Source organism: Nerophis ophidion, linkage group LG08 (assembly GCF_033978795.1).
Source record: "Nerophis ophidion isolate RoL-2023_Sa linkage group LG08, RoL_Noph_v1.0, whole genome shotgun sequence".
In the NCBI taxonomy this organism is placed as follows: Eukaryota; Metazoa; Chordata; class Actinopteri; order Syngnathiformes; family Syngnathidae; genus Nerophis; species Nerophis ophidion.
In genome coordinates this window covers 43149225-43221313 of record NC_084618.1, presented here as the reverse complement: position 1 = coordinate 43221313, position 72089 = coordinate 43149225, and the positions used below count along the sequence as shown (strand labels likewise).

Below are 72089 nucleotides of genomic sequence, written 5' to 3'. Positions count from 1 at the left end.
CCTACAGTGAGGAATGCACGCGTACAATCCCGAACAGGCCGCAAGTGGCAAGCAGGGCCAGAGGGCTCCAAGGCCATCGGCAAGCTCCAACACCAGGAGATAGTTGGCAGGGTGCAAGTAGGGAGAGCGGGGATTGACTGGGGAGATTCTCCACCCCTCTGGTCCAAGGCCACAAAGGGGGAATGCAGAGACAAGGTTGTGGAAGAGGTATCAAGGGCGAACCAGGAGCAATATACCATCAAGGCCGTGTCTCAAGGTAGCCAAGGGAGATGGACCACTTGGGAAGGTACCATCAGCAGACCCATTAGCTGGGCCGACCTATGGAAGATGCCACAAGCCAGACTCAGCTTCCTACTCAGGGCCCTACTCAGGGCAACCTATGACACCTCGCCATGCCCTAGAAACCATCACCAGTGGTTCGGCCAGGAGGAGAGATGTCCCCTGTGCGGTGCTCCCAACGCCAGCCTGCAGCACTTGCTATCAGGCTGCAACATCGCGCTGACACAGGGTCGTTACAGATAGCGGCATGATCAAGTCCTGATGAAACTGGCCGAAGTCCTGGAGAGCAGGCGACAAGAGGCCAATAGCCAGCTCATAGCCAAGCAGTTTCCTGTCATGTTTGTGAGGCCAGGGAAGGCAAAGGAGACACCAGCCGACGAGGCCCCTGCAGTGTCCTCTCTGGCAAGGGACTGGAGTATGAGGGCTGACATCGGCAAAAAGCTCCAGTTCCCCCGTAAGATCACCACCACTTCATTGCGCCCAGACATCGTACTGTGGTCTGCTGCCATGCTCATAGAGCTCACCATCACCTGGGAGGAGGGAATCCAGGCAGCCAACAAGCGCAAAGCAACCAAGTATGCAGATCTGGCTGCTGAGTGTAGAGAGGCAGGCTGGTCCACTACCATCCACCCTGTGGAAGTAGGCTGTCAGGGCTTCGTCGATAAATCAACAACAAGGCTGCTCCGAAATGTGGGAATGACCGGGGCTAGGCTCCAAAGGGAAACCAAGGCCCTTGCTGAGGAAGCAGAAAAGGGAAGCTTCTGGTTGTGGCTGAGGAGGAGGGTTAAGAACTGGGGTTTGAGGCAATAAGATGGGTCGGCTGCAGGGGTGGTAGGGGGTGCAGGTATGTACGTTTAAAACAATTTATTTAACTACAAGCTAATCTATTACTAACTCTCATCCATGACAATTCATTATGCATTATCTCAATGCCGGTCCTAAATGAGCAATGGAGAGCTAGTTTGGCAGCTCTGTTTTGGGTAAGACGAGGATGTCGGAAGCGAGAATCAAACCTAGAACGCTGATGTTGCTGGCACGGTCACTCTCCCAACCGAGCCTCGCCGCCCCACATGTCCACACTGTAGGGCTCCATCAGGAAATGTCACTTCAGATTGTAAAAAAATAGCCTTACAATTCCATGTGTATGAACTTGTGTGGGGATAGAGATGGTATTTGATAATGCACACGAGTGGCTAGCGATGTTTTAAGACCTTAGTCGATGTCGTCTTGTGGACATAGCCTTAGTGAAAGGAAGAAAAGCTCTGACTACCTTGGGGAGATGTGGTTGATTGCAAAATCAGTCTAACATACACATCATGCTGCCACACCTGACATTGACATCCCTACAAAAGAAAGTCCTTTATCAAATCAACTCACGTGCAGAATGCTCCTTTTCCTAATAATTTGTCTCATCTTTCTCATTAATCTTAATTAGCAAAATGTGTTATGTTTCGCTCCACATAGACAGAAAGGTGTCAATAAGGTTTTTCACCTACAGACAGCACTGGAGAAGAATATTGCCATTTTTATAAAACAATGTAATAGTTATTTATTAGCCGTGGTGTAATGGTATAGGGTATGATCGTTGTGCATACCTCTGTTTTAAATAGGTTAGCCAACTTTGTCATAAGGCAGTGTTGTTCAAACACTAGAATGCCGTGAGGGAATATGTCATTTCACCTATTTGGTTTAAAAATATTTTTTGCAAACCAGTAGTAATAATCTGCAAATGTGCCGTTGTTCAGTGTCAGTGCTGTCTAGAGCTCGGCAGAGTAACCATGTAAAACGGTAATAGTTAGAGATACTACCTCAGTAGAAGCATTTAAGTCCCATCTTAAAACTCATTTGTATACTGTAGCTTTTAAATAGACCTCTCTTTTAGACCAGTTGATCTGCCGTCTCTTTTCTTTTCTGCTCTGCTCCCCCTCTCCCTCGTGGAGGGGGTGGCACAGGTTCGGTGGCCACGGATGAAGTGCTGGCTGTCCAGAGTCGGGATTTGGGGTGGACCGCTCTCCCGTGCATTAGTTGGGGACGTCTCAGCGCTCCTGACCTGTCTCTGCTCAGGATGGTCTCCTGCTGGCCCCACTATGGCCTGGACTTTCACTATTATGTTGGATCCACTATAGACTGGACTCTCAAAATATTATGCGAGATCCACTCAACATCCATTGCACCGGTCGCCCTAGAGGGGGGGTCCACATGTGCGGTCCAATCGAAGGTTTCTCATTTTCCAATTGGGTTGAGTTTTTCTTTGCCCTGATGTGGGAAAAGAACCGATGTCGTTGTGGCTTGTGCAGCCTTTTGAAACACTTGTGATTTAGGGCAGTATGAATTAACATTGATTAATGATTGATTGAATACTCTTCCACATCAGCAGGTGGCAGCAGGAAGCTAAATGCTTTGTAGATGTCGTGAACATGGTTTGTCGTGATCACAACATGCGGACGACAGTGTGCCAGTAAAAAGGTGTCTAATGCTTAAACCAAAAATTAACAAAGAGCGTGTGCCGCTAAGCAAAGGCATTAAAGCTTAGGTAAGGCTATGCAGAACGAAACTAAGAACTGAACTGGCTACAAAGTAAACAAAAACAGAATGCTGGATGACAGCAAAGACTTACTGTGAAGGAAAGATGGCGTCCACTATGTACATCCGAACATGACATGACAATCAATGTCCTCAAAAAGAAGGATAAAAACAACTGAAATTATTCTTGAATGCTAAAAAAAGTAGATACGGGAAATATGGCTCAAAGGAAGAAAAGAAACTGGTACAGGAAAATACCAAAAAAAGAGAAAAAAAAACACCAAAATAGGAGTGCAAGACAAGAACTGAAACACTACACAGGAAAACAGCGAGATGTGACAGGTCATGACTTTGAGAAAAGAGCTATAGTGATGCATGGTTGGTTATGGTTTAAAGTTGTATCCAACAATTGCGACAACAACTTTTTACTGTCAACTGTGTTTCGTTTTCTAATGATTTCTGCTGGTGGTGTGCCTCAGCATTTTTTCAACGCAAATAATCTGCCTTCGCTCAAAAAAGGTTGAAAAACACTGAATTAAGGGACAGGTTAATGGTGCCAAGGTGGTGTGAGCATGTCGAAATACAGTGTGTAAAAATATTCTGATTGCTGGAAAAACAGAACGTGTGTATGTTCCCGTTATTTCTTTATTGTATCATTGTGTAACCTCATGAAAAAAAACTAAAAAAAAAAACCACAATACACTCACCAAATGGTATGTTTTATATTAACACTACTTTTTTGCTCTTAAATGACTCAAACAGTCTTTTGTCCTTTAGTGCAACCAGAGAGAAGTGTCAATTCATAAAAGAAGGCATCATTAAACTTGAAATGACAGTTATTTCTGTTGTAGCGGAGTCCATGTATAATCAGACCCGTTTCGAGGTATTTGGGGGCCCTTGGCAAGGGGGGACCAGGGACCTTCTGGACGCAACAACAACAACACAAACACACATTCAGGAAATATTTTTAGAGGGCACAGAGATATTAAGTACACACTATCAGTTTTCATCCATCCATCCTTTCATCTTCTTCCACTTATCCGAGGTCGGGTCGCGGGGGCAGCAGCCTAAGCAGGAAAGCCCAGACTTCCCTCTCCGCAGCCACTTCGTCTAGCTCCTCCCGGGGATCCCGAGGCGTTCCCAGGCCAGCCGGGAAACATAGTCTTCCCAACGTGTCCAGGGTCTTCCCCGTGGCCTCCTACCGGTTGGACGTGCCCTAAACACCTCCCTCGGGAGGGGTTCTGGTGGCATCCTGACCAGATATCCGAGCCACCTCATCTGGCTCCTCTCGATGTGGAGGAGCAGCGGCTTTACTTTGAGCTCCTCTCGGATGGCAGAGCTTCTCACCCTATCTCTAAGGGAGAAGCCCGCCACCCGGCAGAGGAAACTCATTTCGGCCGCTTGTACCCGTGATCTTATCTTTTCGGTCATGACCTAAAGCTCATGACCATAGGTGAGGATGGGAACGCAGATCGACCGGTAAAATGAAAGCTTTGCGTTCCGGCTCAGCTCCTTCTTCACCACTTCTTCAGTTTTCATGCAACTGTTTAATCACTGTTGTTTTATTTCATGCAATAAATCATGCATTTTAAGCACAAACTCTGCTTGTCTGTGTTTAGGGACCCTCCTTGGCAAAAACTGTTAAACCTCGGCAGGATTGCCTCTGGTTGAGCTATCACTGTATATATTTATATGTTATTTATATATTTTAACTTGCTTTAAAAGGAATCCCAGCTTTTTATTACATTTTGTATAGTGACTATGGGGCTAACACAGCAAACTGAAAGCATGAAGCGCATCTCTAGGAGTGTGCATGATGGATGTTACATGAGCATAAAACTAGGTTGCTGTTCAGGCTGTAATTTCAGTGTCATAATGACAACAAAAAAGCAATGTCTTCTTTTATCTTGTCCTCCTCGTTTCTCTTCTACTTTTGCTTCTCGCTTCCTGGGGGTAACTTTGCTTCATATTTCCTATCCGACTGCGACGTGTCTGGTACAAATACTGTATAAGGCCACGGTGGTTACAAGATTATTTTCTGCACTGTACGTAACAAAGAATGCTCTGATATTGCTTGCAGCTTTGGCAAGTATGGCCTTCTTGTGCATTTCTTTTTTCTTTTGTTTTTTGCATTTTTTGATACACAGTTAACATGGATACAATGTAAGACAAAACAAATGTTTTTGTCTCCAGAAAAAAAAATCTGTCAAATAAGTAGAAATAATGATAGACAATTTCACTTCCGAATGGCCCAGACAGGGTGCAGCATTACACAAAAGCAAACAAAAGGCTCATCGTGTAGATTAACTATGATCAAAGTATTGGACAGGACGTCGAAATGTGTAAATAAAGTTGTACTTTATACAAGAAAAATGTGGGGATACAAACGGTACAAAACAATCCTTATATCTTGTTATCTGTCATTCATTCATCACCCGTAGGCTCGTAACGCGTCGTAACCTGCTCCCGCTCCTTTCTTTACATCCGGTTTGCCGCAATGCATTGTGGAACATGTAGTATTTTAGTTAACCCTTTGTTAGGCTATAAAATAGAAAACAAATCAATCCAGTGTCAGTGTTTCTCAAATAATCAATATCAAATACATGTATAAATCAAATCAATTCACTTTTAACTCTTTTTAGCTGTAAATAATAATAGATCAATTTATCAGCAATAAATCTAGCATGCAAATTAAGGAATGACCATCACACATGAACTATTAAACCCATAAATTACAACACATCGATCATCCACAATCCAACCACGTCTCAATCGGAGCGGAACTGGAAATCAGTCTCCTTTACATATTTTAATAAACACCCCGTACTTCTTGAAATGTTGCAAACAACCATTCAATGTCAGCCTTAGTTTCTCCAATTTAAAGAAATAAAGAGTTCCTCTGATCCAGCGGGTGTGCAAAGGAGGCACTGCAGCCTTCCAATTAAGTGCATTAAGTTTTCCAGCTAGCAAAGTAATAAATGCCACCAGGTTTTTCGGGGATTTGTTGAGAGAAGACGATTAAGGGGCTACCCCGAATAGTCCACTTAGAGATTTCGGTTTAATCTTTTCGGCAATTACCAAAGACAAAAATATTAAATATTCATGTCCAATAACTGCACATATATAGGCAGTTAGCTGGAGCCTGTTGGCACCGATCACATGATTCAGATATTCCATCATACATCATAGCTAGTCGAACCTTGGTATAATAAGTATGATGGATTAGCTTGCATTGGATGAGACTGTCTTGCACAAATAGAAGACTTATCAACACCGCTTAAAATCTCCGTCCAGCTATCCTCAAATAGTGTTCTTCTCAAATCTTCCTTCCAAAGTGACTTAACTGAATTTAGAGACCCAGGGGGCATAAAAGAACAATTTGCTTATAAATACGTGTGGGATGGGACACAAGTAGGGGATTTTATTTTGTTATGTTTCATTGCCATGCAAGTTTTATAGTGTTTTATTACTGCGGATTTTAAATTGCATGTTTTTACATTTTAGAATTTGATTGTCTTTTTAATTGGATGTTTTTACTCCATGTGAACTTTGCTGGCATTTGAAGACATTGCCCCTTTAAGCTGCCCCTTTAAGCTGGTTGACCCTAACAACCAAAGTGCCCAATCCAACGGCACGGGAAATTGGACGCACTTGTAGAGCATTAGGACTGCACATTTAAAAGGAGCGACAGGAGGAAGAAGAAGGGAGGAGGGTCGACAGAGGGAATCGACAGGCTTTGCCAGGAGTGGGGAAGAATCGACAGGCTTTGCCGAGAGTGACTGGGTGGACGCACGCAGGATGGGAAGGAACCCCTGGACCACACAGTAGACCCCGCAGGCTACCGGAACGAATCCCAAGACGTCCACAACAGGCAGGGGCAGAGGAGACTCTACCGCCCAAGTAAATGCCGTGAATTGTGGATCTGTGGGGACACCCAACTGCCTTGGGCTGTGGGCTTGCGGATTTTTGGGTCGTACGCTGGCTGTGTGGTTCTGTGGACAGGGGGCGATTTGGACCCATGGACCTGCGGCGACCCCCGGAAGCAACCAGGAGGCGGAGCGGGACGGGTATGGCCACGTAGCTCCCGCGAGTGACCGGACACTGGAGAGGAGAGTGGGCGTACCCAATACGTTGACGCGGAACTATACAGCAAAGGAAGGGGAAACCCTGCCTTGCGTGTAAGTGTTACGTCAGCCCGGATAACGTCTCCTTGGTTTTAGATAATATTACCCCCGTGGCCTGCCTCCATTTTAATTGTGTGTGCAGGAGGACACCATGGAAATGGGCGGGGCCAGGATACGGACCCACTATGTCTGTCGATCTGTACCCTCACCTTTAGTATTAGTATTTTTAGTGTTGACAACTTGACCGTTTTTAATTTACATTGTAATAAATTGTGAACAAGTATAATCACCTTTTCTTATTTTGAGACAGCTGCTCTCACTACATTGGGTTATTAATATTTATATTGGTTTTAAACAACATTTGTATTGGTTTTTAATATTTACCACTTGGGTCCATCACACATGTAATCGATCGAGTTGGAAGCGATGTGAACAAAGAATCAATCGGCAAATTTTGAAACCTAAGGAAAGAATACCGAACAAAACTGCAGATTTTTAGATGTATAAAACAAGTGTTGATTAGGGCGTAAAAATGTATCACAAAGTTCCTGGAAAGAGGAAAAATGTTGTCAATGTATAAATCTTTAATACTGTTGATCCCCAGACTTGACCATCTTAATAAGGCATTATCGACAAGAGAGAGGGAAAGCATGGTTAGCAGTGAGGGGTGCAAGACTTGAAATAATCTGCAAGCAAAAGTAGCGCATAAACTGAACCCAGATGCCAAATTAGGTTTTTAATGATTGGAGTTTTTATAAAAGCGAATGTTGATAAGTGAATTTGAGAGTAAACTAGAGCCTGAAACAAATACTGGTTTGGTTGAGTTTTCCTCCATAACCAGCCATATTGTAGAGTAGGATCAAATGCTTCATGTTGCAGCCAATTTTTAAGATTTCTAATCTCAGTGGCCGAGGAGTAAAACATAAAGTTTGGTAGTGCTAATCCTCGCAACGTTTTGGTTCTCTGTAAATATTGTTTAGATAACCTGTTAGTCTTTTTATTCCAAATGGAGCCTAAAATCTGATAATCTAATTTACGAAAGACGGACTAAGGGAGAAAAAGTGGTATACACTATAACAATAACGAATGAAATTCGCAGAAGTTCATTATTTTTAACAGAGTTGACATGTGCCACTGTAGATAAATAAAGTTAGGTAGGACCAGCAATCAAAATCTCCCTGAATTCTGGACAAAAGTGGAGCAAAATTAGCTTTCTAAATCCCTGCAAGCGTATGTGTGACCTGGACACCCGAGTTTGTGAAACCTTGAGAGGAAATTTTAAAAGGGAACATTTTTGCAGGGAATATTTCTTACCATCAGTGCCAGAACTTGGGTTGCATTTCCGACAGTAAGTCGAACACATTTCCAGTGAGGGTTGGACTCCGCCAAGGCTGTCCTTTGTCACCGATTCTGTTCATAACTTTTATGGACATAATTTCTAGGCGCAGTCAAGGTGTTGAGGGGTTCCGGTTTGGTGGCCTCGGGATTAGGTCTCTGCTTTTTGCAGATGATGTGGTCCTGATGGCTTCACCTGGCCCAAGTGGAGAATTTCAAGTACCTAGGAGTCTTGTTCACGAGTAAGGGAAGAGTGGATCGTGAGATCGACAGGCGAATTGGTGCGGCGTCTTTAGTAATGCGGACGTTGTACCAAGCCATTGTGGTGAAAAAGGAACTGAGCTGGAAGGCAAAGCCCTCAATTTACCGGTCGATCTACGTTCCCATCCTCACCTATGGTCATGAGTTTTGGGTCATGACCGAAAGGATAAGATCACGGGTACAAGTGGCCGAAATAAGTTTCCTCTGCCGGGTGGCGGGGCTCTCCCTTAGAGATAGGGTGAGAAGCTCTGCCATCCGGGAGGAACTCAAAGTAAAGCCGCTGCTCCTCCACATTGAGAGGAGCCAGATGAGGAGGTTCGGGCATCTGGGGCCACGGGGAAGACCCAGGACACGCTGGGAAGACTATGTCTCCCGGCTGGCCTGGGAACGCCTCAGGATCCCGCGGGAAGAGATGGACGAAGTGGCTGGGGAGAGGGAAGTCTGGGCTTCCCTGCTTACGCTACTGCCCCCGCAACCCGACCTTGGATAAGTGGAAGAAGATGGATGGATGGATGGATTTCTTACTGGCAGAATTTATGAATTCATTTGTTACCAGACACAAGTCCATAAGCCTGGAGAGTACTTAAGGCAGCCGGGACCGAGACGGAGATGTCCCAGTCATGTGGCAGGTCATCTGCGTGGAGAGAGACTTTCACCTATACATTGTGTCTCCATATGCCCGTAATAGGCAGGTTAGTAAGAAGCCCTAATGACAGAGGCTCAATGGCAACAGCAAAAAGCAATGGGCTCAGAGGGGAACATTGCCTCGTGAAATGGTAAAGGCAAAATATTTGGATTGAATATTATTTGTCCTGACTGAGGCCTCAGGAGAAGAATATAGGAGCTTTGTCCATGAAATAAAACTGTTACCAAAGCCGAGTGTCTCCAGGACATAAAATAGATAATTCCACTCCACTCGTCAAATGCCTTTTCGGCATCTATAAATATCACTGCTTCCTCACTGTTAAGAGCATCATACAATATATTGAAAGGACGTCCAACATTAGAAAAGGAGTGCCAATTCCCAATGAACCCGGATTTTATCCGTATTAAAAATAAAAGGGCGAACAGTATCCAGATGTAATGCCAGCAGTTTGGATAACAATTATTTTACACAGTACTTTTAGTGAATCAAGTGTGCGTTTATAATTACCTCACCTGTAACTCAAGTATGTTAATACTGATGAACTAGGGTTGCACGGTATACCGGTGTTCGTATATTACCGTGATACTAATGAATCATATTCGGTACCATACCGTCTCTAAAGCGTACCGGTACCAAAATATTGGTATCGGGACAACATTAGTATAGAATATGTAGTGACCTTTGATTCAGTAGTTCTTTAGCCTTTTTCAATTCTAAAATAGTTAGAATGTCCGTCCTGAGATTGGAAGGTCGTGAATTCAAAAACCCCGGCCGAGTCATACCAAAGACTATAAAAAAATAGGTTAGAATTGGGGGTTAAATCAGTACAATAATTCCCGAACGTGGCCACTGCTGCTGCTCAGTGCTCCTCTCACCTCCCAGGGGGCGAATATAGTGATGGTTTGAATGTAGAGGATAATTTCACCCCACCTAGTGTGGGTGTGACAATTGTTGGGACTTTAACTTTTCAGCTTTCAGCTTATTTTATTATATAGTATAATTCCTAAAGTGTGTTTTCTTGCACTCTTGTTTGACTATTTTCCTACTTTTTCCAAACAACATTATTTTAGTTTAACTTCAATTCAAAGGTAGTCGGTTTTTTGTCAATTTCTAATTGTGTCACGTCTATGGGATCATGTTTTGTTTTGGTCATGTTTGGTTTTGTTTTTTGGACATTCAGTTCTTGTTCCTGCTCTTCCTTGTTTGTCTTATTACCATAGCAACTCATTAGTTTTCCTCTTGTCCTTATGTCACGCCCCTGTCCTCATGTCTCACACCTGTTTGCACTCATCATAGCTATTATTTAAACCGGAAGTTGGCAGGAAGTAAGCCTGGCGACTTTATACCTCAACTGCCTTCATGCCAAGCCATGCTGCTTAATCATTCTGTCCATGCCATGGAAGCTTTTGGTTTGTTTAAATGCCACAGTTAGTGTCTTTTGTCCATAGTCATGCCTTTGTGCTAGTTTTTGTTTTCAGTAGTCAAGTTTGTTCTCCGCCACTGTGCGCGCCTTTTGTTAGCCTTTTGTTAGTTATAACGTTTAAGAATAAATATGTACTTACATTCACGTCTCGCTTGTGCCAACTTTTCTTTGCATCGGAAGAACAATCTTAACCCCAAAGTCCACGGTCTGACAGAAAGTCGCCAGCATCAAACCAGTTTTTCCCCAAGAGAGTTAGACGAGACTTCTTGGGCGGTCCTGCGCGCGATGGAGGAAGAGATTCGTTATTCCTCCGGGGAGCGCAGAGATTTTATGTGGGGACGTAATGGCAAGAATTCCGATTAGCTCCATTTGGTCCGAGAATGGCACTTCCTCACCGCAGTTCCGGAAGCGCCGCTACAGACGAAGGACGTCTGGGAAGGACGCGTCGCTCCCGCAAACTCCCCCCCCTCCGGGCGGAAAAAAGGCTACAGACTGCCCGGTTTCCCCAGGACAAGTCACGCCAACGTCAGCTGATGACATCACATCTAAGGAAAAAAAGAATTCTCTCAATAATTTGTCTCTTAATCACCCACTCCCAGCAGAAGATTCTAGCCCAATACCTAGGATAAAACATTATCAAAACATGATTTTGAGATTCAGGTCTAATCAGTCACAGCCAGCCAATTTTCACGCCCCGTCCCCCAGGACTCAAGCCCCGTCCACATCACAAAACATTTTTTCACCCACGCAATCCAAGGCAGAAGAATTAGACTTTTTGGACAATATAAAGGGGAGGATTCTGCTCCCCTCCTTACCTCCCTCCACCCACCCCAAAAAACAGTTCCAGACCGCGGGGAGCGCGCCTGGTATCCGCTCCTTGAGGAGGGGCTAGGGCTGGGAGTGGTTCAGGTGGGGTCGCTCAGCGCCATGCCAAGCCACAGCCTCTAGCACGGCCGCCACCAACAGTTTTTCGGCCTGCCAAGCCACAGCCGCCAGCTCGGCCGCCACCACCAGTTCTTTGGCCTGCCAAGCCACAGCCGCCAGCTCGGCCGCCGCCACTGATTTTTTGGCCTGCTAAGCCGCAAACTATGGTTCGGCTACCACCACCGGTCTTTCGGCCTGCCAAGCCGTAACCCCCAGCTAGGCCACCTCTACCTGCACCACAGCTAGCACCAAGTCCACGGCTAGCACCAAGTCCAAGTTCACGGCTAGCACCAAGTCCACGCTAAGCTCCAGTGCCTGCACCACACCGGGCCCCAGTGCCTGCACCACGGCTAGCTCCAGTGCCTGCACCACGCCGGGCCCCAGTGCCTGCACCACAACAGTTACCATTGCCTGCACCACGGCTAGCTCCAGTGCCTGCACCACGCCAAGCTCCAGTGCCTGCAGCACAACAAGTACCATTGCCTGTACCACATCAGGTACCAGTGCCTGCTCCAGTGCCTGCACCACGCCGGGCCCCAGTGCCTGCACCACGCCAAACTCCGGTGCCTGCAAAACGCTGGGCCCCAGTGCCTGCACCACAACAGGTACCATTGCCTGCACCACGACAAGCTACAGTGTTGCCAGTAGCAGCACCATGCCGCCAAGCTCCAGCGCCGCCAGTAGCAGCTCCACGCCAAGACCTGTCACTTGACATACCACGCCAAACTTCGCTGCATACCACTATGACGACGCGTCCGCCTCCTTGTCGGTCACGGATGTGGCCGTTACCTGGTCGTTTACCACGCCAGGTGCGCCAACCTTCTCGTCGGCCACGGATGTGGCCCTTACCGAGTCGCCCACCTCGTCAGGTACAGCAGGCCTCTACGAGTTGCCGCCACTTAACTCTGCCCTAGTGGATATGGGGACACGTGGTCTGGCGACCCACCGCCATATCCCCCTCCCGCCCTCCCATGACTCTTGATCATCATTTTTTTTTTTTTTGACATCTGGGAGCTGTCCTTAACAGGGGGGCTCTGTCACGTCTATGGCAGTGGTCCCCAACCAGGATTGGTACCGGGTCGCAGAAGAATTTTTTATAATTTTTTAATTTTTTTTTATATATTTTATTTTATTTTTTTATTTTTTTTCATTAAATCAACATAAAACACACAAGATGCACTTACAATTAGTGCACCAACCGAAAAAATCTCCCTTTTTCATACAAAAAAAATTGTTTTTTAAACAATTAATAAATAATTAAGGATAGTATAATTTCTTATGGCCTTACTTGATAATACTGTTTAAAATGTTCCTTGTTGCTATAATGCTATTTTTGTTTGCATTTAGGATTTTGTCGTCGTAATATTCTTTCTTACTTTTATGTAGAGTCTGTTTTAAATTGTTTTGGACGTTTTTCATTTGTGTTCAGTTTCTTTTTTACTTTAATAAATTGGTTGTATAAATGGGTTATACTTGTATAGCGCTTTCCTACCTTGAAGGTAGCTGCCATGCAAAGCCCTAACCAAAACCCATTAGGAGAAAGGGTGAAGTGTCTTGCTCAAGGACACAATGTATGTGACGAGGTTGGTAGACGGTGGGGATCGAACCAGGAACCATCAGGTTGCTGGCAGGGCCACTCTTCCAACCGCACCACGCCATCGCTATATAATGGGATTTATTTTTGTCAGTTTTCAGCAATGTTTATAGCCATTCCTTGGTTTTTTTTTCATTCTCTTTCTTTGACAAATCTTAGTGGACAGTTTTTATCACATAGTGTTATGTAGATATTTAAAAATATTTTATAAGCTTTATTTACATCAGATGTACTATAAACCTGTTCTTTTAAATAATTCTTAAAGGCCATAATTATTTTTGCTTTGTGTAATCTTTGAATGATGTAATAGTATCCTTTTTTTTCTCATTTTATGTTGTGAAGACCGGAAGATGATCAGTAATATCAGTGATTAACAAACCACTTCTCGTATTGTTATTGAAGTCATTAGTGAATATATTGTCGATTAGAGAGGCACTATACTGGCTCATACTGTTCATTGTGTTTATTAAGTCATCAATTTCTTTCCTGGTATTTGGGCTCAGAAGAAGTGTCCACATATAAACATTACTTTTTGGTTATGTGCAAATGTTGCTTTGATCCGGTCTGTGCATGTCACTAAACTAGACTTTGGTGATCTATGTACTGTATGTAGCTTGTCAACACTCGTTTATTCTTTTCTGACAACTTTCTATAGTAATGCATTCTAGTGTGTTATCAAGAGCAAGTCATATTTTTTTTTTTTTACAACTTTAAATGTTTTTTTCACATACACTGCTACTCCAAATGCCCTTCATTTAATAACAGGGTTACAAAAAAGCTCAATTAGAATAATACATAATGTTGGATGTAGAGAACTAACAAACCCTTTACTTATTGAATCACAATTTATTTAAATTCAGCAATTTGGTGCATTTGCAAACAGCTAAAATGAAGTACAAAGCAAACTATAACCTGCTAGCCAAGAATGTACAACAATTCTTCCCAACAAAAGAGAAAAAATATAATCTTAGAGGAATTAAATTATGGAATGAAATAACCAAAGAAATCAAACAAAGCACCAACATGATTCAGTTTAAGAAACTGTTCAAACAACAAGTGTTCACAAAGTACACGGAACAAGAATTACCGTATTTTTCGGATTATAAATCGCTCCGGAGTATATGTCGCATCGGCCGAAAATGCATAATAAAGAAGGAAAAAAACATATATACGTCGCACTGGAGTATAAGTCACATTTTTGGAGGAAATGTATTTGATAAAATCCAACACCAAGAATAGACATTTGAAAGGCAATTTAAAATAAATAAAGAATAGTGAACAACAGGCTGAATAAGAGTACATTATATGACGCATAAATAACCAACTGAGAAGGTGCTTGGTATGTTAACGTAACATATTATGGTAAGAGTCATTCAACAACACAAATGTCCAGAATACTGTGTAATTATGCGATTAAAAACAGACTAATTTTAGCCGTGATCGGTGCTGGGAAAACATTCCCGCTACCACCGGTGACGTGACGCGCACGCGTCATCATACGCGTCATCAATTTTCCCCGACGTTTTCAACAGGATACCCCGCAGGAAATTCAAAATTGCAATTTAGTAAACTAAACCAGCCATATTGGCATGTGTTGCAATGTTAATATTTCATCATTGATATATAAACTATCAGACTGCGTGGTCGGTAGTAGTGGCTTTCAGTAGGCCTTTAAAGTATAGAAATATTGAGTCACTTCATTTCTTTACGTTTGGTTGGTTCCAGAAAACTAAGAATTACATGCTAAACGTATTTGTGCATCATTACGCAAAGTATCTAATCAACGTTAACAAGAACATCACACTGCCGAGTAGAGGTGTACGATAATGGCTTTTTTGCCGATATTCCGATATTTTCCAACTCTTAATTACTGATTCCGATATCAACCGATGTCGATATATACAGTGGTGGAATTAACACATTATTAAACCCTAATTTCGTTGTGATGCCCCGCTGGATGCATTGAACAATGTGACAAGGTTTTCCAAAATAAATCAACTCAAGTTATGGAAAGAAATGCCACCATGGCACTGCCATATTTATTATTGAAGTCACAAAGTGCATTATTTTTTTTAACATTCCTCAAAACAGCAGCTTGGAATTTGGGACTTGCTCTCCCTGAGAGAACATGAAGAGGTTGAGGCAGGCAGGGTTGGGGGGTATTTAGAGGTGGGGGGTTAGAGGGTAGCCCGGGGGTGTTTATTGTAGCGTCCCGGAAGAGTTAGTGGCGCAAGGGGTTCTGGGTATTTGTTCTGTTGTGTTACGGTGCGGGTGTTCTCCCGAAATGTGTTTGTCATTCTTGTTTGGTGTGGGTTCACAGTGTGGCACATATGTGTAACAGTGTTAAAGTTGTTTACACGGCCACCTCAGTGTGACCTATATGGCTGTTGACCAAGTAGGATTTGCATTTACGTGTGTGTGTGAAAAGCTGTAGATATTATGTGACTGGGCCGGCAGCAAAAGGCAGTGACTTTAAGGTTTATTGGCGCTCTGTACTTCTCCCTACGTCTGAGTACACAGCGACGTTTTAAAAAGTCATAAATTGAACTTTTTGAAACCAATACCGTTAATTTTGAAACCAATCCCAATAATTTCCGACATTACATCTTAAAGAATTTATCGTCCGATAATATCGGCAGTCCTGTAAAGACTGGTCGGCACAGCGTTGCCGGGAATGTCCCTTCGTGGAAGCGTTGACATGAATACAGCAAGAGGTAAGATATAATGAATTTATTCTAAATAACAACAAATGAGTTCTGAACAGAAACGCTGGAGCTAATACAAAGACAAACCAAAGACGCTGGTATGAGAACTAGGAAATACAAAAATAGGAAATTAAACTGGCACGTAGGCACACAAAAAGGAATAAATAAAACATTTAGCATGAGAGCTAATGACAATGTGCATAGCGTGAAAGCTCGTGAGAATAGAAATACTTGCGTGAAAGCAAAAGATCAAAACCCAGACGTACAGTTGCGTGAGCGCAAACTATGAACCCAGAAAGAATAAACAAAGAAGCCTGGCTTATATAGTAGGGTGATAATTAGTAGCAGGTGTGCGGGGACCGAGACTGGCAGGTGGACTGATGAGTAACCATGGTGATGGACTAAACAGGAAGTAAGCGGGTCAGAAGGAGAATGAAACAAAGATGGACAAATAAACAACATGTAAAGATCCGAGTAACGGATCGCAACAAGTCCGATATTATCGGACATCTCTACTGCCGAGGGATGTTTTTATCTGTGTTATGGTTTCTGTGTTTGGCAGACGATTCCCTTCTAACATGTATCTTATTTAAGTCAAATTTTTGCAGTGGATCTCATGTTACAAGCCATATATTTTGCTGTCATCTATAATCAGCGTCTCAATATTTACTTACATTGAGGTACGTCCGTGTTTACTTTTTAACAATATTAAGACATGTCAAAATACAGTATGTTGTTGCTATGTAATACGCAACTTTTGAGCGATAAATTACTCCAGTTTATTCATACTATTGAGCAATATTTTCTTGATGCTAAACATCACAACATGCATTAATTCCATGTGTAAGTTTCCTGAAGAAAACTGATCATATGCTTTTACAGTTTACTTTCAATTCACGTAGACATTGACATCGTGGTCACTGCAAATTCGATCAAGTTTTTTACTGCTTCACTCGACGAGAGTGACAGGCTTAAATTAACGAAGCACCAATCTTTTTCTGCGTTTTTTTGTTTGGTTTTGTTTCTTGGTTGTTTAAAAAAAAAATTTTTTACCTTAATTATGGACTATTTTAGGAACTCTTAAACTTACCAAAACCACTATTGGAACGATTTCCACAGGCAATAATGTATTTATGCCGAAGTTTCACTCTGCTTTCAATCGACTTCTTCCTTTGCATATGCATGGCCTTTGGAGGCCAGCCAGGCATACATCTTTGTGCTTGACTTTAATTTTATTCAAGTTCCAAAATGACGTATAGGTAAGCTGTTTGGAGTGGTTGCCATGTGATAGTCATGTAACATTCCCAGTATATGCCTTGCCCAAAATGGTGTCAGGTAAGCACTTGTGACAGAGCTAACTCATTTCTAAAAGCTTCTTTTCCACAGTTAATTTTAAAGCTATATAAACTACAGGCCAAAAGTTTGGACACACCTTCTCCTCATTCAATGCATTTTCTTTATTTTCATGACTATTTACATTGTAAATTGTCACTGAAGGCATCAAAACTATGAATGAACACACGTGGAGTTATGTACTTAACAAAAAAAGGTGAAATAACAGAAAACATGTTTTATATTCTAGTTTCTTCAAATTAGCCAGCCTTTGCTCTGATTACTTCTTTGCACTTTCTTGGCATTCTCTCGATGAACTTCCAGCACACCTGTGAAGTGAAAACCATTTCAGGTGACTGCATACTTGCCAACTCTCCCGGATTTTCCGGGAGACTCCCGAAATTCAGCGCCTCTCCCGAAAACCTCACGGGACAAATTTTCCCCCGAAAATCTCCTGAAATTCAGGCTGAGCTGGAGGCCACGCCCCCCTCCTGAGTAACGTGTCGACAGTCTGTTTTCACTTCCGCTTTCCCACAGTATAAAGAGCGTGTCTGCCCAATGAAGTTATAACTGTAGAATGATCGAGGGCGAGTTCTTGGTTTCTTATGTGGGTTTATTGTTAGGCGGTTTCAATAAAGTCCTCCCAGCCCGGTAATAACACACAACCACTGCAGTCACATTTTCGTCTAACGTAAAGCAGTTCGTCTGCCGTAAGCTCCAAAGTTGTGAACTTGTGACACTCTTACAGAGGACAATACTGCCATCTACTGTACATAGAATAGAATAGAATGTAGAATAGAATGTACTTTATTTGATTCAGCACCACAGTTCGCTCACAATAAACAATGATAATAATATATAATATAATATATATAATATATTATGTATATAATATATGAATTATATAAATATATTCTACATATATTGTACATTTAAGTGCAGTCAGGGAACATATGCATTATACAGTCTGATGGCTGTCGGTATGAAGGACCTCCTGTGTTGTTCCGTGTTACATTTTGGGAGTCTGAGCCTTCCACTAAACGTGCTCATTCTCTCCGCAAGGTCCGGGTGTAGTGGGTGGGAGGCTAGGAGTTTTGCTAGACTTCTTCTCTGCCAGAGAGTCTAACTGTGGTTGGAAAAATAGTGACAGATAATAGAACAAAGATGGACATTTCAACCCTTAACTCAACAATGAGTAGATGAGTGTTATGTGTGTGTATATGTGTAATTAAATGAACACTGAAATTCAAGTATTTCTTTTATATATATATATATATATATATATATATACATATATATATATATATATATATATATATCCATCCATCCATTTTCTACCGCTTATTCCCTTTCGGGGTCGCGGGGGGCGCTGGCGCCTATCTCAGCTACAATCGGGCGGAAGGCGGGGTACACCCTGGACAAGTCGCCACCTCATCGCAGGGCCAACACAGATAGACAGACAACATTCACACTCACATTCACACACTAGTATATATATATATATATATATATATATATATATATATATATATATATATATATATATATATATATATGGTAAATAGGTTATACTTGTATAGCGCTTTTCTACCTTCAAGGTACTCAAAGCGCTTTGACACTATTTCCACATTCACCCATACACACACACATTCACACACTGATGGCGGGAGCTGCCATGCAAGGCCCTAACCACAAACCATCAGGAGCAAGGGTGAAGTGTCTTGCTCAAGGACACAACAGGCGTGACGAGGTTGGTAGAAGGTGGGGATTGAACCAGGAACCCTCAGGTTGCTGGCACGGCCACTCTCCCAACCGCGCCACGCCGTCCCCTATATATATATATATATATATATATATATACATATACATATATACAGTATATACAGTATATATATATATATATATATATAGCTAGAATTCACTGAAAGTCATATAAATATATACAGTATATATTTAATATATATATATATATATATATATTTAATATATATACTAAATATTTGACTATTAACCACGCCCCCAACCACGCCTTGTGACTACCTCATCGAAAAAGTAATCAGAGCAAAGGGTGGCTATTTTGAAGAATCTAGAATATAAAACATGTTTTCAGTTATTTCACTTTTTTTGTTAAGTACATAATTCCACATGTTTTCATTCATAGTTTTGATGCCTTCAGTGGCAATCTAGTCAAAAAAATAAAGAAAATGTATTACAACAGAAGGTGTGTTCTAACCTTTGGCCTGTACTTTATATCAATTGTTTCTTCCTAAGCTTTAAATTATTGCATTTCTTGATCAGCTCAAGCACATTTAATCTTTGTCTCTTGATTAAACAAATATCGGAGAGGAATGATTTCACTCGTATCTTATCTGTATGGCTTTCGGGAATATTTCCTCTTTTGTTGTCTATAGGACGATGACGGGTAGAGAAAGTACTGTTTGCACGCTGAGCCGACTGCAGGGGCGAGGGTTGTAGAGATACCACAGCGGAGAATCCATCGAGGGATTACGAAACAGCGCTTAAAATGAAGAATGTGGGTAATTAGTTTCAGCCTCAGCAATTGCCAATTGTTATTTATATAATTTCCACCAAGCATCATTAACAGATGCAAATTCCCTATAATCCATATGTCCGCACCGCAGCCAATTTGCGAGCTCCTGCCGGCAGTTTGTCTCCCGGTTTAATAACGGAGGAGTCAAAGCTGTCGCATACAGAGCCCAGTCGTTGGCTCGTATCCTACAAATGAATAAACTTCAAGTTAATGATGAATAAACTCATGCTGACACAAAAAAGCCCACATTGATCCACTGTGTCTTTATCCCTGATGTATGTCCTTTTACTTATTGTGTTCCCTAGTTACAGGTATAAAGTTTATGGTGTGTGGTTGAAACACTTTTCATTTGTGTGCCAACCTCTACAGAAGATTCGTCATAATCAAGTTACAATTTGTTTTGGTGTTAAGCGGTGGAGAATATGCTTTTTTTTTTACCAATACTGCCGCATGCGAGATGTGTGTGTCTTGACTGGATGTCACCATGGGCGTTGTTGGGTCTATTTTAAGGGGGCAATAACCACACTAAAAGTCCCTAATTACAGGTGGTATTTCCATACTTGCCAACCTTGAGACCTCCGATTTCGGGAGGTGGGAGGCGTGGTCGGGGGTGGGGCGGAGGCGTGGTTGGGAGAGTGTTTGGGGCGGGGGGCGTGGTTAAGAGGGGTGGCGTATAATTCACCAACTCGAGTATTTCATATATATTTCATATATCCATCCATCCATCCATCCATTTTCTACCGCTTATTCCCTTTTGGGGTGGCGGGGGGCGCTGGCGCCTATCTCAGCTACAATCGGGCGGAAGGCGGGGTACACCCTGGACAAGTCGCCATCTCATAGCAGGGCCAACACAGATAGACAGACAACATTCACACTTACATTCACACACTAGGGCCAATTTAGTGTTGCCAATCAACCTATCCCCCAGGTGCATGTTTATTTCATATATATATATATATACATATATATATATATATATATATATATATATATATATATATATATATATATATATGTATATATATATATATAATTATATATATATATATATATATATATATATAAATATGAAATACTTGACTTTCAGTGATTTCTAGCTATATATATTTATTTTATTATATATATAAATAAAAGAAATAGTTGAATTTCCGACGGCACCTATCAAATACACAGTAATAAAAACACAGTTGTTCTACTAACTGTACTGTGCTTGCTGGTTACTAAAAAAAACAACAACACTTACCTTTCACTATTTGAGTAACCTTTGTTCTGCCATTTGCATATTGGTGAGCGATCTCCGAATCTGGGAACATCCTTCACGGATTTGTTGTAGACATCCGCAAATGAGAACGGGATGTCGCTTCCAGCTATCAGCATAGCCATCTTTGTCTCAGCATAAAATATGCCATCGGGTCTCCATTTTCCGAGGTGGGCCATAATACTGGGTTGTGAACGATGCTGCGCTGCGGACGCTTTGTGCTTCCCTGACTGTTCGTTCATGGCTGAGTATATCCGTTCGGCCGCCGTGTTCAATGGAGAAGTCTGTTCTACAAAATTTACAGGCAACATATCCCTTCCCCTTTGAAGTCTCCTGGATAAACTGAAATTCTTGTTTCCAATCGTTCTGGAACTTGCAAGCGTATTTCTTCATTTTGCTCGTCGACGATGTAATATATTGGATCGGAGTCAATAACCAGGCGACATGATGAAGTTTCTTCTCTTTACTGTGGGCTTCAGAACAGACTCCCTAATGCATGTTCCTTGACTGCACTTAAATGTAGAATATATTTACATTCTATTCTATGTACAGTAGATGGCAGTATTGTCCTGTTTAAGAGGGTCACAACATTGAGTCGGTCTGCATGGAGCTGGAGGGGGCGTGGCCTCCAGCTCCGCCTGAATTTCGGGAGATTTTCAGGAGAAAATTTGTCCCGGGAGGTTTTCGGGAGAGGCGCTGATTTTCGGGAGTCTCCCGGAAAATCCGGGAGGGTTGGCAAGTATGGGTATTTAATGTTTTTAGGTAAGAAAAATATGTAATAGTTGGACTACTGGTGGTAATTATTAGATGAATGATTGTTTTGCTTCTCAGCCCTGACTGATTGAGCCTGGAAAAGGATACTGCTGGTTTCCCAATGGACTGGAATGCCACGTTTTGTATTATTTTAACAATGAAATTATTTTATCAACATTAATTCATCAATTAATTAACATTTGACATTCATTGCAGCTGGTCGAGATGGAATGGGGTCACTCTTTCCAAGGTTTCTTATTTTTCCCCCAGCTGTTTTTTTTTTTAGTTTTTCCTTGCCTGGATGTTGATTTAAATCAGGAGATTTTATCGTGAGTTTGTGAAGCCCTTTGAGGCACCCATAATTAAGGGGCTATAGAAGTAAGATTTGATTTATTGGTTGATACAAACAGGAGCTCAGCTCCTTGACTTGTGACAAGTCAAAACAACGAATGAGACAAGTGCTTCCAAATGCTTTCCTTTGACTCGGACTCATTTTTCGTTCTGCTTTTCTGTTGCCAATATCTCCAGCCTGATACAGTGGCAGAAATGTCTTCAATCATGTCAAGTGGCGCTCACTAACATTGTTTCCCCTAGATTAGCTGTGCATATACTATGTTCACATGAATGGAGTGTGCTATTTATGAACAATTTCATCTCAACGGTGGCCTTTTTTTTTCATGTGAAGGCAGCAGGGACAACTAATGCTCACAGGGCGCACAGGTGCTAACACATGAAGCATGGGCAATTTGCATTTAGGAGACTTCTTGGTGTACTGTCACCTTCTGCAACTCCACTCTGATAAGGTGGTACTGGATATACATTGTTATGAGATGGTATGAACAAATAAAGATGGGTGTTTGAAAGAAATGTGGATTTCATGTTCGTCCATGGCAAGGAATTACAATTTAGACTTCAAAATCTCCTGTATAAATATAAATCTTTACAAAAAGTGACAACAACCAGATAGTTGCCTAATAACTTTAATAACATTATTAATAAAGTATAGTGAAGTAGCTTTATAAAGTTATGAGGAGAAAATGTACAGTACATGCAATATAGAATAAAAAAAAATGTATACACCCTCGCAAAACCAGAATTTAATAATCAGTGCTATCCAATCTGCGGCTCTGCGACATGCACTTTTTTTAATTTTTTATTTTATTTATATTGATAATCAGGTAGAGAATGTTGCTGCCTGCAACCTATACAGTAGTTTGTAAATATAAATACATTAAAGGCCTACTGAAACCCACTACTACCGACCACACAGTCTGATAGTTTATATATCAATGATGAAATATTGACATTGCAACACATGCCAATACGGCCTTTTTAGTTTACTAAATTGCAATTTTAAATTTCCCGGGAGTTTCTTCTTGAAAACGCCGTGAAATGATGACGTGTACGCGTGACGTCACGGGCTGTTATGAAATATGAGCGCTGCACACACACGCAGCTAAAAGTCGTCTGCTTTAACGGCATGATTATACAGTATTTTGGACATCTGTGTTGCTGAATCTTTTGCAATTTGTTAAATTAATATTGGAGAAGTCACAGTAGAAAGATGGAGTTGGGAAGCTTTTGCCTTTAGCCACACAAACACACTGTGATTCCTTGTTTAAAATTCCTGGAGGTGAAACTTACTATGGATCAGAGCGCGGTCAAAAAAAACATAGATCCCTACCAAATGTCAACCAGCAGGTTTCAGTGAGAAAATCGTGGATAAAAAGTCAGTTCTTACCGGAGAAAAGCTGAGCTTGTGCCGTCCATAGCTGCCGCCGACTCCCCTGAGACACTGCGTGTCAAGACACCCGTGGAGACACCCTTCCGACTACCAGGTACTATTTAACTCACTAAAACACTAGCAACACAATAGAAAGATAAGGGATTTCCCAGAATTATCCAAGTAAATGTCTCTAAAAACATCGGAATCCATCCCAATGTAATCGCGTTTTTTTTTTTTTTACTTATTTTTTTTAATCTTTTTTTTTTCTAGTCCGCCGCCATCAGTATCCTCAAAGACGAATCGTTCATCCTCACTCAAATTAATGGGGAAATTGTTATTTTCTCGGTCCGAATAGCAATTTTTGTTTGAGGCTCCCATTAAAATCAATGTGAGCATGTGAGGAACCATCAAACATGTGATGTCATCGTCTGCGAATTCCGGTAGAGGCAGGGCTTCTCTCTTAGCACCGAAAGTTGCGAACTTTATCGTGGATGTTCTCTACTGAATCCTTTTAGTAAAAGTATGGCAATATCGCGAAATGATCAAGTATGACACATAGAATGGACCTGCTATCCCCGTTTGAATAAGAAAATCTCATTTCAGTAGGCCTTTAATACTATCAGGTCCTTATAGTCATTTATGTCGTAAACTCACATGGCTGCAGTAGTTGTGACCCCAAGATGCAGGAAACAGGAGATCAAATTGCAGGTAAGAGTCTTTTAATAAACTCAAAATAGGGAGAAGCAGGGGAAGAGGTCCTAAACATGATCAATCCTCGAGCACTGAGGAACAGGTGAGACAGGCATAAGTAGCCGCCTGATTGGCAACTGCAACCAGGTGTTCGTGGCTGCCAATCAGGGACGGGTGAGTGAAACGAGCGCTCAGGGAGACAAGCAGAAAGGGGAACAAAAATAATAGCGCCGACAGGAAACAAACACCAAACAAGGAACCGCCACCAGAAATGAAGTGACACATCTTCACAATTTCAATTTGTGGTGTATTTTTATTTTTTTTTTACATGCCAATTTAAATGTATCACATGCACATTAAAGGGGAACATTATCACCAGACCTATGTAAGCATCAATATATACCTTGATGTTGCAGAAATAGACCATATGATTTTTTAACCGATTTCCGAACTCTAAATGGGTGAATTTGGCGATTTAAATGCCTTTCAATTGATAGCCTGTCGAAGCAATGACCTTTCACCCGTGACGTCACAACATGAAGCAATCCGCCATTTTCTCAATATTATTACACGCACCAAGTCAAATCAGCTCTGTTATTTTCCGTTTTTTCAACTGTTTACCCATACCTTGGAGACATCATGCCTCGTCGGTGTGTTGTCGGAGGGTGTAACAACACGAATAGAGACGGATTCAAGATGCATTAGTGGCCAAAAGATGTGAAAGTCCCTCGTTTGTTCCGCACACTGTACCGACGACAGCTATGCTACGACAGAGATAGCACAGAGATGGCAAGAATGTGTAGATATCCTGCGACACTCAAAGCAGATGCATTTCCAACGATAAAGTTAAACAAATCTGCAATTTTGGAAAATAGACCACCACTGAATCTGCCTGAGTGTGTGAGTTATTCAGGGACGACGGCAGTCTGTTCCCGCAGACGAGCGAGGTAAACCCCCTGGATGTCTTGGCTAAGACGTGATTTATGCCACTTCTTTTTCTGTCTCATTTTGTCCACCAAACTTATAATTTTGTGCATGAATGCACAAAGGTGAGTTTTGATGATGTTATTGACTTATGTGGAGTGTGCTAATCAGACATATTTGGTCACGGCATGACTGCAAGCTAATATATGCTAACATGCTATTTAGGCTAGCTGTATGCATATATTGCATCATTACACCTCCTTTGTAGCTATATTTGCATCCAGCCTTTCCTTCCACCCACATTTAATGCCAAACACACACAAACCAATCGTTGGCTAGAAGGCGATCGCCGAATTTGTCCTCGCTTCATCCTGTGCCGCTGTCTGTCGTGATATGGCTCAATAGCTTCAGTTTTTTCTTCAATTTCGTTTTCGCTACTTGCCTCCACACACCAACCATCCGTTTCACTACATGCGTAATCTTTTGAATAGCTTATTCCGCTGAAAACCGAGTCTGAATCCAAGCTACTATCGCTATACCTTTCTGTGCTATCCGCCATGTTTGTTTATGGTGGTTTCACGCTGTGACGTCACAGGATAATGGACGGGTGGATATACCGATCGTGAAAATCAGGCACTTTGAAGCCGTTTTTCGGGATATTGCGTGATGGGTAAAATTTTGAGAAAAACTTTGAAAAATAAAATAAGTCACTGGGAACTGATTTTTATTGGTTTGAACCCTTCATAAATTGTAATAATGTTCCATTTTTTAGTAAAACGTTTGCCAAAATGTATCTGAAAGACTCTCAGACCATGATGATCTAAAGCCCGCCCAGAGACAAGAACAGACCCAACAAAGCATCTTAGACAGCCTATACCTTGGCTGCCCACAAGCTTTCAGTCAATGTCCAGTTCGCGTGGATGATCGAAAATCTGTCCAGGGAGGCTGAAGTGTCCGATATATAGTCGTTCAGCCAGTGCTCCGTGAATCTTGTCGATCTCATGAACCTCCGCATTTTCTCCGGTCTCTCCACACAAACTCTAGTGTGGCACTGACTGAATTTGTACCTCAAAGAACTCCTCAAGACCGAAAAAAGACTTCCTAGTTGCTGGTGACCTGCCCCGAGTCCTCGGCGGGCTGGATCTGAAAAGATCTCCATGTTTTGCACCCTCAATATCCCTCTTCCATGCCAGGACTCTCTCCAAGGAGCTCTCTACGCTCAGACCCACAGGCTCCATTTTAGCCAACTGTAGGTCGGGTGTCCCTTAATACCCCTTGGTGTGTGTTTTTGGAGGAGCAGTAGGAAGTGTAGTTACTGTGGTGTGTGAAAAAATTTATACTTTCACACTCCTTCTGTTTGGGTTGCTTCAAGCCTGAAAAGAGCGCCCCTCTCCTATGCATATTAAAAGGCTAGACAAAAGAAAAATAATTGAATAATTTGATTGCTTTACCCGCTCACTGGGGGACGAGATGGAGCAAAAGGGAGGTGATGGCCGTCATGCTAATGGCGGTGTAAAGTGCAATGGCAATGTTTGTTTGTGATGCACCTTTTAGGATAAAATTTAAAAAAAGTCACTTTCAATCAAAAAATAGATCACTTGTTGCGATAGAGATTTTGATATATTTTTGCAGCACCACTAGTCATGTCTGTCCAACAGAGGGGGTTAGTTAAAACCTCACTCACATGTATCACCTCCTTTCTCTCCTCAAGACATGCAAAGCACAGTTAAAGCAAAAAAAACATTAAAAAGGCAATTGTGAGATTAGATAGTTTTAAGTGTTCTTTTTAATCCATAATTACGTTTAAACCAGCTAGTATTGTCCTATGGAGTGTGTCTTCTCGTGATCTCCATGATTGTATCTTATGTCCGCTAGTAAACTCTGCGTTTCACCTTGAAGGCGCTGGAATATCTATTGGGAGTATAATGTACTCCCTTTTTGTGGAGGAGGCCTTATCTGTTTAGAACAAAAAGTTGTATTTATTTCTGGACGGAATGAACTGTTTTCCTACTAAATAAACTGAATCTTTCCGTTTGATTTTTAGACCGCTTCTTGCTGCTGCTATTACCGCATTGTAGGGGCTGGTCTCCTAAAGCTTTAGTAAAACTTGGTCTTGGTGTCAGTTAGTTTGTGACGAACCCCAAGATGCAGAGATGGAGGCAGGCATTGGATAGGAAAACATGATTTAATAAAGATACTAAAACAAGAACCAAAGGGGTACAACAAAAAGCACGCACGGGGCGGATAACCAACTAAGAGAGCCAGCATGGGAGCTAGAAAACAAAAGGAACTTAGCATGGAAGCTAGCAAAAACAAAAAGGGCCTAGCGTGGAAGCTAGCGAGTAGCGGGCAGGAAAACAGAAGTCGTACTTGTAATATGAAAACTAACTCGAAGCAGGGAACAAAAAATCTAACGAATATAGCTTACGGCTACGCTGCAAAGACACGACACGGCACAACACAACAAGACAGGAGCGACAATACATGACAATAATCCAGCACTGACTGGAGGACAAAAGCAGGTAAACATAAGACCGGGCTGATTGACACCAGGTGTGGCCAGGTTCCAATCAGCCTCAGCTAAGGGGAAACAGCGCTCAGGGAGAAAGAAAGGAAACCAACAAAATAAGAGCGCTGACAGCAAATACTACACACACAGGAAAAAACTAGAACACAAAAAAACTGTCGGAGGCAAGCCTGACACTTAGTGGTCCTTCTTTCTCAACATATACGTCATCCAAAAGAATTTTGGATTGACCAGTGTGTTTTATTCCCTGAGAGGGAGACTGGTCAGACGCAACACTAATAATGCATTAACTTTCACATACCTAATCATAATATGTGGTCCAATAGGCAACACCTCCTCGAGAAATATCTGAAGGTTCTATATGTTCCTTTAGGATACTTTGACCAGTCTAGAGGAAAATAGAAGAAAGTTCTAATCAACTACTCTTGCCTTGAGTTAAACTTGCGTTCATAGTTTACAGCACACTCCTCACATGGTGTGCAGCAAGTCTCATTATTAATACTTTTTAAGCTAGCTCTCTGCTTTGTTTCTGGTTTGTTGATATTTTGTTGAGTTTATTCCTTAATTTATGATTGTGCTACATTTGGTTCCAATCCCTACCGCAAAAAAAATAAAATAAAATAAATAAAATGAAAGCAATTTGTTATACTTTTAAACCTGATTCTTTGCATTTCATTTCACAACGGAGCTATAGGCTTATCAATTATGACCACATCAGCACTCATTTTAGTGAGGCTCACAATATTGAAATTGACAGTGCGTGGTGACATTTCAGTAAGAGTTTTCACACTTCTTTGAGCTCAGCAAGCTTTTGTGCCAAAAATGTTGCTTGTAACCGTATGAATGGCACTCCCCTGCTTCTTCTCTACTGGTACTGGTTCATTGTTGCAGTTCCAAGCCAAATCAAGTCATTTTCTCCAGTCCATGAGCCAGACGGCTTTAGTGGAGCAAATCAGAGTTGAGTCGATATGACAAAGTGAAAAGTTTGGCCCTGGATATGAAAGGACAAGAATGTGCTGCACATAGGCTTTCCTTCTGTAATTGAAGAATTCTAACAGGAAAAGTAGTTCTGTATAGTTGAGCGATTCTATCCCTCATTATAAAATGTCTATCTGTCTCAGTCCATTGATTTATTATTGCCTCTACTGCAGATAGAGGTTGTTAGAGAGTGCTGCAATATATTCAAAACAGGTAGAGTGAAAAATTAGAGTATGTCATGCCAAGTGTGAATGTCTGGGTTGAGTTGGCCTTAGTCTGACAGGATGAGGTATGCGTTAGTAGAGAAAGACGTATCACACTGAGCCTATGTCAGTTACTCCCGGTCTACAAATAGCTTCTTCCATCATCTTAAATGATTTTCATGTTGTTTCTCTGTCATCGTTTTCTTCAATAAAGAATCCCATTTCCAGCGGCTACCCTGCCAGGTGCTTCTATCTAGTCCGACTGACTGACCCCATACCTGATTTCTTCAATCGCTTTCTCCGGGATTCATAGAACGATGCTGTGAAATTGCATTCAGTCTATAACTCTGATAGGCGTCTTAATGATCCTCGAAAGATATGATTGACCAATTAGAGCCCTTAAAATATGTCTGAACAACGCCACATCAACAGAACAAGAAGTGGGTAAAAGCATTTCAGATAAAAAGTGTCTGCAGAAATTTACATATCCTAAAAACCTCTGGAAAAGCTTCCCTGTAGTTGGCCAATCAACTTTCCTTGCTAGGGTCTGCTCTGAGTAGACCCTTCCTTTTATTACAAAATCCAAGAAAAAGCTTGGAAGATTAATTAAAACTTGTCTGACAAAACAAATCCCTTGCAATCTTAATTGGTTTTTTTTTTAAAGTGAGTATTCAAATCGAAGGTATCAGCACAAGAAACATGCAAAAATAATACAAAACCCAAAACCAGTGAACTTGGCACATTGTGTAATTCATAAATGCAAACAGAATACAATGATTTGCAAATCCTTTTCAAGTTATATTCAATTGAATAGACTGCAAAAACAAGATAAGTAATGTTCGAACTGAAAAACTATTTTTTTTTTGCAAAGAATCACTAACTTATAATTTAGTGGCAGCAACACATTGCAAAAAAAATGGCATTTTTACCACTGTATTACATGGCCTTTCCTTCTAACAACATTCAGCAAACATTTGGGAACTGAAGAGACCAATTTTTGAAGCTTTTCAGGTGGAATTCTTTCCCATTCTGGCTTGATGTAGAACTTAAGTTGTTCAACAGTCCGGGGTCTCGGTTGTGGTATTTTAGGCATCATAATGTGCCACACATTTTCAATGGAAGACAAGTATGGACTATAGGCAGGCCAGTCTATTACCCGCACTCTTACTATGAAGCCACACTGTTGTAACACGTGGCTTGCCATTGTGGGATTTTCCAAATGAGAGTTTGATGAGCATTCCTCAAATATCTCGGTATTTTTTAGTAGGTTTTTTTAAACATATTGCAGGCATTAAATTCAAAATAAGCTACTATTTGCAAAAAAATAAGGTCTTGGTCTGGGAGGGTGGCCCCAAGATGCAGAGACGGGAGATACGGTGGAATTACAAAAGATGACAAATTTTAATGAGACAAAAAGGGTTAACTAAAGGCGATGGGGCAGAAGCGCACACCATGTGATCTGGACAAAAATAGGTTCCCTCAGAGGTCGGCCGGAGAAATAGCCAGGGCACACTGAGCAGGGCAAGAAGAGTCCAAGAAGTGAATCCCTTTTAACTCAGGGAGGCTGGGAAATAAGCAGAGAAGGCATTAGGGAATTCAAGACTAAATAGTGACAACATACCAGGTCTGGTGAGGTCAAGAAGGCGCATGCACAATGGTGGTTCAGGATAGAATAACCGGCGAAGCCAAGCTGTCAGTGGCGGGCTAATTGAGAGCAGGTTTGCCACAAGGTCCGCCCATCGCCGAGGGCGAATCACTGATCACAAGTGCAGGAAAAAAAAGGAGAAGGCAGGATAAAACTAAAACACAACATTTTCAGTTTGAACGTTAAGTATCTTGTTTTCGCAGACCATTCAATTGAATATTGTTAAGCGGAGGGCGCATGGTGTTGAGTGGATTGTTCTTCCAAGGTGCAGATGGGACGACAAGAAACCGCGTGCAGTTAAGAGTATGATTTATTCCTCATAAATCACGAAGGAAAAAACACCAACACATGAAAACCAACAAAAAAAGGGTGCCAATGGTACGGGAAGCTAATGGGTTAGCTACATAGGGGAAGCTAAGGCGGAACTTAGCCTAAGAAACACAAAAGTAACGTGTTGCATGATAGCAAACACAACCACTGGACTGAGTGAGGCAAAAAGGCGGGACTAAATAGCTCTCTGATTAGTGCCTGGGAACAGGTGAGTTTCCCGCACACTAATCAGAGGCATGTGAAAACAATCAGTACCTATGAAAATCAAGAAACACGAAACAGGGGCGCTGAAACACATCTTAAAACTCAAGTTAATCAAAACCTAAATAATCGTCAACAAACTATGATCCGGGCATCGGATCATAACAAATGTAAGGACGGTGTGGTGCAGTTGGGAGAGTGGCCGTGCCAGCAACCCGAAGGTTCCTGGGACGGCGTGGCGAGGTTGGGAAAGTGGCCTTGCCAGCAACCCGAGGGTTCCTGGTTCAATCCCCACCTTGTACCAACCTTGTCATGTCTGTTGTGTCCTTGAGCAAGACACTTCACCCTTGCTCCTGATGGGTGGTGGTTAGCGCCTTGCATGGCAAATCCCTCTATCAGTGTGTGTGTGAATGGGTGAATGTGGAAATACTGTCAAAGCGCTTCGAGTACCTTGAAGGTAGAAATGCGCTATACAAGTACAACCCATTTACCATTTGAAAAGGATTTGCAAATCATTGTTTCCGGCGTGGCGAAGTTGGGAGTGTGGCCGTGCCAGCAATGTGAGGGTTACTGGTTCAATCCCCACCTTCTACCATCCTAGTCACGTCTGTTGTGTCCTTGGGCAAGACACTTCACCCCTGCTCCTAGCTGGTCCTGGTTAGCGCCTTGCATGGCAGGTCCCGCCATCAGTGTGTGAATGTGTGTGTGAATGGGTGAATGTGGAAATACTGTCAAATTGCTTTTTGCTCCTTAAAGAGGGGTAGAAAAGCGCTGTACAAGTACAACCCATTTACCATTTAATTTACCATTTATTTACAATTTACACAAAGTGCCAACTTCACTGGTTTTGGGGTTGGTAGATTTCCTCTCTTTATAGCAAGTGAGGTTATTCCCTTCAGCATATGTGAGGTAACTTCCATCCTATGTCCTTCAGACACGTAAAGTAATCGTGTGCCGTGAAACCCCAACAGGTAGCAAATAGCAATCGCTGAGTGCCATCCAGCTGACGCACAGCAGAAGAACGTATGACACAGCTGCGGCACATAGCACAACTTTGCCCAGCCGCGATAACCGGGACTCTAAATACAAAGCACAACACAAAATGAAGTAAATACAGCCAAACAGGACCAAGACAGAAATCAACAAAGAAGAAATAAAAGTACCGACCAAATGTCACAGTTGAATGTGACAGAGGGTTCACTTTAAAATTGGTTAATTCCATTACAAGCGTTAGACTCAGCCGTGAAATAATTTTAATTAATGAGATGTCGAAGCCCAATGTAATCATGTGAATTAACACAGTTAAATGAACAAATCCATTTTTTAGATCAAGATTTATACCATTACTTTTTTCACACCTCTTTGGTGTGAAGCTTGCTATAACAACACATGTTGGAGTGTGTGAAAAATGCGCCATGCGGTGGGCACATAGTCTGCACTGGGATTTCATCAAATACTTTCATTTAAGAAAATACTGTAACTTAAAAGTTGCAACAAAAAAGTTTGGCCCCCCGTCATTCATGTCGTGAAGTAGGTTTGCACCCTCAGAAATTTCACCTGAGATAATCGTGATTGCCATGTCCTTTGTGCACTGAATGAACACATAGAATAGAATAGAATGAACTTTATTGTCATTATATTTGCATATAACGAGATTAAAGACTCCAACTTAAGGTGCGGTAGTGGGAACAAATATGGGGTGAAATAGATGACATAAGAGGTAAAAAGGAAAAACTAACAATTGAAATAAACAGACTACTATCCAATAAAAATAATAAGCATAAGAAGTACAAAATACAAAATACTGTATAATATACAGAACAAAACAAAAGTACCGAAGTAATAAATAACAACAGTGTCTGACGTATTGCACTCGAAGGGTAGTATTGCACAGTAGGGTATTAGGGCATGATATTGTATAGTGGTGAATTATTATTATTTTAAGTTAAGAGTTCAACATGGTGACAGCTTTGAGAAAGAAGTTGTCTCTGAGCCTGTTTGTTCTGGCTCTGATGCACCTGTAGCGCCTGCCTGATGGTAGCAAGTCGAACAGGTGGAAGCCAGGGTGTGTGCTGTCCTTGGTAATGTTTTTTGCTCTATTGAGGCAACGGGAGTTGTGTAAATCCTTCAGGGAGGGCAGGGGACAGCCAATGATTTTTTGTGCAGACTTTATGACCCTCTGAATTGCCTGTTTGTCTGCTTCAGTGCAGCTGGCGTACCACACTTTTATGCAGTACGTCAGCAGGCTCTCGACAGCCGAGCGATAGAAGGTCACCATCAGCTGCCTCTCCAGTCTGTTCTTCCTCAGCACCCTCAGGAAGTGGAGTCTCCGCTGGGCCTTCCGGATGACCGCAGTTGTATTTTGGGTCCAGGACAGGTCAGCAGATATGAGGGTGCCGAGGAACTTGAAGGAGCTGACTCTCTCCACCTCCTCGCCGTTGATGTAGAGGGGGGCGGGGTCTGCAGTGTTTTTCCTGAAGTCAAAGATGACTTCTTTGGTTTTTGTGCTGTTCAGTGCCAAATTATTCACTGAACACCACGCTGATAGTTTCAGGACCTCATCTCTGTATGCAGACTCATCCCCCCCTGTAAAGGGACCCACCACCGTTGTGTCATCGGCGAACTTGAACAACGGCGAATATCAAAGAAACTAGATGCAGGGTAATTGATTTTTCATTCAGTGCGTAAGCGAGTATTTCCTGTCCGCTTTAGTGCTCAAGCAAGTCTCACTTAACGCTGCTGGCATGACGTGACTTTTTCATTGTCAGCAATGTCACCTACTGTATATACTGTTTCCAGCCAAACATATACACACTGTCAACTCTGCAGCCTGTTTAATGTATTTAATGTAACATTGTTATTCTTGCTAATTGGACTCGAAATACAGAAAAATCATAATCAAGTACTCATAGTCAGCACACAAAAACACGCACACACACACATATTTTTATATATATATATAGATATATATATATATATATATATATATATATATATATATATAAATATCATACCACACAATAATGGTATTCATATCTTTGTAAGGGGGTGAACGTACTTATTGTCCACACTGTGTCTCAAAACCATGAATGGATCTGCATTTGTCAGCACTGTGTCAAGCTTTATGCAGTCAATCCTTGTTATTTGACATATTTTGGAGAGCATTGCACATTTAGGTGCCAAAGTTATTTGCTGAAATCATCATCAGTGAAGACCCCATTTTAATCTCCAGCCAAGTAACCCAAATAGAGGAGCAAGCCCACCTAGATGGGTCCCAAAGGTTTTTCTGTAAAAGTCAAGATGTCTGTAGCTTATTAGAGTGAGGTACTGATATTCTCTCGGCTGCTCTCAACCACACAGACCATTAAGTGAAGTCCCAAAAGTGAGGTCAAATGATTCTACAGTTGGTGTAATAAAATGCTTCAATAAACTTTTAATTGGACTCATTATAGCTGTCATTTAAAAAAACAACTAGATTTAGAAGTTCTTTATCCTCAATTAGGAGTCTATGCGGCCTCTTCCTCTATTATATACTAACACAATAACTTGGATGTCATCATAAATACCGCGTATTTTGTCATTTTCAGTTTTCCAGTTGTTGATGCAATCAAAGCTCAATTCACGTAACAATTGTGATTACATCAGCAATTTGTAACATGTTTCCTTTTGTACATTCTGACCCATGCAAAAAGGGCCGCGAGCTTTGTGAAGTATTGATTTTGTATGTCCTTTCATTGTTTTTCAAACGGGTGACTCCTGGGTTAGAGGCAAAATATGAATGATTTGATTGCTAAAAAATCTTTATAGCATGCTCATTTACAGTTATGAAATTTAATGTGGAAGTTTAAAAGGATTCCACAGGTCATACAATGCAAAACCCATATTTTTGCTTCCTGTTTTGAAATTTTTGGAATCCCCATGAGTGCTAAAAACTGCAATTCAAACAATGGAAGTGCTAAACTATAAAATCAGTGCCTATTAGAGTTATTCGTGGTTATGGCTTTAGGGCAGGGGTGTCAAACTCAAATACAGAGTGGGCCAAAATTTCAAACGGAACAAAACCGCGGGCCAAGGTTGAACAAATTAACCTTTTAATAGGGACTCAAACAAGTTTTGCATTAAATATTGAACAAGCAAGGCTTATATAACTTTAGTGACATGCAAAATCCAGTTTCAAATAATATTAATAATAATAATAATTAAAAGAATATCAATGGCATATCTAATAACATTTTAATAAAAATGTTATGTCTTTTTTTCTATTTGCAATCTTCTGAGGTAAATATATTTTTTTTTTCCACTGGCTAATAATACTTCTGAAAATAAAATAATAATGAATGAACCAAACATTCAAGCCTTGAAGTAGCAAGACAAAATGCATGAATAAAGCGTTAATTATTGGTCAGTTTGCTGGAAGTTTCCCGGAAGAGTTAGTGCTGCAAGGGTTTCTGGGTATTTGTTCTGTTGTTTTACGGTGCGGATGTTCACCCGAGATGTGTTTGTCATTCTTGTTTGGTGTTGGTTCACAGTGTGGCACATATTTGTAACAGTGCTAAAGTTGTTTATACGGCCACCCTCAGTGTGACCTGTACGGCTGTTGACCATGTATGCATTGCATTCACTTGTGCGTGTGTGTGTGTGTGTGTGTAAAAGCCAGAGGTGTGTAGAGTAGCCAGAAATTGTACTCAAGTAAGAGTACAGTTACTTTGGAGATTTATTACTCAAGTAAAAGTAAGGAGTAGTCACCCAAATATTTACTTGAGTAAAAGTAAAAAGTATGTTGTGAAAAAACTACTCAAGTACTGAGTAACTGATGAGTAACCTGATTACGGCAAAAAATAATGCACAAAAACATAAAAATAGCAATGAACAAATTCAGAGCCAGTAATATCTCTTAAGCAACTAAAACAATATTATATATTAAATAATGGTACTTTAAAATAAAATGAAAAAAATGGCACATTGAGCCACAATAACTTAACAGCACCATAGCCTCAGTAGGAATTCATTGATTTGATTGATTGATTAAAACATGTATTAGTAGATTGCACAGTACAGTACATATTCCGTACAATTGACCACTAAATGGTAACACCCCAATAAGTTTTTCAACGTTTATCAATTACTTAGTAAATGACCAAGTCGAGGTGATCTACCTCATATATACATACACACACATCATATACATACACACACATATCATACATACACACACAAATCATTTATACACACACATATCATATATGTATACATATATATGTATATATATATATATATATATATATATATATATATATATATATATATATATATACAGTATATAATTTATATTTATTTATTTTGCCGTTTTTGTTGACATGTTAAAGGTGTTTTAATGAATATACATGCATGTTTAACATATAGATTCCTATCTTTCATGAAAACAAGAATATAAGTTGGTGTATTACCTGATTCTGATGACTTGCAATGATTGGAATCAGACGTTCACGTTTTCAAATGGAGGAGAAAAAAAGTTTCTCTTTTCTGTCTAATACCACATGAAAGTCGTTGGTTTTTGGCATCTTATTTGTCAAGCTTCCATATTCGTTTTTATACACTTTACAAGAAATACATTGGCGGCAAACTCCGTGGCTTGCTAGCTTGTTTGCGCTGGCTTTCGGAGACTCTTATTTTGTTAGCGCAGGCGCGATGGATCGGCACTTTTATTGTGAAGACAGGAACTGTGCGATCAGTCTTTAGGTTTATGACGGGAAGTACGGTTGAAATAAAAAGTGACTTTTTTCCTTTACACTTTTGATTGATTGATTGAAACTTTTATTATTAGATTCCACAGTACAGTACATATTCCGTACAATTGACCACTAAATGGTAACACCACAATACGTTTTTCAACTTGCTTAAGTCGGGTCATGTGACCGCCTGGCTCTGTTTGATTGGTCCAACGTCACCAGTGACTGCATGTGATTGGTGAAACGCAGGCATGCGTAGATTCTACTTTGAAGTTCTGTCATTAACCAAAACAAACATTAATAGATCGATAAAAAAAGTAGCGAGTAGCGAGCTGAATGTAGATAAATGGAACGGAGTAAAAGTAGCGTTTCTTCTCTATAAATATACTCAAGTAAAAGTGTTGCATAAAAACTACTCGTAGAAGTACAATTTATCCCAAAAGTTACTCAAGTAAATGTAACGGAGTAAATGTAGCGCGTTACTACCCATCTCTGGTAAAAGCAACAAATATTATGTGACACGCTGTTAGTGTGGAGGAAAAGCGGACGTGACGACAGGTTGTAGAGAACGCTAAAGGCAGTGCCTTAAATGCATGCCCCCAATATAGTTGTCCAGGTGGAAATCGGTAGAAATTCGGGAAAATGGTTGCCCCGGGAGATTTTCGGGAGGGGCACTGAACTTCGAGAGTCTACCGGGAAAATTAGGAGGGTATGGCAAGTATGAGTATTAGCGGTGAATGCAGTGTTATAGCGGCACCGACGCTGTATAACACCGGCGGGCCAGCTCTAATGCTAAATTGATATTAAGTTACACGGCGGGCCAGATTTGGCCCGCGGGCCAGAGTTTGACACCCATGCTTTAGGGGAAAAAAACTGTTCTTGAGTCTGTTTGTCTTAGAACTGATGACCCTGTAGTGCCTTCAGGTCAAACAGGTCAAAGCCAGAGTGGGAGCTGTCCTTAAAAATGTTGGTAGCTCTGTTGAGGCAGTGGGAGGTGTAAATGTCTATCAGGGGGGGAGAGGGCAGCCGATGATCCGCTGTGCTGCTTTTACCACTCTCTGGAGCCTCTCCCTGTTTGCAGCGGTGCAGCTGCCGTACCATGTTGTGATGCAGTATGTCAGCAGGCTCTAAACACAGTCTCTAAGTACAGTTTCCAGTAAAATAAATAAAGATGCTTGATGAGCATCGTGCGTTGCGGTGGAGATGTAGCCAAACTCTCATGAGACACACTTTGCCTTTGGTCTTGTAGATGTATTTATTGTATCGGCAGCATCGTCAATGTGCTGCCGCTAGACACACAGATTGAACTCATCACTCCGGAACAGGAAACATAGGTGTCAGGTAACACAGAGGTAAACACTGCCCTCTAATGGACACAATGAGTAAGGGCGTACAACAGTACAACACTTAACACCCCCACTCGCTCTTAGCTTATTGTGGTACATTAATTTTCATAGAAAATAAAACAACAACAACACATTTTGGCACACAATATTCTTTTCTTGCACTAAGTGCCAAACAAATACTTAGCAAACTTCTTCAGTTTTAGCTTAGTGGCTGGTTTTGTCATCAAGTCAGCAATCATGTTGTCAGTAGAACAATAATCCAAACATATTCTCCCACTGTTCACAGTTTCACGAATGAAATGATACCTTATATCAATATGTTTGCACCTTTGTCGGTTTACTGGATTTCTAGCTAGTGCTATAGCTCCCTGGTTGTCATCGTAAACCTTGGTTTGTGCATACTGACACTTATCAATACCCTTGAGTAACTGTTGTAAATACATACACTCCTGTATGGCTGACGCTAAGGCCATGTATTCTGCCTCGCAGGTAGACAGTGCAACAGTTGGTTGCTTTTGACTTTTCCATGAAATTAGTGCACTTTTCTCACTTAAACTGGCACAGTACCCTGTGGTGCTACGTCTGTCTGTGACCTCAGATGCCCAGTCAGCATCGCTGTGGACTATTAGACCAAGTTCACCTGTGTCATCCCTTTTAAAACATAACCCACGGTCTGTTGTACCTTTAAGATACCTGAAAACATGCTTTACAGTGTTCCAATGTTCCTCACTTGGCTCAGCAAACTGCTGGGAAAGTTTACTGACCACATAACTTAAATCTGGTCTAGTGCAAGTAGCCAAATAGATCAAACTTCCCACTGCCTCTCGATAGATCTTTGGTTCTTCCATTTTTACAGCATTTTCTGTGTACTCGAGTTTTGACTCGCATGGGGTCTCTCTGGCCTTACAATCTTGCATCCCAAATCTGGAGAGGATTTTGTTTACATACTTGTGTTGTGACATTGTGACTTGGTCCTCTGACCATTTAAAATCAATCCCTAGAAAATTGTTTAACTTCCCCAGGTCTTTCATTTTAAATCTCTCAGTGAGAATCACTTTGACATTTTTCACAACCTCCTCATTGTTAGCAGCAATGATCAGATCATCAACCCACACAATCAAAATCACTTTTTCATTTTCTGTTTCCCTTGTGTATTGGCAGTTATCAGCAGGATTTTGATCAAAACCATTTTCAGTGAGATATGCATGCAACAGAGAATTCCAGTTTCGACCTGACTGCTTGAGACCATATAAGGACTTCTCTAATTTGCATACTAGCTTCTCTCCTGTTTTTGACTTTTTCTCATAACCTTCAGGTTGTTCGAGATAAATCTCACAGTCAATTGGTGCGTGTAGGTATGCGGTTTTCACATCCATTTGATGTAAAACTAGATCTTCCTGCACTGCTTTTTGCATGATTACTCTGACTGTTGTCATGTCAGCAGTAGGCGAGAATGTTTCCTCATAATCGATGCCTTGTTTCTGGCTATAACCTTTTGCAACAAATCTTGCTTTACACTTATCAGACCCATCTGTATTACTTTTGAGTGTATACACCCATCTACCCCCCACTGCCTTTTTGCCTGGTGGTAACTGAGTGATTTTGAATGTATCATTCTCTTTTAGTGACTGCATTTCGTCATTCATTGCATTTATCCATTGCTGTGACCTGGTTGATCGTATGGCATCCTGGTAATTTTGTGGTATGTCGCAAACTGCTCTATAACACGAGTCTACACTAGTTACCAGCATGTCTGCTGTGTCTTCCATGTCATATTCCTGTAGGCGCACAGGCCTTCTCCTAACTCTAGGTGGGTTCTTTCTTTCCTGTTTCCCAGCGCTAGAATGTTCACCTTCAATCTCTGTAATAGAAACATCATCTTTAACACTTTGACCTGATGCGTTTCCCATTTTTTCATCATTATTTTCCTCACTGTCAAGGAACCTGGGGTTTACCTCTCTGTCCTGATACTCAGTGTGTGGCCCATGTGTTTGTGTTTCTTTTTCGTTGACTGTCTTGTTTGTAAATTTCACTAGCCTGTGTTTTTGGACCGTTTCTATGTCTGGATAATACACAAGATAAGCTGGGCTGTTCTTGTCGTACCCAATAAAACGACCCTGCTCACATCTAGGATCTAACTTCCCTTTCTCCTGCGTGTATGCAAAACACACCGTTCCGAATTTTTGAAGTTTGGACATGTCTGGCCTCCTGCCTGTGAGCATCTCATAAGGTTTTTTCTTTGTGCGTTTACTGTAACATCTATTTCGCACATAGGCAGCTGTCTGTACAGCATAATTCCACATTTTGTCTGGTAGTTCACTGTCAAAAAGCATACACCTGCCCATCTCATAGAGGGTTCTCCAACTTCTCTCTGCCGTGCCATTTTGGTGCGGCGAATAGGGTGCAGATGTCTCGTGCTTAATCTTATTTTTGGTTAGCAGTGCTCTGAATTCCTTGCTCGTAAATTCAGTACCATTATCCGAACGTAGACATTTAACTTCCCCAAAAGGGGCGGAGTCTGCTAAGAACCTTTCTGTAGCGTGTACTGCATCACTTTTGCATTTGAGAAAATATACAGTCATAGCACCTGAATAGTCATCTGTAAAGGATTGTGCATATTTGTGACCTTCTAAGCTTGGGGTTCTCATAGGACCGGCTAAATCTGTATGTACCAGTTGTAGGGGCTGTGTAGCCTTTCTGTCTGGTTCTCTATTTCTTGTCTGTGTGAATTTACCCTTTGCACATATTTCACACAGCTGTGTTGGCCTGGCCGCACTCCCTCTGATTTTCATACCTCTTACCACCCCCATTAATTTTTGTACATCCTCATAATTGCAGTGACCCAATATCTCATGCCAGGTTTGCATGTCGTGGCACATATTGCATTTATCAACAATTTTCTGAACAGTTGGTAAGTAAAACAGATTACCACTCTCATAGAAGTCAAACCTGTCCCCTTTCTTGGTGATCATGTGGCTGTCTCCCTTCTTGAATGTCACTGTCGCCCCACCGTTTGTTGCCCTTGCCACTGAGAAGATGTCGTGTGGGTAGGTCGGTATATACAATGCATCCTGCAGCTGCGCTCTTTGTTGGCGTCCTTCATTGTCTAGTAGATAGATCAGCGCCGTCCCTCTGCGTTGCGCCATCCCACTGCACTTGGTCCCATCCGCCAGCTCGATAGAATGGGTGTCGGGCTGGAATGTGTTGTCAAAGCTCTTGAACTTGGCGATGTCGTTCACAATATGGGATGTCGCGCCGGCGTCAATCATTATCCCTTTCTTCTTGACGTTGACAGATGACCTCTCGTCTGTTGCATGCTTGGCCATGAAACATTGATCCTCTTGGTCGATGTCCTCCTTTTCTTCTGCAACTTTTCTGGCTCCGTCTTTTCCCTTTTTCCTGCATAGAGACTCTGCGTGTGTGTTACTCTTGCAGTGACTGCACCACACTTTCTTGGTACACCTGGTTCTGATATGTCCTTTTTCTCCACATTTGTAACATGTCAGAGTGGCTTCCCCTTCCTTCCAGTGTGTCTTGGTGCCTTGTTTGCTTTGCTTTGTGTTAGTCTTCATCACACTGTCTGCAGGTCCGGTTGTCCTCATCTTCTCAGACTCTTCATAAACCCTCAGTCTTCTCTTGAAGTCTTTGAATGTCACGTTGTCCTCATTTTGTGTAACGTGGACAGCAAGTGGTCTGAATGAGTCTGGCAGTCCATTCAAAATGGTGGCCACAAGCAGCCCGTCACTCATGTTCTCTCCTGCATCACGAAGAGCTGAAATTATATTCTCAGCCCTTATCATATAATCAGTCACAGTCTCATTACCTTCCATTTTTATGGTGGTCAATGAAGTGTACAGGTTTAGAATCCTGGGCTTGCTCTTTCCAGAATAATGTTCTCTTAATAATTTCAAGGCCTTCCTTCCATCATCGGCGGCGTCATGTCTTATCAATGATAGGCTCTTATCATCTAGTGCGTTCACTAGTTGAGCATAACAATCGGCATTCTTCGCTGGATCTGCCGCTATGGCAGCCTCGCCAGTGGGCTCTCTCAAAATGGTGTCTTTTAGCTTCATGATGTGTAAACGGCTGAGGAATCTTGTTTCCCATAAATCGTACTTATTTTCTGTTCCATCGAAGACAATCTGCAGTTGTAGCATTCCTGCTCCGGCCATTTTCACTTGTATTCTTTTTATAGTTGGCTATCTCCAAAATGTTGCTCAGGCTGTGGCTTGTAGAGTCCTCAATTTTCGCGGGGTTCTCTCGGCGCCATCTTTATCCGAGCTCGCCTAGTAGCTTCTCCTGGCTAACAGTTCTTCTTACTTCTGTTACCTTGTTGTTGCTCTAAACTTGCGTTACTGGGCCCATAACCTGATGAGCATCGTGCGTTGCGGTGGAGATGTAGCCAAACTCTCATGAGACACACTTTGCCTTTGGTCTTGTAGATGTATTTATTGTATCGGCAGCATCGTCAATGTGCTGCCGCTAGACACACAGATTGAACTCATCACTCCGGAACAGGAAACATAGGTGTCAGGTAACACAGAGGTAAACACTGCCCTCTAATGGACACAATGAGTAAGGGCGTACAACAGTACAACACTTAACAATGCTAGATAAAGTTGCTGGATTTGACCAAGAAAACGTTAGGAATAGAATTGTAAAGTTCTCCACATCAACTTGGAACAAAGTTATGAAATGCTCTGGCAGTGCTTCAAATGTCAAGATCGCTGATTCGCTCATTTTGTCAGTTTCAGAAAAATCCTCTAAACATCATGCTGACGCTCAGCGTCCAGGCCAGCTGAGGCCAAGCACACTTCCCATCCACTTCCAGAGACTCTTAATGCCCCGTGGGTGGGACATATCCAAGCATTTATCCAATGAGTGTTGAGTTTGGCTGCAGTGGAACAAATCACTAAATGCTCACCCATTGAAGTCAATGGACACTTAAACACTGTTTGATGCACTGTGACGCTACCATAGTAAATGAGGTGAAAGTAGTGGATTCTGAACAAAAGTTAAACACATTCTAGCGTTAACTGTATTCAGTCAGTGAAATGTACACACAAATGTACATATATGACCATGTTTTCAAAAATATTTTAGTGGAAGCTGAAATTCTGTTGCAGCCTTTAAAGGGGAACATTATCACCAGACCTATGTAAGCGTCAATATATACCTTGATGTTGCAGAAAAAAGACCATATGTTTTTTTTAACCGATTTCCGAACTCTAAAAGGGGTGAATTTGGCGATTCAAACGCCTTTCAATTGTTCGCTGTCGGAGCGATGATTTTTCACCCGTGACGTCACATCGTGAAGCGACCCGCCATTTTCTCAAACACATTACACATACCAAGTCAAATCAGCTCTGTTATTTTCCGTTTTTTCGACTGTTTTCCGGTACCTTGGAGACATCATGCCTGTTGGTGTGTTGTCGGAGGGTGTAACAACACTAACAGAGACGGATTCAAGATGCACCAGTGGCCAAAAGATGTGAAAGTCCCTCGTTTGTTCCGCACACTGTACCGACGACAGCTATGCTACGACAGAGATGGCACAGAGATGGCAAAAATGTGTGGATATCCTGCGACACTCAAAGTAGATGCATTTCCAACGATAAAGTCAACGAAATCACAAAGGTGAGTTTTGTTGATGTTATTAACTTATGTGGAGTGTGCTAATCAGACATATAATCAGATCACTAGTTTTTGTCAGTAAGGCCTTCTAGCTGGCCGAAGGTAGATATATATTGTGATGTTATGATCTCGGTAACATAAGAACTCAATTACCCAGCATTCCACAGTAGTGAAGAGCATGTGCGGTAGCCCTGTTTAGGTTGTTGAATGTAGACGTGCCAGCAGCTGGATGTTTTTGATGAGCACGCTGTGGAGTAAACTTTAAAAAATCAGCCACAATGCCTCGTCTGCATCTTTTATGATTAGACAAGATAGCTCATAAATTTGCAAGGCCATTTTCAAGAAGGATATTTAGATAGAAACTACAGTACATCTTGTAAGACGATGTCGGCCAACCCCGGAAGCTAGCTCAGCTAATCAGGCGATAAAATGGGGATATGCCCCCTACACAACGAGCGGTATTTGTAGAACCCATTCAGCGCCTTATACGCTGAATGGGTTCTACAAATTGTGAGTTGAAATATTTGATTTCTTTATTTTCTTCACGTTTAATATGTTTTTTTACTATTTTAATTTCGACAGTACCACATCAGATATGTTTTATTTGCTTATGTGGGTTTATTGATTTTTAAATGCTCCAGAAAATAACCTGTTTTGTACACTGTTGATGTGGTTCATTTATCCATCCAACCATCTATTTTCTACCGCTTGTCCCTTTTGGGGTCGCGGGGGGTGCTGGAGCCTATCTCAGCTGCATTCAGGCGGAAGGTGGCGTACACCCTGGACAAGTCGCCACATCATCACAGGGCCAACACAGATAGACATACAACATTCACACACTAGGGCCCATTTAGTGTTGCCAATCAACCCATTCCCAGGTGCATGTCTTTGGAGGTGGGAGGAAGCCGGAGTACGCGGAGGGAACCCACGCAGTCACGGGGAGAACATGCAAACGCCACACAAAAAGTTCCCGAGCCCGGTATTGAACTCAGGACTACTCAGAACTTTCGTATTGTGAGGTACATGCACTAACTCCTGTGCCACCGTGCACAGAAATTAGTGCATAGTGATGTGGTTCAATACCCAGTAAATCAAATCAAATCAAATCAACTTTATTTATAAATCACATTTAAAATTTACCACAGGGGTAGCCAAAGTGCTGTACAACGGGCAGGTTAAAAGATAATACGAGAACCGAGCAAACAACACAACACAAACAGAACACGATAAAAAATAAATAATTAAATAAAACATAAACACATAAAAACAGGTTTACAGCAGGTATTGCATAACGGGGCGCCATTGTAGGATGGATATCACCCAGTGATAAAAGCCAAGGAATAAAGGTGTGTTTTAAAGAGAGATTTAAAAACAGAAAGAGAGGAGGATTGTCTAACACTCAGAGGTAGGTCGTTCCAGATCCTGGGAGCAGCAGCAGCGAAACCTCTCAGCTTCAGCCTTGTGTCAGGGACCGACAGTAATAGCTGATCGGCTGATCTTAATTGTGTTCCTGTATAATATTTCTCCAACAATGGTCATGTGGTGACATAAATCATAGTATTTTGAGACACAGGGCATCACTGAAGGCCTAGGTGGGAAACGCACGGCCCGCCACTGCTCCATACCATGGTAAAAGTTTTACAGTTGACATTTGCGCAAGTTGGATTCCCTGGCCATGTCCTAATTTGGCGGGTGCTGCTGCAGGTGGTGGACGAAGTCTTCATGGATTTTGAGTAAACAAACCTTTGCATCTTCCTGAATCATCGTCACTAAACGAATACTCGACTTTGCTAATTCAAAGATAGTGAACTAAGGTCTCACTGAATCCACCCACGAGTCACTCATGAACGAATCATTAAAAACTGAACAACAGCCTTGTAAAGTATAGGCGTGAATGTGAATGAGGAAGGTTGCTGTTAACTGTTACTAATTACCGTATTATCCGGGCCATTGGGCGCACTGCCAATGAGCGGGTCTAATCAGGTTTATTTTTATTCAAAAGGCACACCGGATTATAGGTTGCCATATTATTATTATTTTTCTAATTTGAAAACACTTCCTTGTGGTCTACATAATATGTAAAGGTGATTCTTTAATCAAATGTTGTATAGTGTTCAAGCCGCTTTCTGACAGTCACTTCAAGATGCGCCGTTTTGTGGGTGGTCTTATTTACGTGGCCCACCTTCGGCAGCGTCTTCTCCCCGTCATCTTTCTTGTAGTGGTGTAGCGTGCAAGGACGGGAGTGGAAGAAGTGTAAAAAGATGGAGATAACTGTTTTAATGACATTCCGACTTTACTTAAATCAATAATTGAGCAGCATCTCCTCATCCATGGCTCACTACTGCAACAACAACGCCGAAAATGTGTCCTGTGAAAAACCGTCCAACCGAAACTCTCCAATAACTGAAGTTCCTTGGGTGAATAATGTAAACACTACTTTATATTAGAAATGGCAACCGGGGAGGATTAATGTTCCATAACAAGAAGATACAGAAAAAGTAGAAGCTTAACAACTATGATACTCGTATGTTGAAGCACACTACAATCCATCAAGCGGTGCGGCTTCATTGCTTACCAAAGTGTAAAACAATTTGATAGATTTTTGACCGCCGTATGTCATGTTCTATATTTTCAATGGAACATATAACATTTTTGTAACGTCTCGGTGGCATTGTGGTGACGAGTTGTTCTCTCGTGGGTTCAGCAAAGATGGAACACAGCGTGAGGGTAAGGATAATGATTTATTTACACAATAAAGAACACTATAAAACAGACTAGGAAACAAAACACTTTGCATGAAGGCAATAACAAACAAAACAACAGAACTAGCGTGGAAGTTAGAAAGAACAGAAAGCGCTAGCGTGAGAACTAGGGGAAAAAAATAAATAGCCTGGAAGCTAATCGAGCGCTAACAGTTACCACAATGCTGGAATGCGACATCATCTGTTGCGTGGGAGCAAACAAGAGTCCAAGACTTAATGTCAAACAAAGGTGGGCATATATAGGGAGATAAATCAGGAGGCAGGTGTGCGTGATCACACGGAAGGCAGGTGACACAAGTGTGTTGCTGGGACAACAGAAATAAACCAGGAAGTGCCACAAAGAACCGAGGAAGACAAATACTAGACAGAATGTGATAACAAACATAACCAAAACCACAATATGCCATGATCCAAGATGTGGATCATGGCAATTTTGGTGTTGTTTACTTGAGTCATAATGCAGTCTACACAATGCTCTTATGTGTGACTGCCATCATATTGCAGTCTATACGTATCTCTTATGTGTGACTGCAATCTACTGGTCACACTTACCATTTCACCATGTACCAAATAAATTAGCTTTGAGGTCAGTAAACACAACCCAAATTATTCCGTACATTAGGCGTACCAGGTTATAAGGCAGCAAGTACCTCTGCCTCAAGGTAGGGGGCGATATATTATCAACTTGCAGTTAAATGCCTCAGCAGTACTCTGACACGCCACACTGGGAGAAGTGGGGGCGCTCAAGCTAGCAGACACAGGTCTTGCCAGCGGAAGCCAGAATTTTTTTTGTAACTGTATTTATAACAAACATGGCATTTTTATTAGAGTAAGCCAGCATTTGTCGGTGTTTTTTGTCAGATGCAAAAATATTGTTTAATTTCTTGGAATGAAATTGAATTAAGTGTATTTATAACGAACATTGCATTTTTATTAGAGTAAGCCAGCGTTTGTGGGTGTTTTTTGTCAGATGCAAAAATATTGTTTAATTTCTTGGAATGAAATTGAATTAAGGGAATGTTTCTGCCAATATGGAGGATTATATACTGTATTCAAGATTATATACTTCTCTAAACTGGACCTTAAGACAAAATGAATGCGATCATACAAAGTACGTTTTCATGGAGGATAGCTATTGCTGCTTCAGATACAAATACAGAAAGGTAATATACACTCACAATACTTTATTTATTTTGTTAAAAGCAAATGGGACCAAAAAGTCTTTAATAACAACTTTATCAAATAGTTTTTGGACCCATTTATCATATCATAATATCATTACTGTAACGTTTTTATGAAAGCAAATAACTCCCTTTTTTTCCATTGACTCTAATGTGCAACGTAAATCAACAATGAATAGAGCTCCACATATGAATTGAAGTAAAAAAAAAAAATAAGAAGAAAAAAAAGTACGTATGCCTCACCTGGTGTTTAGTTCACCACACGTCACGGAGGTAAAGTCTGCCTGATAGGGAAGTTATAGAGCAGTGCTTCTCAACCTTTTTTCAGCGATGTACCCCCTGTGAACATTTTTTTAATTCAAGTACCCCCTAATCAGAGCAAAGCATTTTTGGTTGATAAAAAGAGATAAAGAGATAAAGAAGGGAAATACAGCAGTTTCTGAGTTATTACATTTTATAACAGTGCAAAATATTGCTCATTTGTAGCGGTCTTTCTTAAACTATTTGGAAAAAAGATATAAAAAAATAACTAAAACTTGTTCAAAAATAAACAAGTGATTCAGTTATAAATAAAGATTTCTACACATAGAAGTAATCAGCAACTTATAGTGCCCTCTTTGGGGATTGTAATAGATATCCATCTGGATTCATGAACTTAATTCTAAACATCCATCCATCCATTTTCTACCGCTTATTCCCTTTTGGGGTTGCGGGGGGCGCTGGCGCCTATCTCAGCTACAATCGGGCGGAAGACGGGGTACACCCTGGACAAGTGGCCAACTCATCGCAGGGCCAACACAGATAGACAGACAACATTCACACTCACACACTAGGGCCAATTCTTCACAAAAAAAGAAATCTTTAACATCAATATTTATGGAACATGTCCACAAAAAATTTAGTTGTCAACACTGAATATAGCATTGTTGCATTTCTTTTCACAGTTTATGAACTTACATTCATATTTTGTTGAAGTATTATTCAATAAATATATTTATAAAGGATTTTTGAATTGTTGCTATTTTTAGAATATTTAAAAAAAAATCTCACGTACCCCTTGGCATACCTTCAAGTACCTCCAGGGGTACGCGCACCCCCATTTGAGAACCACTGTTATAGAGAACATGTTGATGGACTCTTTAATTTCAGCTACCATAGTTTCTTACCTCCTACTTAATTATTGCGGGTCACTTTTTTCCAAAGACAATTTTTGTTTCTAGATCCGCACCAAAATGTACCTTAACTGTCCTCAACCCACGCAGCCCCTCCACAAACTTTTACAAATTGCTTGTTTGCGATTGGTAATCAATGGAACGAACATTGAAAGAAGTACACTGAAAACTCAAAGAGGAATTTATCTTCACCACTTGTCAAACACTGACATGAAAACACGACACACGTATCAGACAGGGCTGTGGAGGACCAAGGAACTAAACCTATACCTAATCACCTTGACTTAGCAGGACTACATTAAAATAATCAGTCAGCAACATGATCACTGTTTAACTTCATCGAGCAGAAGCACTGGAGAAGAAGAGAATCACAGAACCAGAAAGAAAGTCCTACTGTGTGCACACATCAACACTGCTACACTGCTGTGTTTCATCAGTAATCCTGTTTTCATTTTAATTTAATCTACAGTTACAGTTGTTGAGCCTTTGTGCAAGATCTACATGGAGCACACTAGATCAAACAGGGTGGTCCATTTGTAATGGGCTCCGCTATCATTTAGAATTGATTGTCTGCACGGCCTTGATAACGGCATAAATCCTTTAACTCTCTTTTTATCTCTGATCCTATTACTGGGGATTCCAGTGAACTGCCAGCAACGTAAACATGCACACTTACTGTATGGTCATCAATGAGAATCAAGGAATGATGTAAAGCATTAAGGGAAAATGGTCAATTTATTTATGTATTTATTTTCAAAATACTACTGCACATCTTCAGAATGTACCTCTAATAATGAATGACATTTTTACCTTACCCACTTCTGAATAATAGGGTTGCATTATTCTGGAAGAAAAGTGTGAATTACAATTTTCTGGGTGAGAGATTGCAATTCTCGGGATAAGTTCTACTCACACCATGTTTGGGGCCCATGTGCTTTTGTTTCAGAACTCGCACAGTAATTTATTTATCCATCCATCCATCTTCATCTGCTTATCTAAAGTATGGTCGCAGGGGCAGCAGCCTAGGCAGAGAAGCCCAGAATTCCCTCTACCCAGGTATTTTGTCCAGCTCTCCCCGGGAGATCTCGAGGCATTCCCAGGCCACCTGGGAGACATAGTCTCACCAACGTGTCATGGATCTCTTTCGTGGTCTCTTACCGGTCAGACGCAACTTTAATTTAATATATTTATTTATTCATTATTATTGATAACAATAACAATTACAGTAGTAAAGCCAATCATTGAGTGTCATGGTTGCTCACAATTAACTAATGATGATTATGATAATATTTTACTTCTTACGTATAAAATACTACACGGTCTAGCTCCATCCTATCTTGCCGATTCTATTGTACCATATGTCCCGGCAAGAAATCTGCATTCAAAGGACTCCGGCTTATTAGTGATTCCTAAGGCCCAAAAAAAGTCTGCGGGCTATAGAGCGTTTTCCGTTCGGGCTCCAGTACTCTGGAATGCCCTCCCGGTAACAGTTCGAGATGCTACCTTAGTAAAAGTATTTAAGTCTCACCTTAAAACTCATTTGTATACTGTAGCCTTTAAGTAGACCTCCTTTTTAGACCAGTTGATCTGCCGCTTCTTTTCTTTTTCTCCTCTGTCACCCCCTTCCTAGTGGAGGGGGTCCGGTCCGATGGCCATGGATGAAGTACTGGCTGTTCAGAGTCGGGACCCAGGATGGAGTCAAAACTTCCATCCTGCACCTTGCTGCTTCTTCGGAGCAAAACTCTGCTTTAAGCGCACAACGCCATCAGTTCAAAGTACAAACATCACGTATTACATGTGTGAGTTTACATTTGTTCATTTAATAACCAGACGAAGCTAAAAAAAAAACAATGAAATCTTGCTTGTGTATCGGTTGGGGACATCTCTACGCTGCTGATCCGACTCCGCTTGGTATGGTTTCCTGTGGACGGGACTCTCACTGCTGTCTTGGATCCGCTTTGAACTGAACTCTCGCGGCTGTGTTGGAGCCACTATGGATTGAACTTTCACAGTATCATGTTAGACCCGCTCGACATCCATTGCTTTCGGTCCCCTAGGGAGGCGGGGGGTTGCCCACTTTTGAGGTCTTCTCCAAGGTTCTCATAGTCATCATTGTCACTGGCGTCCCACTGGGTGTGAGTACTCCTTGCCCACTGGGTGTGAGTTTTCCTTGCCCTTATGTGGGTTCTTCCGAGGATGTCGTAGTCGTAGTGGTTTGTACAATCCTTTGAGACATTTGTGATTTAGGGCTATATAAATAAACATTGATTGATTGATTGATTGATTGATGATTATTTTAATAATACAATTAATACTATTAATAATAATAATAATGATATATAGTAATATGATTATTAGCAATATTATTATTGATACAATTGTGGCGCTTCGGTCACAATGTAGCAGTAGTCGTTGAGATCCCAAATGCAAAAGGACAACAGCAAGCAGCTTGTAGGTAAAAATATATTTAAGACAAAAAAAAACAAAAGATGAGTGCAGACACCCATGGGAAAGGCTATGCTAAACCAAACAAAAAGAAAAGGCTACAAAGCAAACAGACCCACTATAGGCGGAGCTGATAGCACTTAATCACAAATGTGAAGTGAATTATATTTATATAGCGCTCTTCTCTAGTGACTCAAAGCGCTTTACATAGTGAAACCCAATACCTAAGTTACATTTAAACCAGTGTGGGTGGCACTGGGAGCAGGTGGGTAAAGTGTCTTGCCCACGGACACAACGGCAGTGACTTGGATGGCGGAAGCGGGAATCGAACCTGCAACCCTCAAGTTACTGGCACGGCCGCTCTACCAACCGAGCTATGCCTATGTGTCAAAGGGCTGCACAAACCACAATGACATCCTCGGATCCGATTCCACATCAGGGGTAAGAGAGAACCTGCTAGCCGGTTTAATAAATGCAGAGTAGATATGATTAATAGTGTGAAAGTCCAGCGCATAGTGAGACCAGAAGGAAATCCTCTTGCATGTAGACATGTCAGCAGCACAAAGACGTCTATGGGTGTAAAAATTAACTGATAACCAATTTTAACTTTAGAGATACGAATACTATGGATCAATCTACATGCAGTATATGTGTGTGTGTATATATATATATATATATATATATATATATATATATATATATATATATATATATATATATATATATATATATATATATATATATATATATATGGTCAAACACATTAAAGCTTGCTATGGAAAAACGGTATGCTGCTGGTGCTTTTCTGTAACAACGGGGAGGCATGATGATGCGCAGATTGTTCTTCCGAGATGCCACATGAACTCCAGAGACAGTGTGCAGGTAAGAGAATGATTTAATGTACATAAATCAGGCAGGAACAAACAAACAAACACAAGGAAAGCATGTGTCTAGCACAAGGAAAGCTAAAGAAATAGCTCACAAGGGAAACACTAAGACGAGATTTACACACACAGGGAACTAGAAAACATCTGACGTGGCAGTTGCGTAAAGCAAACAAAAGCGCTACACAGAGTGACGGGAAAAGGTAGGACTAAATAGCTCTCTGATTAGTGCTCAGGAACAGGTGAGCGTCCCGAACAGTAATCAGAGGCAGGTGAACATAATCAGCACCCATGGCAACCAAGAAAACACAAAACAGGGGTGTTGGAACCGAACTTAAACAACAGGTGAATCAAAACCAAAAATATCATAACACAGTCACAATAATTATGAAAGACATGACAATTTTTTTTTAATGCATTTGATGTAGTAAATAAATAAATGAAGTATTTGAGCTTCTACACTGAAGCTGCTGTTTAATTCACGTGGTGGCACTTAATTGTATTTGCACTTGTGTTACTGTGGTGTTATAACACCTCTACTTGACACACGGCTTGCTTTTTTCTGAGCAAACAAGAGTTAATACCTGGGAGCTTTTCCAAAAGTGTTTTTTTTACATCTTTTTTTTTTTAATTGATGGATTGCAATGCCTTGAAGTTGATACTTCTACTATTTGCTAAAAATTATTGCAAGCACCATCATACAAGTAATTTTGTTTTCACAATGCAAAGCTTCCAGCTGCATCGAATTGCATTCTTAGTGAAGTGTGTGTGATAATATATATATATATATATATATATATATATATATATATATATATATATATATATATATATATATATATATACATATATATATATATATATAACTTGAATACACCTCACGGTGATGCTTGGACACGTCATCAGTGATAAACCCGGGGTCATAAGGTGTTTTGGGTCTTTAATCATCAGACACCTTCGCCCGGGCGACCCAGCCGGGGGTCATCAGACCTCGGCCGGTGTCCAAGTAGCGTACCACGGATCCCCCCTACGGATCCACAGCCACCGGGAGGCTTTTTCTGCTGCCTCAAGGATGTTCTTGATGGCTTGTCTGGATTGCAGTCCTCTAATGCCAAGGATTCTGAACACACGCTGAAGTGAGTGACCAGCAAAACCCCTGCACCCAATTTCGATTGGTTCGCAGCGGGCTCTCCAGCCGTTACTCCGACACTCTGCAGTGAGCTCTGCGTATTTGGACCTCTTTCGCTCATTTGCTTCGTCATTCCGCTCCTCCCAAGGGACAGTCAGCTCCAGTAGCACCACTTGCTTGGTTGACTCCGATGTTAACACCATGTCTGGGCGGACTGACGTGGTAGCGATGTTGGCCGGGAACTTCAGTTGCCTTCCCAAGTCAACATGGAGCTGCCAGTCACGAGTGGTGGCGAGGAGCCCTCCTGACAAGTTGGGCTTGCGGTTTGCCTTCTGTCCTGCTCTGATGAAGGTGATTGACTGCTTCGGGGCGGCCTGGGACTTGCTGTTATGTATCGCTGCGCAGATAGAATCCGCCAGGGCTTTTAAAACTTGGTCGTGGCGCCAGCGCTACCGCCCCTCCCCTAGTGCCTTTGGGCAACAACTCAGGATGTGCTCCAAGGTGCCCCTCCTCTGGCACAGTTTGCACTCCGGAGTGTCTGCTAGGCCCCAGGTGTGCAGGTTGGCGGGGCATGGGAGGACATCGTACACAGACTGGATGAGAAATTTTGTGCGTAGAGGTTCAGCTCTCCAGAGCTCTGCCCAGGTGAGTATTCGAGTTTCTGCATGCTCCCACCTTGTCCACGCCCCTTGTTTGGACATGCCGACCATCCGGCAGCAACGTTCTTCCTCCACCTCTGCACGGATCTCCTCTTGGACCAGTTGGCGCTTCTCCTTGCCACAGGCCTGGTCAAAGCGTGGTTTTGGAAAGCTGCCGAGGCCTGCCCTCCCCCTTGCCACAGTACCCAGCAAGGTTTTGTGCCTCAGCCGCGCCTCTGTTCTGCTTACGGCTTCTTGTGCCTGCCACTTCCTCACGGTCTTAACAATGATTCCTGCCGAAGTGACCTTGACATCTGCGGAGTCCCTGTACATCATTACCTCTCTGGAGCGGGTGACCTTGAATTCTTCCAACAATCCCCTGAGAGGGAGCTGCAACTTGGTGGAATGGCCATAAAGAGCAATGCTGCTTAAGGACCGAGGGACCCCCAGCCATCTCCTTAGGAACTGACTGATGGTCTTCTCTAGTACCTCAACTGTCGTCATTGGTACCTCATAGATTAACAGAGGCCAGAGTATTCTAGGCAAGACCCCGTGTTGGTATATCCAGGCTTTAAAGTTTCCTGGGAGACCAGATTTGTCAATGGCTGTGAGCCATGAGGTCAGGTCGCTCTTTGTCTGCTGCAAAGCCACTGCGTCCTTCAGGGAGCTACGAAAGATCTTCCCCAGGCTCTTGACAGGTCTTTCGGTCACCGTTGGAATCAAGGACCCCCCAACTGTAAAGCGGAAATGGTCGGCCACTTTACCTTTCTTCAGGATCAGAGACCTGGACTTTGCTGGCTTAAAGCTCATCTTTGCCCATGTGATGAGCCGTTCAAGCCCCTGGAGGAGCCACCCGCACCCAGGCACAGATGTGGTCATCACTGTGAAGTCATCCATAAAAGCTCTTATGGGGGGCTGCCGGGTCCCAGATCTTGATTTTGCCCCTCTGCATTCAACCTCCGCAAACTTGACAATCATGTTCATTGCCAAGGAGAAGAGTGACACTGAGATTGTACAACCAGTGATTATGCCCTTCTCCAGGCGGTGCCAGGCAGATGTTACGTGGCTTGAGGAGACTCTTGCGTAGAAGTTGTGGTAGTAGTCCATGATAAGGTTGCAGATCTTCCCATGAACATGGTGTCTTGTCAGTGCTGTTTCAACAAGTTTGTGCGGGATAGATCCATAGGCGTTGGTTAAGTCAAGCCAGAGAGTTGCCAAATCTCCTTTGCTCTCCCTTGCCTCCCGGATCAACTGCGTCACCACTCTTGTATGCTCCAGGCACCCAGGCACTCCAGGTACTCCCCCCTTCTGGACAGAGGTGTCTATGTAGGCGTTCTTCAAGAGGAACTCGGTTAGTCGTTGGGACAGGATCTTAAAGAATATCTTGCTCTCAACGCTGAGCAGCGAGATTATACGAAACTGCTCGATGTTACTGGAGTTCTCTTCCTTCGGGATCCAGACGCCTTCCGCGTGTCTCCACTGGGTGGCGACTTTCCCTCTCCGCCAAATCACCTTCAAGATCTTCCACAGACGCTTGAGGAGCCGTGGACACTGCTTGTAGACCTTGTAAGGGACACCGCGGGGGCCGGGAACCGAACCAGATCTTGCAGCTTTCACAACTTCCTTTACCTCTGCCAGGATGGGTTCGTCACTGTTGAATTGGGACACTGGATCTGGTGGAGTCACCAGTGTCTCAGAAGGGTCAAGGTCTTGATCTCTTGAAACATCACTGAAGGTGGCATTGAGATGATGGTCAATCTCTTCTACAGGGCAAGCGAGGTGACCACTTCGCTTCTGGCCCAAAAGCCTCCTAGTGAAGGTGAAGGGGTTGCCAATGAAGGCGCTTCGCTTCCGTGCCCTTTCCTTTCCCCTCCTTCGGTGACATTCGGCCCTCCTCAACGTGATGAGCTTCTTTCTTACAATGTTAGTGAGTTCCGACAGAGGAGGTCTTTCCTCTTCCTTGGCTTAAATTGACGTCTTAAGGATTTGAGTTCTTGCCTCAACCTGCTTATCTTGACTTCCCGCCGATTGAGTTTTACCGGGTTTCTAGCTGCTCCTTGCTTCTGTTCCACTCCAAAACGCTCACCTCCTATGCTCATTACGAGGGAGCACATAGTTTGGAGTTTCTGGTCAGCGTCACCCTTCGAAATGGATTCCAGGGCTTCATCTACGTCCTCATCCAGCTTGGTCCACTCCTGGCTATTAGCAACAGGCCACTTCACTCGGCGGTGTTCCGATTTTCTACTTGGTGGGGGGGAACGTGTTGCTTGGAAGTTCTGGGTACTGCGGGTAGACTCCGGACATGGCTCCTCCTCCGTCTGACCAGGTTGTGCAGCAGGCACAACAGGAACTGTTGCTTCGGCTGCCGTTTCTGAGCGTCGCTTCACTTGTTCCCTCTCAAGGCAGGCCATCTTAGTCTGGTGGATCTTCAGACCTCTCGAGTTTTTGCAGACCTTGCCGCATATGCAGACTGCGCTCGTAATCCGTTGTCCATTTGCTTGGGTCATAACCAGTAAATCCGTCCGGTTGGGATGCTCATCCTCCTCCCCTTTCGGGCATCCCTGGGGGTATTTTCCTGTAGGGTTCTTCGTAGCAAGATTTGGGTGCCCCCTCGCGGGAGCTGTAGGTCAGGGAGCTGGCCTTCCCTACCCCGGTTGCCGTCTTTACGGACTGTCCACTGTCTCTCCAGTTGTCACCACTCTTTTCGTGGACGTCATCCAGCCTTTCCTGGAGGTCACTGGCTCAGCCAGATGTGATAGAACTTGAATACACCTCACGGTGATGCTTGGACACGTCATCAATGATAAACCCGGGGTCATAGGGTGTTTCGGGTCTTTAATCATCGGACACCCTCGCCCGGGCGACCCAGCCGGGGTGATCAGACCCCGGCCTGTGTCCAAGTAGCGCACCACGGATCCCCCCTACGGATCCACAGCCACCGGGAGGCTTTTTCTGCTGCCTCAAGGATGTTCTTGGTGGCTTTTCTGGATTGCAGTCCTCTAATGCCAAGGATTTTGAACACACGCTGTAGTGAGTGACCAGCAAAACCCCTGCACCCAATTTCGACTGGTTCGCAGCGGGCTCTCCAGCCGTTACTCCGAATCTCTACAGTGAGCTCTGCGTATTTGGACCTCTTTCGCTCATTTGCTTCGTCATTCCGCTCCTCCCAAGGGACAGTCAGCTCCAGTAGCACCACTTGCTTGGTTGACTCCGATGTTAACACCATGTCTGGGCGGACTGACGTGGTAGCGATGTTGGCCGGGAACTTCAGTTGCCTTCCCAAGTCAACATGGAGCTGCCAGTCACGAGTGGTGGCGAGGAGCCCTCCTGAGAAGTTGGGCTTGCGGTTTGCCTTCTGTCCTGCTCTGATGAAGGTGATTGACTGCTTCGGGGCGGCCTGGGACTTGCTGTTATGTATCGCTGCGCAGATAGAATCCGCCAGGGCTTTTAAAACTTGGTCGTGGCGCCAGCAATACCGCCCCTCCCCTAATGCCTTTGGGCAACAACTCAGGATGTGGTCCAAGGTGCCCCTCCTCTGGCACAGTTTGCACTCCGGAGTATCTGCTAGGCCCCAGGTGTGCAGGTTGGCGGGACATGGGAGGACATCGTGCACATACTGGATGAGCTCTGCCCAGGTGAGTTTTCGAGGTTCTGCATGCTCCCACCTTGTCCACGCCCCTTGTTTGGACATGCCGACCATCCGGCAGCAACGTTCTCCCTCCACCTCTGCACGGATCTCCTCTTGGACCAGTTGGCGCTTCTCCTTGCCACAGGCCTGGTCAAAGCGTGGTTTTGGAAAGCTGCCGAGGCCTGCCCTCCCCCTTGCCACAGTACCCAGCAAGGTTTTGTGCCTCAGCCGCGCCTCTGCTCTGCTTACGGCTTCTTGTGCCTGCCACTTCCTCCCGGTCTTAACAATGATTAACACATCCGACACGTATGTAGGATGTGTTGGATGTGTTAATTAACATTAACACATCCGACACGTACGTAGGATTAACCGAAGGAGCGTTCAAAACAAGATGGAATAATCACAACGTCTCCTTTAGAAACCAGACTTTGCAGAATTCTACAGAACTCAGCAAACACATTTGGAACCTCAAAGACAATAATGTTGAATATTCAATAACATGGTAAATTCTTGCATCCAGCACACCTTACAACAGTGGTAATAAAAGAGGCAACCTATACTTAAAAGAGAAACTGTTTATTATATATCATCCAGATCTATCATCCCTCAACAAGCGCAGTAAAATCATTTCAACATGCCGCCACAGACGGAAACACCTCCTAGGTAACACATGAGCCAATCACCACACCCTACGCCTGCCTGTACCCACCCACTCTGTGCCCTATATAAACCATTGTATGTAAATGCTTCCATTAAAATATCCTGATGATTGAGGGAACCCCTCATGAAACAGTTCCGTAGATATGAAGTAGTCTTGTGATTTTTCCCACACCTACATATATATATATATATATATATATATATATATATATTATATATATATATATATATATGAAATGCATGCATGCATATAAATTCTGCTGTTACAAACGGCCCTCTGATGGCAGCTATAACTCCAATGTGGCTCTCAATGAAAACGAGTTTGACACCCTGCTTTAGATGAACTTTAAGATAAATATGATAAAGGGGGGTGCTATATAATATATTGGGTTGGGCTGGCACTGCCATTTATAGTATAAAATGAGAAAAACATGTTAGAAATGTACACTGCGTTGTAGAAAAATTATGTGGGAAACAATGGTGTTCCTAAGCATTACCTACGTCGCACATACTGAGAGACTGCCATTATTTAAGATTTATTAGAAAATACAGGTCATGTAGGTGTCAGTCAAATTGTTTTACTATGTTTATGTTGGAGACCAGAAGTAGTTTTCAGTTATTGCATATTTGTAAAGCACCCTGTATAGCTTCCCGTTCTGATAAATAACATTGTAAAGGTTCCCTTGATTAAAGTGCAAGCTGTTGTCATTTGCACTGTGCATCATATTTGAACAAGAAGGAATGTGGCGGAGGAGCAGTGACTTAAATGAGAACCACTACGTTGACAGAACTGTGTTTCTTTATATGGCAAGTACTGGCGCTGAGGACAAAACAATGGTTTGCCATGCCAACATGTTACAGAGAGGATTGAGGAAAGACATGGTTAATTCTAATTTGTAGTCAGTATGGTCGAATGGAAAACATTATGATTCACTCACAAAGAACTATACTCCATAGTCTTAGGCCGAAAATGGGTTGGTTTTGATGACTTTTGTCATTGGAGTCTGTTTACATCGAAAATAGTATATGCTATATGAAAATCAAGTATTTGATCCCCTGCTGATTATGTAAGTCTCCTCCTTACAAATATATTAACAGTCCAAGGTTTTTTTGTTTTGTTTTTTGCCCATGAAGCTCACACATTGGTCACGCCACCTGTTTATGTGGTTTGATTGACTGATTGAAACTTTTATTAGTAGATTGCTCAGTTCAGTACATATTCCGTACAATTGACCACTAAATGGTAACACCCGAATACGTATTTTAACTTGTTTAAGTCGGGGTCCACGTAAATCAATTCATGGGTTAAATACACCTGTCACAGAAACAACCTCCTTTTTTTAGTTTGATTTTAAAAGACATCAGGGACAATATTGAAAGATTTGAAATGGAAGAGACCACTTTTGCTTGGATATACATGACGTCACATCCGGCTCATTATATTTGTGTGGTGGGAAAGCGAGCGTCTGTTCTCAATGGGTATTTGGCAGCATTTAGCCTTTCTCGAAAAAAAATGCCCAATGCTTGCGTTGCTTTCGGCTGTACGAACTGTTTACATTTTTCAAAAAGGATAAACTTCCTCGAGAGGTAATCAAGGACGGAAAAGTGCAAGATTTTAAGAAAGACGATAAGAAAAATGGTACACACTCCAGTCCAAGGTAGCATGCAGAGTTAAAGAAGACACACGTTTGCAGTAACCACTTTGTTAAATGTTTTATATTTTTTTATTTACTCTAAATAACCTAAATGATTCCCGAGGACGGCCAACGCTGCTGTTCACTGCTCCCCTCACCTCCCAAGGGGTGGAATAAGGGGATGGGTCAAAGGCGGAGGGTAATTTCACCACACTTCGTCTGTGTCTGACTATCAGTGGTACTTTAACTTTACTCATTTAATATTTCCCATTAAAGTATTCTCTTGATATTGTTTGTATTTAAATTTTTGAGAAACAGATACTTGCATCAGCTGTTTTGTCAGGTAAGGTACTTCTACATCTCCTCTCTTGTTTATTTTGGACATAAATGTGTTAGAATGCATATGCATAATATTGTGATGAGTGGAGTGAATTGTGAAGTGAATTATATTTATATAGCGCTTTTCTCTAGTGACTCAAAGCGCTTTACATAGTGAAACCCAATATCTAAGTTACATTTAAACCAGTGTGGGTGGCACTGGGAGAAGGTGGGTAAAGTGTCTTGCCCAAGGACACAACGGCAGTGACTAGGATGGCGGAAGCGGGAATCGAACCTGCAACCCTCAAGTTGCTGGCACGGCTGCTCTACCAACCGAGCTATGCCGGTTGGTAGAGCATATCCATTCAACAAACTAACAATACCAGTCAGGTATTGTTAGTTTGTTGAATGGATATGCAGTCACGAGTGTCAGCTGTCGGGTGCTAGTAGTCATACTGTAGTTCGTTTACATGGGCGCAAAGCTGAATGAATAAATGCAACCTTACCTGAGCAAAAACGATCATGATTTATTGGAAGAATCTTGATACTAATTTCTTTGGCCCAGCCACTCACTAGTAAGTTTTCCAAGTTTTTATTTGTTTTGATTTGTAGAATGACGTCTGGAGAACACTATGTGTCTGGAAACTCCACTGACGGATAATCCTTTATATCACTTGACAAATCTTTGTTTGATAAAGTATATGGATCTATTCCATTACATATTTCGATCTGCTTTTTGCTGGAAGGTCTAGGCCCCTTGCGTACTCAGAGAGTTCGCACACTGCTTGCTGCAGAACAGCCATCTTCGCTTGGCTGACCACCCCTTTTTTCACTTCCCTGAAGAAGTCATGTGACAGAATGCAAGCAATAGGTACAATAATTCACAAATGAAAGATAGTTAAGACGAATATTGAGTGTTTTGGCGGCAGAGATGTTCAATACATACTTGAGACCTCTGATTTCGGGAGGTGGGGGGGTAGGGGTTGGGGCGTGGTCGGGGGTCGGGCGGAGGCGTGGTTGGGGCGTGGTTAAGAGGGGTGGCGTATTATTCACCAACTCAAGTATTTCATATATATTTCATAAATATATATATATATATATATATATAAATATATATTTCATATATATATATATATATGAAATACTTGAGTTTAAGTGAATTCTAACTGTATATATTTATTTTATTATATATATAAATAAAATAAATAGTTGAATTTCAGACAGCACCTATCAAATACACAGTAATAAAAACACAGTTGTTCTACTAACTGTACTGTGCTTGCTTGTTACTAAAAAACCAAACTTACCTTTCACTATTTGAATAACCTTTGTTCTGCCAATTGCGTATTGGCGAGCGATTTCCGAATCCGGGAACATCCTTTACGGATTTGTTGTAGACATCCGCAAATGAGAACGGGATGTTGCTTCCAGCTATCAGCATAACCATCTTTGTCTCAGCATAAGATACACCATCGGGTCTCCATTTTGCAAGATGGGCCATAATACTGGGTTGTGAACGATGCTGCGCTGCGGACGCTTTGTGCTTTGCTGACTGTTCATGGCTGAGTATATCCATTCACCGTATTCAATGGAGAAGTCTGTTCTACAAAATTTACAGGCAACATAGCCCTCCCCCTTCGAACTCTCCTGGATAAACTGAAATTCTTATTTCCAATCGTTCTGGAACTTGCAAGTGTATTTCTTCATTCTGCTCGTCGAAGGTGTAATATATTAGGTTGAACCGACATTCTATTCTATGTACAGTAGATGACAGTATTGTCCTGTTTAAGAGAGTCACAACATTGAGTCAGGTTCTCATGGAGCTGGAGTGGGCGGGGCCTCCAGCTCCGTCTGAATTTCGGGTGATTTTCGGGAGAAAATTTGTCCCGGGATGTTTTCTGGAGATGCGCTGAATTTCGGGAGTCTCCCGGAAAATCCAGGAGGGTTGTCAAGTATGGTTCAATATGAGCCCGTCAACAACATCCTGATTTATACTGCTGGCCCTGCAACCCAGATTCAGATAAGAAAAATAGATGGATGAAATCCAAACAAACCTGAGATTGACCAGCATTTTCAAACATAAGCTTTCAAGGTTTTGCTCCACCGTATCTTGATTCCATATCATCAAGAATGGGATGGTGGTCTCAACTCTTACTTGTCAAAATACTAAAATCACCTAGAGATACCTCTTCATGCTTTTCTGTATGAGAAGTTCTTCTCCATCACAAAACCACCAGCCCTACTCACAGACCGCTTGGATCTCTGTGGGAGGGGATGAGAAGAAACGGGAAGCCAATGCATCAAAATGCATTCCAAGCACTGCTCAAAACCCGACGCTGCCTCTGGAATAATAGATTTGATTGAATTAGCCAATCATTTTTCTCCGCACTGCTACAGCTCAACGTGGCCTGATCCTGCTGCTAGCCAAACATCTGTGATTGAGGTGTCAGTTTGCTGAAAAGGTTTAAAATGGAACAGAATAAATAGTGTTTGTGTTTGAAGTCTGGCTTTAACTAAGCGGTTATGCAGGACAACTTTGTCTTCTGCCTTCCTGAAAACAGAAATGACTAATTCAAAATGCTACAATTGCAAACGGCAGCACTCAATCATTACACGGTGAGGTCCCTTAACATTTAGAATGGGCCAACAGGGGACAGTTCTTCACTTGAATGATTAAATTGCATGGCACATTAATCAAAAGTGCATTGAGCTGAAGTGCGCTATGTCTGAGAGCATTTCATCCAGAAACATCTGAGACCAGGGATATAAAAAGGAACATGCTACGGGGTGTCTTTGTATTTAGCTCACCGGCAGAATATGAAACATAAAATGGAGGGGGGTGGGCTCTCCGAGTGGAGAAGAGGTGTCACTGTAGATCATGTTAGATCCAACACGCCCTGACTTTGAACATCATGACTGCTTGTTAATATTCCTGTCTCTCGGCAGGAATTTGTGGAGGCTGAGATGGGATTGCAGTGATAACTAAAATACATGGCAAAGGATGCACTCCCCTGAGTTACCTGGAACCTGACCAGCAAGCTAAGCTGCCTATAAAGCAGCATGAAAGTAAATCAGGGCCTGTAATTGGCTTGTTTCATGCTTTCGGTTTCTTTCTCTGTATTTACTTCAACATTGTTGACAGAGTCCCAATTTGTGGTTTCCTCTTCTGTTCATAAAAAGATGGAAAATAATAAGTGTGAGGGGTAGGGACTGATTGAGTTGGAGATTAAAGTTTAGTAGCATGGATATCATTGTTGTGCCCCTGTTGAAATGTAATATTTCACACTAGTGTCAAATTAGTTTTCTCTGTTTTTGTTTGAATGGGTTAGTCTGGCAAGTGGATCCTATTGCAGGTGTTTAGTATTAAACTCTGAGACTGTTTTTTTCGGATATTGATCACGTTGGGGTTCCGGTCAGAGAACACACGGTCATCAATTGGACTCTTCAAGCTTTAATGGTGGATATTGGTTTGGGTTAGGTTATGTTAGTATCTGTAAACCACAAGCAAAACACCCATCAACGTGTATGTCATCTAACTATACAACAATATGTGCCTATAGCTATGCTCAAAGTATAGTACTAGAGACATAATACAAAGAACAGAAAACAAACAAGTTGTCAATATATTTCAGTTTTAGTTGTGAACTAGCCACATTAGCAGCAGCAATGCCATCCTTAACCGTGAGATGTTAGCACGTAGCTTTTTGCCAACACAGCACCAATAATAATATTAAAATACCACTAAACCTTAAACAAACACAGTGGTGTCTATTAATAAACTAAATGAGTCTTATATAATCATCAACATACTCACATCGTCAAAGACTAGAACTCCGAATGAAAGTAGCAGAGACACAAGTTACCACACATTAACACAAGTCAAATAGGAAGCGGAAGTGACGCCTACAGGAAGGAAACGGAATGCTTCAAAATAAAAGTATCTGAAAAGGTATATAAACACGGAGAATTCTTAACAGCTGGGTTGCAACCATTTGACGGAGAGGCTCTACCAGGTTGTACTTGTTGCGTAGGGAACCTAAAGGGTTTATTTACCTCTAGGAGTTCAGATTATGTTTTGTAAAAGTTTACAGGTAAATATACAAGCCAGAGATCATTAGAAAAAATTATCAATGTGATGAAGTTATCTGGTCGACAGCATTTCCTTGAAAGCGCGAAAAGAATAGAAGAACAAAAGTATGGAGACTCACCACTTCTCGGTCCACAACTTAAAGGGGTCATATTACTAATTTTATTGTACGTTTAAAACACTTCCTTGGAGGTACTTTGGTCCAATTTTTGCATACATTTTGCTTTAGAAACCTATTTTCAAACCACTTAATTCTGTCTCTAAAAAATAGCTGTTTTAGTAAGCAGGCTCCGTAGACCAGTTGAGTGAGACTGATTGTTGTCCCCGACAGCCATTTTTCTAGTTTTAAGGAACTGTGAAGTTATCTAGTAAATTATATTGTGCAGTGCAGACAACAATGTAATACAAAACACTAATAAACATTGTTTGTTCAACTTATACTCTGTAACGAGATGTGCCATATATTTTAAGTGATGTTTCAAGCAAACCTCATGTATCTATGTTTAATATGTTCAATACTGTAAGTACATATAAGTAAAGCTTCAGTGAAGTATTCACTAGGCAAGCGCCTCGATGAACCAACCAAATTCCATGGGTTCACCTGTTAGCCAGGTAAACCCATCAGTGAACCTGATTAGCCTCGAAACAAGCTGATATCACGTAGGGCTGGAAAATGACATGGAGTTGTGTAACTACAAAATATGTCACACTATAACACTTTATATCTTCTAAGCCAATCGACTTCTGTCATCGTGACCAGTAATATACCCAGCAGGTAACGTGTGTGTGTGTGCGTATGTGCGTGTGTGTGTGTGTGCGCGCTTGTAGGCATAAATGACTGAGTGTATAATCATATGAAAATAACCAAAACATGTCCTAGCATAACATGTTTCTGAGCTAACACACACTAGCATAAAAAGTTAACAAAATCCCCAGTCTCTTCACAATTTACAAAACCCCCACCTTAATATAACTCTTAGTCATCATATTTTGTGAATAAATCGGCTTAATAGTGCAAAACAATAACTTTTTTACATTTTTTAACTGGGGAGCCTGGTCCCTTGCCTTCATCCTTACCTTAGAAAAGGACATGGAGTTGTGACCTAAGATGGCCACAACCAACAAAGAAGAACATTTAAAGACAACAGTAAACAGATCACAAAGTGGCGCCCCATGGTGGCTTCCCTGAAAACTGTCCCAAACTTCTGAAAGAACCTCTGCAGACTCCCCACATCAGTTCACCTCCTTACACATGTTAAGTGAAATTAGCTCTCACAAATTATAAAATCTTCTGGTCCTATCAATCAATCAATCAATCAAAGTTTATTTATATACCCCTTCATCACAGGTGTCTCAAAGGGCTGCAAAAGCCGCTCAAAGGGCTGCACAAGCTGCAACGACATCCTCGGCAAAGATCCCACATTCGGGCAAGAAAAAACTTAACCAATTGGGAACAATGACAAACCTTGAAAGGAACCGCAGATGTGGGACAAGTACGTGATGCCTGGTCATCTTTCTAGCGTGATTACAAGTCCTAGCTATGTTCCTCTTTCCTTTCTGACTGTCTCATCCTAGAGCCATTGGAGCCAACGTGTACAACTATGTTCAAAAGCCAGTGGTGCGATTAGCATGTCTTATGTGTTTACTAGGCCTGTTGCGAGTTAACTCTCTAAGACTAGCTTCAATGTCAGGTGCTCTGGCTCCGGGGATACACTTAATTATGGCTGGTTTGCTAAGCTGTATGTTTCGGGTAATGGTGTCCCCCATGACTAAGGTGTGGTGCCAGGTAGACTGGGATGTAGGACTAGCTGAAGAGCTAAGTCTATTATTCATCTCAACCGGTCCACCGTGGCTTGTAGGCCGCTTAGGGCTGCTACAAGCTGGTCTTGTCAGCTCGCTACAGCTAACACTAGCAAATGTGTCCGCAGTGTCTAAAGTTACGTAATTATTCTGCTTTAATTGGTGGACACAGTCCTCTAGTAGGGCCAACCTATCCATGACAACAGTGCACAAAGAGCAGGGAGCCATAATCACCTTGTTTCTATCACCGAATCGAGTTCTTGCTTTCTTCGGAGAAGTGGCCGCAGCATGAGGGAGCAGATGTCCTAGTCCATTAAAAGCTTCTGACCATATTTACCTCTGCTCCAATAATGTATTACGACAGAAGGGTTTCACTAGAAGCCTTTTGTTAGAATGTGCCGGGACTTTCAGCTAAAATTTCGCCAACTTTTAATCAGACTATGTTGTAAACCCTCTGGTCAAACTTTTCTTTTATGAGTTTTTCTTTTAAGTATGTGTGTTGAACATAAATAATCATACTAATGGATTTGACATAAGATAATAAAAAGAAAAGAAACAACTAACATTGATTGTCAAATAGTTCAAATTAATTCAGCTAATACACTGTCCCATGAGATTAACACCTCATTTACACCACATTTCAAAAGTAAAAGAAATTTCACCCCTTTTAAGTTTAAAGTTCAAAACACACCTGAGTATTCAATTAGGTTCGATCCACATCCAAGTGTAATCGCCCTGAGAAGGGAGATGTTTGAGTATACAGATACACTGAGACAACTTTGTTCTGCTTACGTCTGTAAAACTGCCAGTAGTAAATCAAATACCGAAGATTTACAAGTACACATTAATGCAACAAATATTCATAAAATGTGTTAAAGTATTATTTTTACAAATATACATTCAAGAAATAACAACCGAGTAGGTTTTCATGTTCTTTGCACTTATAGACTCTACCTTAGTGTAACAATCTTGGAAGATGTATCAACAAGTAAATACAAAAACTCAATACCGTTGGCCCTTTACTACTTTAGTAACAAAAGTCACTTCCATCTATTTATTTTCTACTTCTTCTCCCTTTTTTATGGTCGTAGGTGGTGCTGGAGCCTGTCTCAGCTGAATTCGGGAGGAAGGGGAGTCTCTTTCCTTAATGTTAAACAGACTACACTGAAGACTTTTATGAAGAAGAAAAAGCATGGACCCAGATTTCCCTCGCCCGGACGCGGGTCACCGGGGCCCCCCTCTGGAGCCAGGCCCGGAGGTGGGGCACAATGGCGAGCGCCTGGTGGCCGGGCCTGTTCCCATGGCACAGCCCGAAGAGGCAACGTGGGTCACCCCTCCAATGGGCTCACCACCCATAGCAGGGGCCATAGAGGTCGGGTGCAATGTGAGCTGGGCGGCAGCCGAAAGCAGGGCACTTGGTGGTCCGATCCTCGGCTACAGAAGCTAGCTCTTGGGACGTGGAACGTCACCTCACTGGGAGGGAAAGAGCCTGCGCTAGTGCGCGAAGTCAAGAAGTTCCGGCTGGATATAGTCGGACTCACTTCGACGCACAGCAAGGGCTCTGGAACCACTTCTCTCGAGAGGGATTGGACCCTCTTCCACTCTGGCGTTGCCGGCAGTGAGAGGCGACGGGCTGGGGTGGCAATTCTTGTTGCCCCCCGGCTCAAAGCCTGCACGTTGGAGTTCTACCCGGTGGACGAAAGGGTAGCCTCCCTCCGCCTTCGGGTGGGGGGACGGGTCCTGACTGTTGTTTGTGCTTACGCACCAAACAGCAGTTCAGAGTACACACTCTTTTTGGGAACACTCAAGGGAGTACTGGAAAGTGCTCCCCCGGGTGATTCCCTTGTCCTACTGGGAGACTTCAACGCTCACGTTGGCAACGACAGTGAAACCTGGAGAGGCGTGATTGGGAAGAAGGGCCGCCCGGATCTGAACCGGAGAAGTGTTTTGTTATTGGACTTTTGTGCTCGTCACAGTTTGTCCATAACAAACACCATGTTCAAACATAAGGGTGTCCATATGTGCACTTGGCACCAGGACACCCTAGGCCCCAGTTCCATGATCGACTTTGTAGTTGTGTCATCGGATTTAGGCCTTATGTTTTGGACACTCGGGTGAAGAGAGGGGCGGAGCTTTCTACCGATCACCACCTGGTGGTGAGTTGGCTGCGATGGTGGGGGAGGATGCCGGACAGACCTGGGAGGCCCAAACGCATTGTGAGGGTCTGCTGGGAACGTCTGGCAGAGTCTCCTGTCAGAGAAAGTTTCAATTCCCACCTCCGGAAGAACTTTGAACATGTCACGAGGGAGGTGCTGGAAATTGAGTCCGAGTGGACCATGTTCCGCACCTCTATTGTTGAGGCGGCTGATCGGAGCTGTGGCCGCAAGGTAGTTGGTGCCTGTCGGGGCGTCAATCCTAAAACCCCTTGGTGGACACCAGCGGTGAGGGATGCCGTCAAGCTGAAGAAGGTGTCCTATCGGGTCCTTTTGGCTCATAGGACTCCGGAGGCAGTGGACAGGTACCGACAGGCCAAGCGGTGTGCAGCTTCAGCGGCCGCGGAGGCAAAAACTCGGACATGGGAGGAGTTCGGGGGAGCCATGGAAAACGACTTCCGGACGGCTTCGAAGCGATTCTGGACCACCATCCGCCGCCTCAGGAAGGGGAAGCAGTGCACTATCAACACCGTGTATGGTGCGGATGGTGTTCTGCTGACCTCTACTGCGGATGTTGTGGATAGGTGGAAGGAATACTTTGAAGACCTCCTCAATCCCACCAACACGTCTTCCTATGAGGAAGCAGTGCCTGGGGAATCTGTGGTGGACTCTCCTATTTCTCGGGCTGAGCTCACTGAGGTAGTTAAAAAGCTCCTCGGTGGCAAGGCCCCAGGGGTGGATGAGATCCGCCCGGAGTTCCTTAAGGCTCTGGATGCTGTGGGGCTGTCATGGTTGACAAGACTCTGCAGCATCGCGTGGACATCGGGGGCGGTACCTCTGGATTGGCAGACCGGGGTGGTGGTTCCTCTCTTTAAGAAGGGGGACCGGAGGGTGTGTTCCAACTATCGTGGGATCACACTCCTCAGCCTTCCTGGTAAGGTTTATTCAGGTGTACTGGAGAAAAGGCTACGCCGGATAGTTGAACCTCGGATTCAGGAGGAACAGTGTGGTTTTCGTCCTGGCCGTGGAACTGTGGACCAGCTCTATACTCTCGGCAGGGTTTTTGAGGGTGCATGGGAGTTTGCCCAACCACTCTACATGTGCTTTGTGGACTTGGAGAAGGCATTCGACCGTGTCCCTCGGGAAGTCCTGTGGGGAGTGCTCAGAGAGTATGGGGTATCGGACTGTCTTATTGTGGCGGTTCGCTCCCAGGACGATCAGTGCCAGAGCTTGGCCCGCATTGCCGGCAGTAAGTCGAACACATTTCCAGTGAGGGTTGGACTCCGCCAAGGCTGTCCTTTGTCACCGATTCTGTTCATAACTTTTATGGACAGAATTTCTAGGCGCAGTCAAGGTGTTGAGGGGTTCCGGTTTGGTGACCGCGGGATTAGGTCTCTGCTTTTTGCAGATGATGTGGTCCGGATGGCTCCATCTGACCGGGATCTTCAGCTCTCGCTGGATCGGTTCGCAGTGGGGGAAGACTGGATTGTGAGATTGACAGGCGGATCGGTGCGGCATCTTCAGTAATGCGGACGTTGTACCGATCCATTGTGGTGAAGAAGGAGTTGAGCCGGAAGGCAAAGCTCTCAATTTACCGGTCGATCTACGTTCCCATCCTCACCTATGGTCATGAGCTTTGGGTCATGACCGAAAGGATAAGATCACGGGTACAAGCGGCCGAAATGAGTTTCCTCCGCCGTGTGGCAGGGCTCTCCCTTAGAGATAGGGTGAGAATCTCTGCCTCCAGGAGGAGCTCAAAGTAAAGCCGCTGCTCCTTCACCTCGAGAGGAGCCAGATGAGGTGGTTCGGGCATCTGGTTAGGGCACGTACAACCGGTAGGAGGCCACGGGGAAGACCCAGGACACGTTGGGAAGACTATGTCTCCCGGCTGGCCTGGGAACGCCTCGGGATCCCCCGGGAAGAGCTAGACGAAGTGGCTGGGGAGAGGGAAGTCTGGGCTTCCCTTAGGCTGTTGCCCCCGCGACCCGACCTCGGATAAGCGGAAGAAGATGGAAGACTACACTGAACTAGTCCCAGAAACAGTAGTAAATACACATTTCAGCAAATATACACAGGTTAATCATCAACTATGCACAGCACCTTTCTATTTATTTATATATAGGGGGGGGGGGCTCATAAAGAAATACAATCATATGTGCTTACGGACTGTATCCCTGCAGACTGTTTTGGTCTATATCAGGGGTCACCAACGCGGTGCCCGCGGGCACCAGGTCACCCGTAAGGACCAGATGAGTTGCTCGCTGGCCCGTTCTAAAAATAGCTCAAATAGCAGCGCTAACCAGTGAGCTGCCTCTATTTTTTTAAATGTATTTATTTACTAGAGAGAGAGTATTAAGGGGATACCTTTAGTCAAAAATGATTTATGGGGGTCAAAGGTCAATGATTTATGAGGGGTCAAGGTCAAAGGTCAATATTTATGAGGGGTCAAAGGTCAAGGTCAAAGTCAAAGGTCAGGGTCAAATGTCAAGGTCAAGTGGGTGTGGCTTACCCCGGAAGAGGGTGGAGTTAAGACCTGCGGTGGGAGTGTTTAAACCAGGAAGAGGGCTGAGTTTTAACCAGAAAGAGGACGGAATTAAGACCTGAGGTGGGAGTGGTTGAACCAGGAAGAGGGCAGAGTTAAGACCTGAGGTGGGAGTGGTTGAACCAGAAAGAGGGTGGAGTTAAGACCTGAGGTGTGAACAAAGGAGGGTTCAGGTTGAGGTCAGTTTTTTAAGGAAGCTTGAGAATGTCATCTGAGCAGCATGTGACCATCCATTTGACAGTTTAAAATGATTGGGAAGAACTAATTAGTTTAAGGTTAACCATATGTTTGACCCTGCTTCGATGTATTGATGGCTGGGAATGTTACGTGGGGAGATGTGGACACGCACACACGCACGCACGCACACACACACACACACACACACACACACACACACACACACACGCAGAGGGGGGTACAAAAGGGCGGTGTAAGGCTTAGTCGTTATTTGGAGCTTTATACGTTAGCGTAAAGACTTTGTTCGATTCGGTCATGATTAGTGAAACGCCTGTGTCGATTTATAAAAATAATAAAACTTACATTGACGCTCCGCAAAAAAGTTGAGTGTTTCTAAATCGTATTCAGATGCCACCGACCGAGTCTTTGCGTGAGAAATGGGACTTGGAAGCGTACGGGATGGAGGGATCTTTTGGATTTGTATTCAGATACGAAATGGGGGATATCTGCTTATTTCAGCTAAAAGAAAGAAGAGACGGAAGCCCTTTCTCGATATTTTCATCGTTATCTACCGTGGATTGGGAAGTTTTAAGACTGGCAATGCCCGATTTCCTGTGGCGTGATCCTTCACCGGTGGATAAACGCGTAAAAGGAAGCTTGTTTACTTACCCGACGATGGATGAGTTGAATGAGAGAAGAATTCTGTTCAGCGCTACCTGGGAGACGAAATCTTCAGCCTCGGGTCGGTGGTTTTTACATGCCAGTCTCCGTGCTCCAAAAATCACCGGTACCTATCCGGCTCAGTGGACCGAGCCCGATGTCTTTTCCCTGGAGTCTTTCAACGATGAATGCGGGGTGTTTACGCCGTTGGTGGTCGTACCCATCGTGGCATGGCGAGAGCGAATGGCGCCGATGAAGGAGAAAATAAACGACTTGTTCCGAAGCAGTCGACAATGGAAAAGCATGCTGACAACGAGAAGAAAGTTGTCCTTTGAGACCACACCCCCAACGGAGGACGAAAGGACCTCCCCCGCTTCAGTTTCAACCAATAACCTTCAAGGAAACACCCCCTCCTCCGACTCGTCCAATACCCTTTGAAAATCATAGCGTTAGTTTGATTGGTCGAGACTTTTTTTTTTCGACCCTCCCTATAAAAACAACCCCACCCTGCAATTTTTTTTTCGACCAGACCATATTGGCTCCCTTTTTTGAACGCACGGATCTCAAACAAGAAAATG

General features: G+C 42.6%; 1 pseudogene; it reads right to left on the bottom strand.

The window, feature by feature from the left end:
* Positions 1–53032: 53032 nt before the first annotated feature.
* On the bottom strand, positions 53033–56263 carry LOC133558439 (uncharacterized; annotated as a pseudogene).
* Positions 56264–72089: the final 15826 nt, after the last annotated feature.